The sequence below is a fragment of the Monodelphis domestica genome, chromosome 1 (genome assembly GCF_027887165.1).
Source record: "Monodelphis domestica isolate mMonDom1 chromosome 1, mMonDom1.pri, whole genome shotgun sequence".
NCBI classification, from domain to species: Eukaryota; Metazoa; Chordata; class Mammalia; order Didelphimorphia; family Didelphidae; genus Monodelphis; species Monodelphis domestica.
The window spans coordinates 44,881,556-44,953,644 of record NC_077227.1 but is presented as its reverse complement, the minus strand read 5'-3'; the positions used below and the strand labels follow the sequence as shown (position 1 = coordinate 44,953,644).

General features: G+C 39.3%; 1 protein-coding gene across 2 annotated transcripts; it reads right to left on the bottom strand.

Moving 5' to 3' along the window:
* Positions 1 to 36,694: 36,694 nt before the first annotated feature.
* CXCL12 (C-X-C motif chemokine ligand 12) lies at positions 36,695 to 58,590 on the bottom strand. Of its 2 annotated transcripts, none has more exons than XM_007478111.3 (4): positions 58,410 to 58,590; positions 49,843 to 49,960; positions 47,293 to 47,379; positions 36,695 to 44,047 (listed from the first exon to the last, which is right to left on the bottom strand). In XM_007478111.3, the coding sequence occupies exons 1-4, from the start codon at positions 58,468 to 58,470 to the stop codon at positions 43,954 to 43,956; spliced, it is 360 nt and encodes a 119-aa protein (XP_007478173.1). In that variant the 5' UTR covers positions 58,471 to 58,590; the 3' UTR covers positions 36,695 to 43,953. The 2 variants fall into 2 exon arrangements, with proteins under 2 accessions (XP_007478173.1, XP_001364971.1); XM_001364934.5 differs by having other exon boundaries at positions 36,695 to 40,416; positions 58,410 to 58,586.
* Positions 58,591 to 72,089: the final 13,499 nt, after the last annotated feature.

The window sequence follows — 72,089 nt, the reverse complement described above, 5'->3', positions numbered from 1 at the left end:
ATAGTTAGTTACTAATTCAAGCTCACAGGCTAATGTATGAGACAGCATACAAACAATTATGTTCAAACAATCTATAGACAGGATAAATAGGAAATAATCAGTAAAGGGAAGGCACCAGAATTAAGAGGGATTGCAAAAGGCTGAGATTTTAGTTGGGATTGGAAGGAAACGAGGAGGTTGAGGTGAGGAGAGAACACTTTTCAGACATTAAGGACAGTCAGTAAAAATGCCTGGAATCAGGAGATGAAATATCTTGTGCTAGGAATTGTAAGGAAGACCATGTCATTTGTATGGCAAAGTATAGAGGAAGAGGTAAGGTAAAAGAAGCCTGGAAAGGTGGGGATAGAGGTGAAAGTTATGAAGGTCTTTCAATGCCAAACAGATTTTATATATGACCTTAGAGGTGATAGGGAGCCAATGCAGTTTATTGAGGTGGGGTGAGGTTGGAGCTGACATGGTCAGATCAGCACCCTAGAAAAATCAGTTTAAACATTTAGTAGAAGGCCATCCAGTTGGTTATTCCAACAGTCCAGGAATGAAGTGATGAGTGCAAAGACTTCAGATTTCCCCAAAGACAGTACTAAGCATATAGTAGGCACTTAAGTATTTATCTAGTTTAATTTAAAGAAGACAAACCAAACATTCTGGAAAGCAGCTTATCAATATGTGGGGAAAGTAGTTAGCTCCTTTTACCCTTCATCAAGGGGCATGGAGAGCCATCCTCAAAGTCAGGAAGATTTGCACTCATTGTCATGTTCTGGCTGTATATCCCTCAGAAAGACACTTAGGGAAGTTTCTTCAACTCTGAGAAACTCTCTCCGATTGTAAACCACAGTGAAAGAATCAGCCTGATTCTGTAGTTTTTCCTTAACTGCAAGTTCTTTATATGAATTCAATCATAAGCCTAGTCCTTTTCCTCACTGTAATCCCTAACCTTGGCTAATCACTATTAAGGATAAATATTTGGAGAAGGTCAAAGATGGAAACAAAGGTCCATTGATATTAAGATCATCATAGCAGCATTTTTATGGTAGCAAAGAAATTAAAACAAAGTGGTTTTCACTGACTGGGGAACAACTGACCGTGGGTAACCTATAGACACTAGTATACAGTCTAGTAAGAAATGATGACACTGGGACAACTAGGTAGCACAGGGGATAGAGTGTCAAGCCTAGAGCTAAGAAGTCCTGGGTTCAAGTCTAGCCTTAGACACTTCCTAGCTGTGTGACCCTGGGCAAAATCAATTGACCCTAATTATCTACTCCTTGCTACTGCTCTACCTTAGAATTGCTACTAAGAAATAAAGTAAATCTTAAAGAAAAAAAAGAAATGATGACTATGAGGAATTTAGAAAAACATGGGAAATCTTGTGTGAATTAGTACATAGTGGAGTCATCAGAACCAGGAGAATGGTACACACCATGATTATAACTCTATAATGAAAAGAATGCTGAAAGGAAACTAGACTCTGGGGAATCTTCATGAAATGTCTTTATCATTCCATCAGTTCCATCAGTAGAACTTTCAGTGATCTCAACTGAGGTCATTATATCTGTAGTTTGTTTGTTTTTTTAAACCCTTACCTTCCATCTTGGAGTCAATACTGTATATTGGCTCCAAGGCAGAAGAGTGGTAAGGGCTAGGCAATGGGGGTCAAGTGACTTGCCCAGGGTCACACAGCTAGGAATTATCTGAGGCCAGATTTGAACCTAGGACCTCCCGTCTCTAGGCCTAGCTCTCAATCCACTGAGCCACCCAGCTGCCCCCTTGCCTGTAGTTTTTGTTGAACAGGTTTTCTATATTACAAAGGAGACTTCAGGGCTATCTGAAGAGGATAAAGGGGATGAAGGCACATAAATATCTAGAAATAATAGTGATATAAAATTTAAAATCATCTATACAATTTATAAAAATAAAATAAAGGTGGATTCTTTTTTTTAAACCCTTACCTTCCATCTTTGAATCAATACTGTATATTGGTTCCAAGGCATAAGAGCAGGAAGGGCTAGTCAATGGGGGTTTAGTGACTTGCTCAGGGTCACACAGCTAGGAAGTGTCTGAGGACAGTTTTGAACCTAGGACCTCCCAACTCTAGACCTGGCTCTCAATCCACTGAGCAACCCCTAGATTCTTTTTATAGGTTTTTTTTTTTAATTTCTTTCATTGATTCACTATTACCTTTAAGAAGTTATTTCCATTATTTGTACCTCAACCACAATTCAATCAATTCAATCCATTGCTGAGTAATGGATTAATAAATGTTTATTGACTGACTGATTGAATCTGGTATTCCTGAGACTACTTCTAGACTAGGTGCTTGGAGATAAGCCAAAGACCGATAAGAAATGGCACCTACCCTCAAAGAGATTACAGCCTCTGTGAATAAGTCTTGCATGGACAGGAATCTATGGCTTAACTGTAAAGACCTAGTGAGTTGCCTAGGTTCAAATCTGGCTTCAGCCACTTCCCAGCTGTGTGACCCTGGGCAAGTCACTTGACCCCCATTGCCTAGCCCTTACCACTCTTCTGCCTGGGAGCCAATACACAGTATTGACTCCAAGACGGAAGGTAAGGGTTTAAAAAAAATGCAGAGCATATTAATAAGCAGATCAATACTTAGAAAATTTTAATCACTAAGAACACACACCAAGATGAATATCATTTATTTAAATGAATATCTTTAGGCTGAATACTAGGCTGAAAAGGATAGACATTTGCTAAGTAAACTCCTCTGTTTGGTAGCTTCACTCCCCAGTGCTTAGGATAGCCTCTCTCAGAATGTCTTCCCATAAGTCTTTCTGTTATCTGTCCCATGGAAATGGATTGGATTGGAATATAGTCACCATGGCAATTAAATGATTTGGTCAGAGGCTAGAGTTAAAATTCACAGGGTGAGATAATGCTCTTTTTACCCTTACTTTTTTTTTTTAAAGATGGGCACTTTTCCCAAGAAAGGACAGATACTCGGTCAAAAATATCATGAGTTGAGCTAAAGTGGAAATGTCCAAATATTCATTTCATTTTGACTCCCATTAATGTTTCCAGTGGTGTTGATGGTGGGATTACAAGTGGGAGGGGAGTGGAAATTTGTCACCAGTTCAAAATTTCCTTAAAAAGCATGGATTTTCTCTTTGATGGCATCTCAAATCTTTTGAGGTTCCAATTTGTTTACTTTTGATGAAATATGGATTGCCCTTTTCAAATAAAAAAAAACCCTTCTTAGTTAGGAGACATCTAACCTCTTTTAGAAAATAGCTCAGCCTCTACCATAAGTCATTTATGGAATTCATTTCCCTGGGAATAGATTGGGAGTTTTAAATTAAGATGGGAAAAATGTTTGGATAAAAAGCAGCTTCGTATTTATCAAATGCAAAAACCGATGGTTGGTAGGCTTATAGAATTCTCCTCCTTTTCATGTTCCATTGATCCTCACCAGCTACTGCCTGAGTCCATGGCATTATTTCCCCATCTTTGGTCCTTTAGTGACACCCTTGGCCCTGAATCAGGCTTATTAACTTTGTTGAGGAAGGACTTACTCTCAAGTAATTTTTCAGGGTTCACACGTGTTCTGGAGATGGCACAATAAAAAAATGCTAGATTCAGAGTAGGAGGATCTAGGTTCAAATTCAAGTTCTGCTACTATCTGTGTGACCTTGGACCAGTCACTTAACCCCTAAATGCCTTCAGTTCCCTCATCTGGAAAATGAAGGGGTTGGACTTGACGGCTCTCTAAAATCTCTTCCTTTAATTAATAAACATGATATGGGTGCATCAACTGTGATCAGCAATGCAAGGATCCAGGACAGCTCCAAGGGACTCATGATAAAAAAAAAACTGTGGCCACAGAAGAAAATGATGGAATATGAATGCAGATTGAAGCATATCAGTCTTCACTTTATTTCCTCCATAAAATTTTCTCTAGTGTAAGCACTATTTCTTCTTTCACAATACAATGAACATGGAAATATGTATTATATGTGTACAATCTATGTCATATTTTTACCTTGGGGAGGGAGAAGAGGTGAGAGGGAGGGTGATAATAGATTGTAAAATATCAGAAAATTTTTATTAAAAATTACATCAATGGAAAAATTAAAAAACAAACAAAAAAATGACACAGACCCGGTAGAATAATATACTAGCAGTTTAAGGGTGCCCCAGGAGTCAGAGATTTCTCTTTCATTCAATGCCTGGGCCAAAAATTCCCCAGAAACAAAATTCCCTGTTCTTTGGGCAAAGAATGGATAGTCATTACCTCTCAATATATTCCATTCCACTTTGTGTCCTTAAATTGGTTTTTATACAATTTCAAGATATCCCTCATCAATCTGCTCACCTACTTTCTAGATATGGTTAACTTGCTCTCCTTCCTAAAATATAGAAACTATAATAGAATACAAGGCTCCATTTGTACTTTGACCAAAGTAGAATAAGACAGGATCATGACCTCTGACTTCCTGCACACTTTGTTTTTATTAATGCACACCCTAATGGCTTATTTTTGGTAGTCCTATTACATTGCTAATTCATATTTTATTTGCTGTCCATTAAAATTGACAAGTAATTTTTATAGGAACTACTGTCAACACTCCTGTCATCCTATATCGGTTTAGTTAAATTTTAAAAATCAGAAGAAAAATTGTATATTTACCTTACAAAATTAAATATAAGAGGCTACTTACTTAGCAAAGTTGAACAGAGTGACAGCTTTGATGTAAAGAAGACCTACCAAGGTTCAAATCTTGCTTCTGTTACATAACGACTGTGTGATTCTGGACAAATCAACAAATTTCTCAGTGCTCCAGGTAACCCTAAGCTCTTCAGTTGCATAGAAGGTGCTCATATGCACTGGAAGAAGGAATTTTCTCAGTTAGGCATTCTCTCTACCAGTGAAATCACAGCACTATTCTATATCCCTATTCTAACCTATTCCAAATTTAATCGAAGAATGGCTCCACCATTCTATCTGTCTGCCGTCTTCTTGAATCCCAGTTCTATAACTTTATGTATTGTATATCCCCCTCTTTGAGCCATATGCAGATGTGAGAAGCATGCCTTCTATACGCTTCCAAAAGACATTGATTAATAAATGTTGTATAACTACAGAAATAGGGAGACAGTCTAGACGCGTGTTGGCAAACCTATATGGCATGTGTGCAAGAGGATATGGAGAAGGCTGATCCCCTCTCCCTCTCCACATGCACCTAAGGACATTTCTCACATGACCTGCCCCTCCATCAAGCAGCCCAATAGGAGAGCTTCCTTCCTCTCCTATGCATATAGGAGGCATGCGTATAGAAGGCATGCGTATAGAAGGCATGCTTCTCACATCTGCATATGGCTCAAAGAGGGGGATATGCAATACATATAAGGGGAGGTGGAGTCATATGTGGCATGTGTGTTACAGTTTGGGCATTCAGTCTCTAAGGTTTCTAAAAGGTTCACCATCACTGAGCTAGACCTACTAGAAGCACAGCATTATGATACAATTTTATTTAAGATATTTCTTCCCTTTTCTTTTTACATTAAGTACCATGGTGGTGGAGGATGGAAGAGTGGGCATTAGAAAGTACTTATTTTGTATGAATAAAACATTTTTAACTACTAAAAAAGAAAGTTGGCCATGGAATCATAGTCATAATAGGCAAGACTCAAATAATCTAGTTCACTGGTGTCAAATTCAAATAGAAATGGATCCCTATAGCCACATATTGACTTAGAAAACCACAATTAACATTACCTTTGTTGTACTGTATTTTTACTCATTTTGTTAAACATTTCCCAATTACATTTAATCTGGTTTGGTTCATACTCAGCATTTTAAGGCCCATTTGACTTCTCTGCTATAGTTTATTTTATAGATGAAGAAAACAGACTAGAAAAGGTAAATATTCCCCCCACCTCAATGTCTTATGACTTAAGGAAGAAAACAGGACTAAAATCCAGATTTCTATGGCAAGGACTAGTGCTTTTTAAAAAAAATAACTTCACCTTAATATGCCCCCTCTCCCTAATATACTTTCTATAATATAAGTGATTTCATCCATTTTCATGGTTTTTAGAACATCTGTCAATTGGATGAGGATAGATAAGGTATATCCCACTATCTAGAGTCTACCAGTGAAAAAACAATGGAACCCAGAGATAAGGGATTTTGCTCCTGGCTCACCCTTTTGGCTCTATTGATTCACTGTCAAGTGCTCTATCCATTAGTCTACCGCATGCCTATTTCCCACAATAGGGTCTCAAATATCTATGAACTTTCCCAGAAACCTGAAATCACAGAATTATAAATGTAGAGCTAGAAAAAAAAATCTCATTCATTTCCTTTCAACCTCTAGACCAAGTTGTAAGATCTGAGAGATGAAGCAAAGGCAAGGAAATGGAAAGATGCCTTTAGCATCTAGGGGAAGCTAAGAGTCTTTGTAGGAAAAAAGGATACAATTACAGAATTCCTTTGATCTATTCTATCTGACTGCTTCACTAGAGTATCAAGGAATGATGAAGGGTCTACATGCAGTGGATCCAATACGGAATGAATTACATTATAAAACCAAGACTATCTTGCTCACTTCAACTTTTCATTACTGTATTAGATTGGATTCAGTTAGCCAATGACTGTAGTTCATTTTTTTATTTGATATTTAGAGCCATATATAGGTATATACATGTATATGTATATGAGCCATATATATGGCACTATTAAGTACTAGTTGTGAAAAAGGAAAAAAAAGACAATTTTTGCTTTCAAAGAATTTATATTCTACTAGCGGTTAGGGTAAGATAAGGTAGGGTTTGATAAGAAGAAAGGGATGTTTGAGATAAGGTATTCTAGGAAAATATGAGGAGGAAGAATATACTTTCATCTGGAAAATGGGTAAGGATTCACAGAAAAGGTGGTACCTGAACTGAGATTTGTAAGAGGAGAAAGTAATTGAGAGTCAAATGTGAGAAATTTCAATCATGAGGCATGACCTGCCCTAGGCAAATATCCAAAGGTGAGAGATGACAGAATGTCAAGTTTCAGTAATAGCTACTCGTCTATTTTGATTAGAATGTAGAGAACATAAAGAAGACTAGTATTAAGTAAGACCAAAAAAGTGGTCTGGAGCCAGATCAACAAAAGCCTTAAATGCTAGCCAGTCAGTCAACAAGACATTTATTAAATGCATACCATATGCCAGGTATTGTGATAAAAAGTGGGAATGCAGATACAAGTAGAAAGAAAATCTCCAGGGGCAGCTAGGTGGCTAAGTGCATAGAGAATATGACATAGAGAAGAGAGGTCCTGGATTCAAATTTGACCTCAGATACTTCCTGGCTGCATGATACTGGGCAAGTAAGACACTTAAACCCAATTGCCTAGCACTTGCTGTTCTTCTGCCTTGGGACTGATACTTAGTACTGATTCTACGACAGAGGGTAAGGGTTTTAAAACAAAAAAGAAAAGAAAAGAAAAAATAAGCAAAAAGAAAAGAAAACTTCTGCCTTCAAGGGGGTTACATTCTAATAAAGGAAGATAATACTTAAGAGGAATCCAAAAGAGGCAGAGAGGGGAAGGTGTCCTACAAGGTCAGAGTGTAGTATAGAAAAGAATAAAGTGGAATTGATCTATGTCTCATCATTCAGTGAATATTCAAGGAGCATCCAGCCATTCCTGCAAAGAGACTGAATGAGTAGAGAAATACACAGTGAGGCTGCATGATAAAGAAATTGAGCTTATGGCATGGAGATATGCTTTACATGTTTTAATGTGTACTATTAATATATTGCATGCTTTTTCAATGGGTGGGAGATGGGTTGGAAGGAGGGAAAGAATTTCGTACTCAAAATCTTAAAAAAAATGAATGTTGTGGTCAGAGTACAGGCAGGAACCCAGTTGATCTCTTCTAACATTTCCCTCCAAACAACTTTAGAATAATACCTCAAATCAAATTTTGGAGTGGCAGAGTCAAGAGTCAGTGAGACATTTGTTCTGCCCAGGAATATTTAGGATGTTGCTCGGCAAGATCTATAACAAGAGGTGAGAGCCATGTAGATGTTCACATGGAAACAGCGTCAGAAGTTGGTGTCAGGAGTGATTGGAATACCAAGAGAAGAAGATTAAATTTCTCAGGCCAGAGACAACAAGGGGGTTAAATAACCAGTATGTAAGACATTACAGGGGACCTTTGTTGCCACTGGGTGCAGCTGATGCTAACTGGCAACTCTATTGCTCATATATATTGCTCATATTGGGTGGAGAACAGTGTTTGAGGTTGCTTAAAAGACATCAAGTGTCCTCATCCCAGTTCCAAGGCAAAGAGGAGTGGTGGTGTTTATATGTATAGGAGATCAGAGTACCTGGTCACAATACTAGGACCAAGAAAAGTGCTAGCATATGAAACTGCAAGGGAATAGGCGTCCTTCCAGAGTGCATATCAGGAGAGCAGTGACCATACCTCATCCCAGATCATATCACCTTGGAAGCACTGAAAGCTTCCCAACCTCCAGAACTTAGCTCTGAGAACAGCAGCATGAAAAGGGCTGAAATTTGGGATAGTGCCTTCCTACCACAAGAGGAGTTGAGCCCAAATACAACATAAAGATTAAAATCAAGAAATAGGCTAGCAAAATGAGAATGATATAGCAAAAAGGTGGGAAAGAAATGAGTATTGCAAGAAAATTATGGGAAAAAATAAACAACTTGATAAAATAGGCACAAAAATGCTGAATAAGAAATAAACCAGGGGGGAACTGGGTGGCTCAATGGATTGAGAGCCAGACCTAGAGATGGGAGGTTCCAAGTTCAATCTGATCTCAGATAGTTCCTAGCTGTGTGACCCTGGCAAGTCACTTAACCTCCATTTCTTAGCCCTTACCACTCTTTTGCCTTGTAACCGATATATAGTATTGATTCTAAGACAGAAGGTAATGGGTTAAAAAAAAGGAAATTGAACAAAAGGGGGGGGGGAGCATGAAAGCTCACTGAGAAAAATAATTTCTTTTTTTTTTTAAACCCTTACCTTCCATCTTGGAGTCAACACTGTGTATTGGCTCCAAGGAAGAAGCGTGGTAAGGGCTAGGCAATGGGGGTCAAGTGACTTGCCCAGGATCACACAGCTGGGAAGTGGCTGAGGTCAGATTTGAACCTAGGACCTCCCATATCTAGGACTGGTTCTCAATCCACTGAGCTACCCAGCTTCCCCCTAGAAAAATAATTTCTTAAAAAAAACAGAATTGGGCAAGTAGATGCTAATGATTCCATGATACATCAAGAAACAATAAAACAAAGTCAAAAGGGAAAAAATAGAAGAAAATGTGAAATATCTCATTGAAAAAACAAGTAGCTTGCAAAAGAGATTAAGGAGAGATAATTTGAGAATTATTGGATTACCAGAAAGCCATCATCAAAAAAGTAAATAATTTTTTTTATTTAAACCCTTACCTTCCATTCTTGGAGTCAATACTGTGTTTGGCTCCAAGGCAGAAGAGTGGTAAGGGCTAGGCGATGGGGGTTAAGTGACTTGCCCAGGGTCACACAGCTAGGAAGTGTCTGAGGTCAGATTTGAACCTAGGACTTCCCGTCTCTAGGCCTGACTTTCAATCCACTGAGCTACCCAGCTGCCTCCATAAATAATTTTTTTAAAGACCTTTAACATCAAATTTCAAGAAATTATCAAGGAAAATTCTTCTAATATCTTAGATCTAGAAGGTAAAATAAAAATTGGTGGAATCCACCAATCACTTCCTAAAAGAGATCCCAAAATGAAAGCTCTCAGGAATAGTATAGGCAAATTCCAGAGTTCCCAGATCAAGGAGAAAATATGCAAGAAGCCAGAAATAAATTATTCAAATACCATTATAAAAGCACTGTCAGGATCACAGGATATTTAGTAGCTTTAATTTTAAAGGGGTGGAGAGCTTGGAATGTGATATTCCAGGAGGCAAAGAATTAGGATTATGATCAAGAATCATCTACCCCACAAAACTGATAATAATCTTTCAAGGGAAGAAGTAGATATTTAATAAAATAGAAGGCTTTAAAGTATTTATGATGGAAAAATCAGAACTGAATAGAAAATTAGACATTCAAGTACAAAACTCAAGGGAAACAAAAATGTAAACATGAAAGAGTAATAATATAGAACTGAATATGGTTAAACTGTTTATATTGCTATATGGGAAGATGATATGTGTAACTCCTAAGAACTTTTTCATTATTTGTATAGTTAGAAAGAATTTAAATAGAAATAGGGCATAAGTTTGAGTTGATTATGTTAAGATGAACTAAAAAAAATGGAATGGAAAAGGAGGAAACATTGGGAAAGGGGAAGGGAGAGGTAGAATGGGGGAAATTTTCTCACATAAAAAAGATACACAAGGAAAAGCATGTATAGATGAAGGCAGAATGAAGTGATGGTGGCAGGCAATGCTTGAACCAACTCCAATCAGAATTGGTTCAAAGAGGAAAGAATACAAACCAAAATATACGCATACTATGTTGGAAATAGAAATTGACTTTACACAATAAGGAAATAGGAGAGGAAGGGGATAGTAGATATGGGGTGGTGTTAAAAGGGAGGGCAGATTAAGGAAGGCAATGATCAGAAGCAAGATGGTTTTTTGAGGAGGGACAGGATTAAATGAGAGAAGAAACAGAAGAAAATAGGAGGGGCGGGAATTCGCCTTTAAACTTAACTGTGAATGTGAATGGGATGTGCTCACCTATAAAATGAAAGTGGATAAGAGAATATATTGGAAATAGAATACAACAATATATTGGGTTTATAGGAGACTATTAGAAAAGAAAGACACACACAGTTTAAATGAAGGGCTGGAGCAGAATCTATCATTCTTTGGCTGAAGTTTAAAAAGTCAGTGGTAGCAATCATGATCTCAGACAAAACAAAAGCATAAAGACCTAATTAAAAGTTATAATAAAGGAAACTACATTTTCATAAAAAGTACCATAGATGATAAAGTAATATTTTAAAAAAAGTTTACAGCAAGTTTCTTTGGTAAAAACTTCTTATATTTATATGACTGCTGGAACAGAGTCAAATTTATAAAATTAAGAGCCATTCCCCAAATGATAAATGTCTAAAGGATATGAATAGGCAGATTTCAGAAGAAGAAATCAAAGCTATCTATAGTCCTATGGCAAAATGCTCTAAATAATTCTTGATTGGAAAAATGCAAATTAAAACAACTGTGAGGTTCCATCTCACACACATCAGTGATGATCAGTGCTGGAAAGGATGAGGGAAAATAAAGACAATAATAAACTGCTGAAGTTATGATCTGGTTCAACTATTTTGGAGAACAATTTGGAATTATGCCCAAAGGGCTATCAAATTGTATATGCCCTTTGACCCTGCAATACCTCAATTAGATAGGCATCCCAAAGAGATCATTGAAAAAGGAAAAGGATCTATATGTACTTTATAGAAGTTCCTTTTTTCTTTTCTTTTCTTTTCTTTTTTTTTTTTTTTTTTTGGTAATAAAGAATTAGAAATTGAGGGTATGCTTATCAGTTGGGAAATTCCTGAACAAATTCTAGTTTATTATTGTAATGGTTCTATTATGCTATAAGAAATTTCCAGGGGTTTTATGGGGGGGTGGAAAGGAAACAAAAAATATGGCAAGACATATGTTGTTGATCAGTTATTTAAGTTGTGTCTGACTTTTGCTGACCTCGGAGGCAATTTGCCATTTCCTTTTCCAGATAATTTTTCAAATGAGGAAACTGAGGCCAACAGAGTGAAATGACTTTCCCAGGGTTACATAGCTAATAAGTGTCTGAGACTGTATTTGAACTCAGATCTTCCTGATTCAAGGCCCTGTACTCTGTCTAATGTGTCACCTATACTAAGACCTATATGAACTAATGCAAAGTGAAGTGAGAAAAACTGGGAGATCATTGTGGACAGAAATAGCAATGTTGTAATGATAATCAACCATGAAATACTTGGCTATTCTGATCTATACAATGATCTAAGACAATTCCAAAGGACAAAAGATGAAGCAGAATATCTACCTCCAGAGAGAACTGATGAACTCTGAGGGAAAATTAAAGTATACTTTCTCATTTTGTTTTTGTCTTTTTTTTTCCAATATAGCTAATATGGAAACATTGTTTTGCATGATTTCCTATATATAGTTGATATCATTTCCCTTGCCTTCTTAGTGGTTAAGAAAGTGGTGGGAGAGAGGGAAAGAATTTAGAAATTAATTTAAAAGGAAAAGAATGTTAAAAATAAGTAATTTTTTTTAAATTTAAAAGAAAGAACATAAAAAGTGAATGTTATCAACAAATCATACTTATTTATTAAAAGCTTAATAAATTCTTGTTGATTGATTAATATTCTATGAATAACAGGTGATGAAGACTATGTATTTATTCAACAAATATTTATTTAGCCCTGACAGGCAACGTAGCAATGAAAAGATCACTTGATTAGGAGTCAAAGGTCCTGGGTTCAAATTCTAGCTCTACTACTATAGAAAGATATTGTGCTACTGGGAAAAAGTACAGCTGAACTTGGAAACAGTAGGAAGCTCAATTCAAATCCAGCTTTAGAGGATTATTATGGGAAAAATTCTTTGTAACCCTTAAAGTGCCATGGTAATAACAGTAATAATAACAACTGGACCAACTAGGCAGTACATTGAGTATAGTACCAGGTCTGGAGTCAGAAGTACCTGGACTCAAATCTGGTTTCAGACACTTCCTAGCTGAGTGACGTTGGGCAAGTCACTTAACCCAAACTGTCTAGTCCTCGCCTTTCTGTTTTAGAATTGATACTAAGAAGGAAAGGGTATAATAATCATAACAATAAATAACAATATTAGGATCTAATATCTTTATAGTGCTTCAAAGTTAGCAAAGTTCTTTACAAATATTAACTCATTTGTTCCTCACAACCAACTTTTGAAAATAGGTTCTATCATTATTTCCATTTTACAGATGAGGAAATTGAACCTCAGATAGGATAAGTGACTTCCCTAGGGTCACACAATTAGGTAAAGTGTCTGAGGCAGGATTCGAATCATGACCTACTAATTCCAATACCATTGAGCCAACTATCTGAAAATGTGAGCAGCTGCTCCTTTCTGAAGGCCCAAGATTCATGTCCACAGCGTTCTAGGTTGACTCAGGTCTATTCACTTTCTATTAAAGAGCTTCTATCTCCTTTTTCCAGGTGAGGATTAGCTTCTGAGGAGTTGTGGAATTGCCACCCCAAATTATCCCATCTCAGCATCACCTCCCATGTATACTCTATGTATCTTGTAGGGAAATCTTCCTGAAGAATTTGGACAAAACAGTTAAATTAGGTAATGTCTAAAGTTCTCTTCATTTTAAAAGCTAATGGTCTTATTTTGCTATGTTTCTAATAATCCCAGGCTTGCTCATTTTTTTCTTTTAAGAAAAAAAAAACTTTTATATGATATGCTTATGTGGGTTTTTTTTTTAATCCAGGCCAACTTAAACTTATCCCTGCTAAATTGCATCTAATCAATTTCCATCTATCATTCTAGGTTGTTGAGATCTTTTTGTCATCCATGTTATTTCTTCCCTCCAACTTGAAATTATCTGTAAATCTGATAAGCACCATCTGCCACCATCCAAGTTACTGATAAAATAGTTAAGTGAACAGTGTCAAGGACATATCCCTGAACAACTCAGTGAGAGACTTCTATCCAGGTTTATATCAATCCATTAATCATTACCTTTGGGTCTGGTCATTCAACCAAGAAAATAGTTACAAAGAAATTCGAGGTCAGTAGAAGGGAGGAGAAATTGAGAGCATCTGACTACCTACCCTCAGTAAAGGAATGAATAGCCATATATTAAGGAATACAAGGTTCCAGACACTATGATAAACACTGGAAATACAGATAGTAAAGGCAGAGAAGCTTATATTAGAATAGGGGGGAAATACAGAGGGAAGTGGGGTTAGGGAAGAGTGTTTTGGTTTAGGGAATCACAGGAATGGTGGATGGACCCTTTCCAAGAAGTAATAGAAATATTGATTTGCATCTAGTTCCCAGAATAAGAGAAAGAACAGATATGGAAGGGGAAAGGTGTGGAGGTATAATATACTCAAGTAAAATAAAGTATGGCTGGGAGTTGGTACCTAGTGCCAACCCTTCCAATGAAGTCTCACCAATCAAGAAAGGAGTCCCAAAGTTTCTCCAGGGATATATGATTGGAGCAATAGGATATATCTCTCAATGATTTCAAGTCACCATTCTCAGATGAACTGTATCCACACAATTATAGTTTAGGTCTTTTATCAATGAATATAATTATATATAAACTTCTGAAAGGCTGAATATTCATCATTGTTTCTCCCTCAGTGCCAAACACAAGTGTCTGAACATGGTTGTCACTTAGTATAGCCTTTATAAAGGAAAAAATGAAAAACCTGCTATAGTCAGCTTATATCAACCAAGGTCTAAAAGAGGCTCTCTGTGGACTCCATTTTCCAGAGGCTTTTTGAGGTAGTGTCTGGTTCTTGTTTCCTACCCACTTTCTATTCTGAACTATCCTCCATACATGTGATATATCTTTCAAAGATTGCTCATATTGGTATGTGTGGAAAACAAAATCTTGACCCCATCTGCTCTATACAACTTCCAAAGCTATTGGATCAAATGCCAAACCACTACTCTGGAAGCAAATTACCCTAGAGATTTAGTTCCTAATCATGCACACTAAAAATGTCATTTTAATGCTTTATCATGACTTTTTCTTACCAAGTTGAAAAGATTTTGATTAGGAGCCCAGGTCTGTGGATCTGGCATCCAAGGGTTCAACTAGTCACATATGCTGAAGCTCATCATCAGAAAGCTGGCCACCATGTAATGATGCTTTTGGCCACTTCAAACTAGGAAGACCACCAACTAAAGTGAAAGAGGCTGCAATCTGTCATTGGGAGGAGAGATGATGAAATCTTCAATCTTTTCAATTTAGAAGGTTTAAAGGAATACCAGACATATTCGATTATTCCTCCATGATTTTGCCTTTAGTGGAATATCCCAAATGATATTGACCAGACCCAATGTTTTGAGATGCTGTTGTTATCCCTGACATCCTTCTCATCATCATCATCTTTAAGAAGCATTTATGAAGCACTTACTTTGTTCTGACATGGTGCTAAGTGGAAAGAATTAAAATAAAAATAAAATCATGGGCCCTGACCTTAAGAAGCTAATGGTCTAATGGAGAAGAGAATGTGCAAACAATTATACACATAAACACACATGTGCACACATACACGCATAAAATACACACAGTATACATAAAATAGATTTATTTATTTATAATATAATACAATAATAATATAATAATAATAAATAAAAAGGCAATCTCAGATGAAAAAATAAACTAGAGGAAAAGGAAGATGATATTATAGTATTATACTTACTTTTATTATAGAGGTGTTATACTATACTTAGAGTAGTATTATAGTGTTATAGTATATATTATAGTATAGTATTATACATTATACTAATGCTCCCCAAATAACATCTTCTCATTCCTCCCTTCCTCCTAGACTTTTTTACTCTGGCTCTTCCTATATCTTCGGTCCTAGAGAATTAACTATAAGGCTTGAAATCATCTACTTTCATAGTTCACAAACACAGCCTGTATAAATTTAAACTCATAGTTATACAAGACAGGGACCAGCTATAGGTAAACCAAATCCACATAAAAAGTCAGAAGGGAAAGCCAAAGACAAAAGAAATCATGAGAATCTGTCAGAAAGTCATAAAAACAGAGACATGAAGTAAAGTGATCAGGTCAGAGTTAGCAGACAAGTATAGAGTAACATGTGAGAAGCAACTGAATTTAGGGTAGGATTTGATTATTTTCTTCCCCAGTCATGGTATGTCTGACTTACTCAGTGGCTTTCACTTTTTATGCAGATTTTTATCCCATGTTTGAATTCTATTCCTATACCAGCCTTGTACATGATCAGTGATCCCCTTTAATGTTGCTTCATTTAGCATGTCTTTTTATGGAACTATTAGCAGCACTGAGGTGGGTGAGTAGGGACCAACTCATATCTATTTGTAGTCCTAAGGCAATGGTTTGCAAACTATATTACAATGCTCCATGCACAATTTTTTTTTTTACAAAATATTATTGCAGTCCTCTGTTAAACATTTCATGGAAAAAATCTACACAGATAAGATTGTTAGCTCAAATTTGTTCAAATAGTATTAAATGATTACAATTTATGTAACAAACAAATCTAGGTGGAGCAATGGAGAGAGCACTGACTGAAGTCAGAAAAATCTGAGTTCAAATCTACCCTCAGTCGCTTACTAGTTGTATGACCCTGGGCAAATTACTTTACTTCTGCCTCAATTTGTTCTATATAAAATGGGGATTATAAAAGCACTTACCATGCAGGATTGTGGTGAGAACAAATGAGATAATGTTTGAAAAGTGTTTAGCAGAGTGTCTATCTCATAGTAGGTAACATATTATTTATTACTATTATTATTGTGATGTAGACTATATGAATGTATATTGAGAGAATAATTTATAACTTTTGTAATTTGTGAAAATAATCATTATAGTTATTATAATGTAAGTAGGTAAGTATGCTAGTTTTTTTTTTTTAATAATTTCTGTGATAGAGGCTGGTACTAAAGAAAAAGTGCCACACTGAAGAGTATGTGAAATTGATCACCTCGATGGGGGAGGGGCCCCAAGAGATGGAATTTTGAGGAGGAGAAGATTCTGACTGGTAGAGGAATTGGTGGCTCTTGGTCTTGAGAAGCCAAAGACAGAAGGTGGGAAAAAGACTTTTTCCTCAGGATTACCCACTTTTTCCTGCTGGTGACTGGAAATCCTTCCCCCCCCCCAACACTTCCCAATTGAAGGGACTTTCAGAAGAGAAACTTGAGCAGACTTTACCTCAACTCCTACTGCCCAGGGGTGAGTCAACCTGACTTTTTCTCATGGGGCTCAGGCTGCCAAGGCCTGAATTCCCCCCCAAACTGGAGGAGGGAGAGGAAAGAGTTTAGATAGAGATGGGGACCCCCTTCCCCCACTTTCTTTTTCCCATTCTTCCCTGCCCGTTATTCCTTTTGTATTACCTGATTGAGTTGACATTAAAAATTATCTGTTCCCCAAGCTGAGTGTGAGTGAACAGATCAAGGGGAGATCCTTTGGTCTCAAGTAGTGGAGGGGGGACAAGAGGGACAAGAGCGAATTGGGGAGAGCATCTTTAGCTAAGGAGGGAAGGCAGAAGGGGGAAAATCTTCAAGCCCCCCCTCTCTCTGAGCCAATCCTAAACATCAGCTGTCTCTCCTGTACCCCACTTTAAGAAGGGGGGATCTCCACTCTTCTCCTCTCTCTCTATACTGAAAGGCCAAACCCCTAGGGGTACAAATTAATCACCTTTTTAAAATACATTTCTCAAAATGTAACTACTCAAATTCTTTTTTTAACCATTTATCATGACTAGTATTTTGTCTTTATAACAACTACTCCAGAAAAAAAAATTCTCACAAAGAAGATATTATGAAGGGTAGTAGCAAAATTTGTTTCACTTTCTTTGATAATACAGATAACTTGACATACCCACTGCTAAAATAAAATATTTTCAAGTTCAAATGCTTCTTCTAGTTTCCTATCAGAGCACAAGTTCATTAAACATTATTATTCAAATGGAATATAACAGAAAAAAACATCCATTTGTTTTTAGAAATAGTGTAACTTAAAAATGGAAATTATTCTGATAGATTTGTCAAATAACTAATAGGTTTTTACTTTTGTTCTCTTATTAAGCAAAGATTTTTTTTAGTTGAAAAAAACAATTTTTATTTTGTAAATTTATTATCAGTTGCTGTACCTTGGACACAAATGCAGTCATTTATTTTATCTTTCTGACCCAGAATATGAACTTTAAGGCCTTATATCAACTTTTTAAGAATAATTAGTATTTACCATATACATAGAGAGAGAGGGCGGGGGAGACAGAGACAGAGACAGAGAGGAGAGAAGGGGAGAGATGGGGCAGGAAGGGAGACAGAGAGGAGAGAAGGGGAGAGAGGGGGCAGGAAGGGAGAGAGATAGAGACAGAGACAGAGAAAGAGAGGAGAGAAGGGGAGATAGGGGGGCAGGACGGGAGACAGAGAGGAGAGAAGGGGAGAGAGGGGGGCAGGAAGGGAGAGAGACAGAGACAGAGACAGAGAAAGAGAGGAGAGAAGGGGAGAGGGGGGGCAGGAAGGGAGACAGAGACAGAGACAGAGAGAGACAGAAAGGAGAGAAGGGGAGAGAGGGGGCAGGAAGGGAGAGAGACAGAGAAAGAAACAGAGACAGAGGAGAGAAGGGGAGAGAGGAGGCAGGAAGGGAGAGAGACAGAGACAGAGACAGAGAAAGAGAGGAGAGAAGGGGAGAGAGGGGGGCAGGACGGGAGACAGAGAGGAGAGAAGGGGAGAGAGGGGGGCAGGAAGGGAGAGAGACAGAGACAGAGACAGAGAAAGAGAGGAGAGAAGGGGAGAGGGGGCAGGAAGGGAGACAGAGACAGAAAGAGACAGAAAGGAGAGAAGGGGAGAGAGGGGGCAGGAAGGGAGAGAGACAGAGACAGAGACAGAGACAGAAAGGAAAGAAGAGGAGAGAGGGGGGCAGGAAGGGAGACAGAGACAGAGACAGAGAGGAGAGAAGGGGAGAGAGGGGGGCAGGAGGAGAGAGAGACAGAGACAGAGAGAGAGAGAGAGAGAGAGAGAGAGAGAGAGAGAGAGAGAGAGAGAGAGAGAGAGAGAGAGAGAGAGAGAGAGAGAGAGAGAGAGAGGCATGGCTCCTGAGTCAGAAGCTGCCTCAGAAAGGAGAAATAGAAATGTTGTATGGCAGTTGACCTTATCAAAGGCTCAGTGGAATGGACCACTTCAACTCATGCACTTATTCCAAGTTCAAGAACTCACTCGCTATCTCCTTCCTTAGCTACTAGTACAAAGTCAGGGTTTTTTCCTGCTATAGCTTGTAAAGAACTGTGTCATTCAAGAGTGTCATGATCCTGAAGCTGACTGTCCCCTGTCTGATTCAAATGGGATGTGAGTGCATATTTGGTATATTACAGGCTGGCCAGTATGGTATTGCTCAGAAAAGAAGGGTCATTACCCTTGCTAGAACCTCAGGAGAGAAACTCCTCCTGTTTCCGGACCCTCTGCATGTATTTGCACCCAGAGCCTGCCAGTAGTGGTGGAAAATGAGATGTGTTCTGATCCATTTTAAACCATTTCTGCCTATGACACAATGTCAGACTTTCCAGATGTCAAGAATGGTGCCTCAGCAGTGGAGATTGTTTACAAGAGGGAACCCAAATGTTGGTTCCAGGGAAAGATAAGGGGCTCAAAAGATCAGCTTAGCAATAACTCAGGGACCACATCTACAAGGACATGAATGCTCTGGTAATCATTCCTATAAGAATGGTTCCCCGGGGCCATGGGCCACAGTGGCAAGACCTTCCTAACATCCAAGTGTTTATCTCCAATGGCACTGTGACCAAGACTCCACCCCTCATGATAAGAGGAATGGCCCTAGCAGTACTGGAGCCCTCCGAGGGGTCTGCTCCCATATGAAAGGTAAACCAGGTGGCCCTGAAGCTACATAGTAAAACACCTTGATTCCATGATGCCTGACCCATTCTGAGAATAGGCACAACCACTGGACAGGGCTCTATGGAAGGTTGGAATGTGATGGCTTCTTCAGCACTGCAGTTACAAATTCAGGACCTATGGGCAAGCAGGGTAGAGCACTTTGCCAAGAAGAGCACCAAGTAGTGAGTGAAGGGATTTGTGTCCCACTCCAAGAATTCCCAAGTACCTTCAGATTGTGTAGCACTACTTTAGATGAACACAAACAGATGTGTAAAGCAGTGCCTCCGCTCCTCACCAAAGCCACAGACTTGGAGATCAAGCTCTCTGTGTTGGCCTAACTGAAAGAGAATGCCACAGCTAAAATCAAAGAAGAGGACTGAGGGGTATAGCCACCAGTTGGAATTTGGAAGGTGTGGGCTACTTTTCTTCTGTGCCAGTCTTTTTATTATTCCATTGTATTCCTGAAATGTCTGTCTCTCCTTGGTTGACATTGAGTTGTTTTTAATGATCAGATTTTTTTAAAAACTGTAAAGTGGGGGCAGCTGGGTAGCTCAGTGGACTGAGAGCCAGGCCTAGAGATGGGAGGTCCTAGGTTCAAATCTGACCTCAGACACTTCCCAGCTGTGTGACCCTGGGCAAGTCACTTGACCCCCATTACCTAGCCCTTACCACTCTTCACAGTGTTGACTCCAAGACAGAAGGTAAGGGTTTAAAAAAACAAAAACAAACCGTAAAGTAACCTTTATATAGTCTATATTTTAAAACTATTTTAATTTTATAGTAAATCTACTAACTTCTGACTGAAATGTTTTACATACATCATAATAAATCTTTATAAATAAAAAAATACCATATATATAGTTTGTCTATACATAGTTGATTGCATTCAGCTTGAAAGCTGTTTGAGGGAAGGGGCAGTCTTTTGCCCCTTTTTGTATCACCAGCCGTAAGCCTGGAGCCTGGCACACAGTAGGCATCTAATAAGTGTTTATTGATAGATTGTTGTTGTCTTCCACATTAGAACAGGAGCTCCTTGAAAGCAGAGACTAATTTTTGTCATTTTTTTTTGAATCTTCAGTACTCAGCACCATCACTGGCACATAATAGGAGTTTGATAAATGCTTGTCAATTTGTGTATCTGTGTTACCTTCCCATATACTCTCTCTGTTGTCTTTGTGTTCAGTGGATTTTTCTTTTCAAATAGGTTATGCATTTATCTATCTTAAATATATTATTTCATTTAAAATTAAATAAAATTTCAAGATTAAATTAGAAAATTTAAAATAGTTTGATATAATCATGAATTATATCAATTTTTAAAAGTTATGTTTGTGGAGATTAGTTTATGAAATCATAATATTCAAATAAAAAGTGTTGAAGAATATAACAATATAATGTATGAATTTCACATTCATGGTCTGTGAACAGTGTAATAATCCAACTCTTCTATAGTATATGCCAACTGATAGAGATAATGGCAGAACATGCCTTTCATGGAGATCTTACATATGGATTTTTTATATAAATTTTACATACCAATTTTACATATCAGTTCAAATTTGACTTTTATTTGTGGGTAGCCTTTGAAATAATTGCTTCCCTGCATTCACTGTCAGTTGGAATGATTTCACCATGTTCATACCATTTTTATTGACTGATTTAAATTTTATTTTCATTGAAAAAGGGGGCTATTTCTTTCAGGGTATATACCCAAAATATCTATTAATTTTGATCATTGACTTGTGTCTCTTTCTGACTTCGCTTCTCACTTCCTAGTTTGGAAAATTCTCTCCTTAGGAGTTACAGTACCTGATATGAAACTCATCATCCAATCACTTATAGACTGTATTAAAATAAACCTCTCTGGGCCTCAGTATCCTCATCTGTAAAATGCCAAGGCTGAACTAGAGGACCTCCGAGATCTTTGTAAGCTCTCAATTTATGATCATATGAATGCAGTAATTTAATGAAATGTTAAAGTCGCAGATGTAACTAAGTAAAAACCCTTAGAGTAACATCAACTTGGCCCCACTGCATATGTATATATGTTGCTATTTATTTAAATTATAAAAATATGCCCCATGCCCCAAACCTCTGGGCATATGTACAAGAGCATTGCATTGATTAAAATAAATAAATAAATGACGTGACTGCTGTGCTACAAATTATTTCAGGATAAAAGGAACCTTAACAAAAGAGAGGATAAACACACTTGGGCTCCATTGTAGCATCATGGGGAAAAAATTTTCAGACATGGGATTTGAAAATACCAAGCCACTAAAGAATCTCTTAATGAGAAAGAAATGAGCTCTAAAGGATCTCAGACAATCCATGAACAACCATGATTTTTAATAAATAGCATAAAACTACAAGGGCTGTATTTGACAAGGTCATTTTGGTCAAGTCCTCTGCCTCCAGGCAGTACCATAAAGATATAAATTAGCATACAACCCATTTTAAAACCTGTATTCTAAAATTAATATGCGTATGACTACAAGGTTTTATTACTCCCTCTCCCTCTCTGCTTCCCTCTCTGCCTCCCTCTCTGCCTGTCTCTGTCTCTGTCTCTGTCTCTGTCTCTGTCTCTGTCTCTCTGTCTCTCTGTCTCTCTCTCTGTCTCTCTCTCTCTCCCCCCCCCTTCTCCCTAACTTTCACTCTATTCAATTCAGTTCAGTTTAATCCAGCCAGCACTGACCATATCCCTACTAAGTGCTCAGTGCTACCCCAAATCTTGTGAAAGAGACAATGTTATACTGGTTACATCACTGACCTTATTTAGTGCTACCTCAGACACTCTGTAACCCTGAGCAGGTCTCTGAACTTCAGTTTCCTTGTCTATAAAATGGGAATAATAATAGCAATCTCTCTCACAGTATTGTGAAGATCAAATGAAACAATATAACTACAAACATCATAAAAACAACCGATTTCTGTGAAGATGGGGGTGTGGAAATGAGCATTTATTAGACACCTGCTGTGTGTCAGGCAATGTGCAAATCCTTTATAAGTATCGTATTTTCTAATTTGATCCTCATAGCACCCCTAGGAGGTAGGTGCTATTGTTATCCTCTTTTTATAGCTAAAGAAACTGAGCAGGGCAATAAATTATTTGCTCAGTCACACAGCAAATAAATGTCTAAGGAAAAATATATACTTGGGTCTTTTGGATTCTAAACCTGGCACTCTATCCACTGTGCCATCTATAACAGATGGAACTCAGGATTAGTGATACCTGGGTTCAAAACACTTAGCAACCTTGTCACAACTTCTCTGAGTTCATCTGCAAAACAGAAGTAACAATAACATCTACTTCATTGAATTATTGGGGCAATAAAATGAGATGATATTTGTAAAGCACTTTGTGAACCTTAAAAAAGATACAGATGTGCATTACTACTTTTTTCATCATAAAAGAAGTATGAGACATAATCATTGTCCTGAAGGAGCTCAGAAATGACTCCTTCTTTTCATCTGGATGCTCTGGGATCCTAAGGCAACTGACTGGTCCATACTCTCTTTAATACTTTGGAAAGAACATCACTTATATTTCTACTCACTAAATCTAAACACCTCCAATACCTTTAACTTTCCAGTACATGTCCAATTTTTCATTTCTTAAGGCATGTTTATAGCTCTGCCTCCCCAAATCTTTCCAAGCCCCTCTCAAATTGCACTGACCCCACAGGGGCACTGATTTCATTGGGGTTCAGTGAACTTTCCTGTTTGTATTTAAAGAGGTTGGGGAATTTGTCAGTGTGGGGAAATTGCTTTCCATCCTAACATGTAATGGAGAAACTTCCAGTGATTAAGGATCCAGGTCCAGAATTTTCCCCATAGGCCCAGGAGCTACTCTGTGGCTCATCTAACTTTTATTTTTGTTCAGCACTCAAGATAGCAATTCTTCCACGGGTCTTCAGTTTCTGCTTCTGTTCCAAACTCAAACCTGGAAAGAATAATCTTTCTCACTTTCGAGCTGACTGAAATCCAAAGGTGCAAACATATCAATAAAAATGATGGGGAAATAGCATCTCGATACTGCAGAACCTCCCCCAAAAGGCTCAATTCCAGTTTGACTCAAGAGTTGAGAAATGACTCATGGTATGAGTAGGAGGTATTCTTTTCCAAGCTATTTTGTATGGTTCTGCTTGATACTTTTTAAAAAGTAGAGTGGCCTCCCTCTTGGGACTTTGCTGATGGAGGGTTCTGCCTGTCTTCTTTTTTATTTGTGCATTTATTTTTTTTTCCAATGAGGACATAGGTTGGTGGTGGGCAGCCAGAAGATGAGAGAACATATGGCTGGAAAAAAGAAATCCCTTCCCAGTTCTGTTGGAGTAAGGAGGTGCTGGGACCCCCTGGCTAGAAAGCTGTCAGAATGGATTTGCCAAAGTTTGAACAATCGGGAAGACTAAAAGCTGGACAATTGAACTCCCATGAATACATATGTTCAAAACTGGAGATTTGCAGTTTCTGGGCAATCAAGAAAATTCTGCAAACTCCAAAGGAAGGAATAGTTTAAGTTCACAAATGGAGAAATATAAATATTTTCCAATCAAGGACTTAGGAAAAGAATTTTAACCATACAACCAAAGAAGGCATTTCATGAGTCCATTTGTTCCAGGCCATTCTTTGCATATGTTCAAAAAAGGTAGTTGAATGATTTTAAAGATCTCTGTAGCTATAGATTACACAATCCCTCTTACTGAAACTATTCCATCATTCAATTACTCTTTTCAACAAGTAGATCTTTGAGATGTCTAACCTAAAATGTGATTGCTCTAACGTTCATTTTTCCTAGTTCTCTCCTCTATAGACATTCAGTGTAACTGTCTTATTGACAATAAAACATGATTTAGTTAAGACTATTCCTGCTAATGTAGCATATAAGTCCATACCAATGTTCTTGCCATCACCACTCCTGACAGTTAGCTTTAAACAAAGGCATTTATTAAATGTTACAGAAATAATAGTAACAAATATTTCTCCCAAAGGACTGAGTTGCACTCTTCCATATAAATATAGGAGACTGAAATATAACTTAGAGTATAATGGCAATGAAGCACAGATAAAATAAATAAGTGCAGGAAAGGGTGACACAGAGTGCCTCAGACAACAACTTTGCATTATCTTTTGTTCTTTTCTTTTTTTCTTTTAGAATTGTCTTGGAATCGACACTGTGTATTGGTTTTAAGGCAGAAGAACAATAAAGACTAGGCAATGAGGTTAAGTGACTTCCAAGGGTCACATAGCCAGGAACTGTCTGAGGCTATATTAGAATGCAGGGTCTCTCATTTTCAGATCTTGCTCTCTATCCATTGAGCCACCTATCTGCCCCTGTTATTTTCTTCTATAAATAGGGCCACCAAGAGAACAACCCAAAGCATTCCCTTGCTGTAATCCATCAGACCTTTTCTTATTCTCCTTCTTTAGATTTTTCACTAGTTCAGTAGATGTGAACACTGAGTAACTCATTACCCACTGAAATACGGAATTGCATTATGACTTTAACTTCCGATCAGTTGTTTGTGACCACTCACCTGAAAAACAAAACAAAACAGAAAACCATCCCCCAGCTCCAACTTAGCTCCTTTGGCAGTTCACCCAAGTTTCAGAGGGCCAGGCAGAACCTCTTTGGCTTTTCAGGAGAGGAAGCAGAAGATGATGGGCCCCTTTCCAAGGCCTCATTGAACTCATACAAATTCTCCATTGCTTCTAATTAGTCACAGAAGGGTGTCAAAAGATTGCTTGCAGGCATTTTACTCACGTGAAGTTAGCCTTGTAAATGATATGAATAGTTATTTCCTAAATGGGGTCCCCAAGGCCCTGTGGACTGGAACTCATAGTCTCAAAGAGGTCACTGAGGGGAAATGACAGAGAGACAAAGCTCACAGTCAGACCTTGGCTCTGCCAGACAATTCTGAATTTCTCCAGATATTTCTCTCCTGGGATTATGTGTTCTGTGGACATAACAAAAAGTCAGGTCCACATTCTGGTGCAATAGAAGGACCAAATGGTTCCCATGACTTCTGACTGAGGTATATTCCACCTGCCACTGGCCTCAGGCTTAATCACCTACATTTGCAACCACCATTGAGTTTCAGGTTCATGTCTGACTCAAACTTCTGGAGATTTATGGTGACTTTCACCTTTCTTGGAATGAGTCGTGGTTTGGGGAATTACTCTGTGCCCTTACTTTCAGAACAGGGAAGGAATCTAAGGAGAAAGTCTCAGTGACTCAGTTTAGGTATTTACTAAATTCAGTCATGATGTATTCTTTCCTTTCAACAACATAATATTGGATGAATAATTCAGGGTTGTGGAGAAAGATAATTTATATTTACATAATGTTTGTGTTATGCAAGGAGGTAAGACTTGAAACTAGGTCTTTGACTATAGATTCAGACTTCTTTTTAATGTATTATAAAGTCTTTTCATAAATCCTTGGACATGAGGGTCTTAAAGTTGAGAACCCTCTGGTTTCTCCACTGTTCCTCATATTAGAAGATTTTGAGAATCCCTATGACCCTGGTATTATCTTGTATCAGGTTGAGAAGCTTATTTGGCTATACTTAGTACTTATCATATACATTCTGGTTTGTATGTAACATATAAATGGAATCTACATAGGAAGAGAATCCTTCCTGAATGTTCACTCCCTCCTCTGGATTAAAAGGGGTCTCTAAATGGGAGAAATATGTTTTGCTTTTGCTTTGCATATTTGTTACAAGGTTTTTTTTGTGTGTGTGTATTTTAATTTTGTTTTGTTTCACTTTCCTTTCTCCTATGAGAATGGGAAAGAAAAATATATTTTTGTTAAGTGAAAAAGGATAAAATTTAAAAGAAAAAATAGTTGGGACATAGTATAAAGAGCTCAGTTGTTTAACAGATGTTACTCCCAAAAGAATTTTCTACCACTGTCATATGAATTTGTTGATGAATGGATGAATTGCTATACTTGAGAGGATCAACAGGGTGTTTTTGCAGCATGTAAGAAGTCCTTGGCAACATGGCTACATAACTGCTGCGAGAAGTCAGAGACACTCATTTTACAAAGCTACCTGAGTGCTAACATGCTTCACTGCTCTTTTCAGTGCCATGGAAAGAGTCAACCTATCTGTGACTTCTTCTCAGTTCCATGTTACATGTCTATGGCTTCTCAACAACACGCAAAAGGACTTCAAAACTAGTCAAGACATCGTATGGATTTTCAACTCTAGGCAATAGGTCGATGACTTTTCAAAATCACACAGGGAGTATTTTTATTGCATTTCCATAACTTAAAAACTCTTAGGTATTGCTTTTGTGATTAGAAAATTTGACAACTCATTCCTTTTGATATCAGAAACCTAAGTAAATTTAAAAAATGGAGGTATTTCCTCCCTCTGGGCATATTCCAGCTTGTCAATGTCCTGCCTATAATGCTGGCCTCAGATCTGAACACAAGGCAATACTTTAGATGTGGTCTAACCATGGCAGAGCACAATGAGGTTATCACCTTCCTTCTAGTAATTTATTCTAAGATCACAGTCAACCATTAATGGTCTACCACATTATTTCATATCATGGCAAGTACCTTGCATCCTTGAAACCTATGCTAGGTTTCACAGATTCTGGGTTCAATTATCACCTCTTTGCAGATGACTCCCAGAACTCTAAATGGAGCTCTTTTGAATTCTAGTCCTACAATACCAAATTCTTTTTGGACATCTTTATCTGTTTGTCTTGTAAGCATCTCAAAATTAAAACGTCTTAAATAGAACTCATCATATTTCTTTTTCTCTCTAAATATTCTAATTCTGTTGAGGGTACCATCTGTCTCTGGACTATCTTCCCCATATGATGTTCCCATTGACTTTTGCAGTTAAATCATTCTCTTAATTATTCCCTCCTTTTGACATCTAATTTTTATCCCCTATAGTTTTGTATGAGGAATCTCCAAATGTTGGAATGATATTATTCATCTCCATCGTCTTTCAAGGTGCCACTTCCTACCATACTAGGTTAATTCTTGATTCCCTCCATTGCTCTCTCTCTATCTCCAGCATTACCTTGTGCAAATTTTCTTCTTGTAGGGGTTTAGGCTTCTTGATTGTTCTCCTGTCTATACTTTAGCATAGCACCTTGCAAATAAAAAGGGATGAATAAATGTTTGCTAAATTAAATTTAATCACCAGGTTTTACATAGTTGGAAAGATCTCTAGGATAGTCCTGGCAATAGAATAAATGCCTGAGTACCAGTTTAGAAAAATTCAGGGAGATTTACCTCTAGAGGCACTTGGTAATGGTTTATGTATTTGTTCATTCATTCCTTTTTTTTTCTACAATACTCATGAAGACTATTTATTACAATGCATAGTCAAATTGTCAATCAACTAACATTTATTATACATACAGAGTATTGTGCTAAGCCCTGGTGGGAAGAGTGCCCTCCAATGAACTAGCAGATTCTTAAGGTATTAAAATAAGGTCATATATTTTTAGTACTAGTTCACTTTGAGCTTTTGGTCAACTACCATCTCATTGCAAACCCAACACAACAAAAACAACAAAATTATATTGAGTTTCTTAAATGCAAAGAATATCTTTTGCCTTTTTTATCTTTCTCTAGTACTGAGTGATCCAGTGATTAGCCCAAGGTTCTAGTTTGTTACACTGGGGAAATCACTTCTCATTGTTTGCCTCAGTTTCCTCATTTTTTTAAATGAACTGGAGAAGGAAATAGCAAACCACTCCAGTATCCTTGCCAAGAAAATCCGAAATAGGATCACAGAGAGTTGGAAACTACTAAACCAATGGAATATTATTAATAACAATGCTGCTATTACCTAAAGAATTGCATTCCCTGTTGGTAGAGTGGCTCATAGAAAATCCGCCTGAGCTTTTTTGTGACTTGATCTTCCTTACATTAATCTGAGGTCCCAGTGGCCATCTGTCTTGAAAATATTTTGATCATGAAGGAAGGGAGGGACTAGGTGACTTTTAAGCAACAGTGTCCTGCAGCCAGCTTGTACTAACTTATGGAAAGCCATTTCTAAATTTTCAGTGAGAGAATTTACATATCAGAAATTGGAAAATGCTACAGATCAGAAATTGAACGAGCATTTGATGGATTTTCTAAACTTCAAAAAGTGATGGAGAAATATTGGTGATGCAGATTAAACTTAAAAGTGTAGCTGGAGGGGGCAGCTGGGTGGCTCAGTGAATTGAGAGTCAGGCCTAGAGATGGGATGTCCTGGGTTCAAATTTGACCTCAGACACTTCCCAGCTGTGTGACCCTGGGCAAGTCACTTAACCCCCATTGCCTAACCCTTACCACTCTTCTGCCTTGGAGCCAATACACAGTACTGACTCCAAGATGGAAGGTAAGGGTTTAAAAAAAAGTGTAGCTGGTATACTTTTTGTCTGTCTGCAGAGCTTTTTGTCAAAAACATTTATAAGTATACCTTTGCCTCTGATATTCCTTCCAACTAAAAGTGATCCTATGGTGTTAATCCATTCATTCTGTACTTGGGTTGAGAGAGGATATTGGGGGTGGGGTGAGGAGGAGGGCTGGGGAAGGTTGTGGTGAAAAATCATGTGTGCCTAAGTTGGGACATTTTTTATTTGCTGGAATTTTTTCCCTTCATTTCAGTTTTGTTATTTTCTTTCCAGTGAAAAGACAAAATTGATTGCCATATGTGTAAAGGGTCCTGAAAAGTGAAAGAAGAATCTTCCAGGAATTCGGCACACAGACATCAACCCTGGCACTGAATCACATCATAGAGTCCATGAGCTTACAGGCCACCTGATGGTTGGAATCTCCCTTCACATACAGTTCATCTGAGTGTGAGACCATCCTATTTCTTTTCCTGCTCCTCCTTTAATTAGAAGGAGAGAGTCATTTCTTTACTTTCTGTTTTACAGCAGGAATCTAATGAGGATTTAAGTGAGTTCAAAGAACACCTTAAACACCTCATCGTACTGGATGTTGCGTAAGTCAGTGGTGGTGTGGCATGAGTGTTATCTAAGAGGGAAAAAAAGTGGGTGTCCAAGAAAATCATGTGTAGCTTTTAGCCCCTGAAATGGAAATAAAATAGATGAATGAACCTGGAAAAATGCTTTTGGTGTTCATTTATCTAAATATCCAGGCAAGTGTAGGATGTGTATACATTTATAGATATACACATACATGTAGCATATGCCCTCCGTGCCTAATGGGTCTTAATGGTTGTCCATTACTCTTTGGCAGGCAGGGAGAATATGGTTCAGTGGAAATGATTTACAAGTCCTTTTCAAACATAGCCCATATGCAAGTGTTTTAAATAAAGGAAATTCGTGATAAACATAGCGATTTCTTTATTTCCTCCAAAGTGCTGCCCAGTTTTGCAGGGTCCAACAGATTTCTGACTTTTAGAGAACTTTGCCCTGAGGGCAGATAGGGATGTTGCTTGGTTGGTTAGATTATGAGCTCCTTGAGGACAAGGACAGTCTTTTGTCTTTCGCACAGTGCCTAGCATAGTAGGTACTTAATAAACACTTTACTAACTGATGTTCCACATTACTCGGTCCATATGAGGCAATAGCAACAACATGGTACAATGGACTCAACGATGAACTTAGAGGTTCTGGACTCAAGCTCACATCCCAGCTCAAACAATCAATCACTTCATGGGCAAGCGATTTCAGTTAAAAGGCCCTCAGTTTTCAGATGGGTAAAATGAGGAATGTCTTTTGCTTTGGCTCCCATATTTTTGTACACAATGACTTGGATGAAGATATGGATAATAGGTCTATGAAGTTATGGATCAGATAAAAAGAAGCTGGGAGAGAGATAATATTTTTCATGAGAGAATTTCTACTCTCCTGTTGTTTATAATCAGACATTACATGGCACCGGCTCACTCACTCAATGCTCTAACCAAGTAGATCTACTTGCTGTTCCCTGGTTAGGACATCCAAACTCCTTCCTTGGTGCCTTTGAACAAGCTATCCCCAATGCTTAGAAGGCATTCCCAGCTAGAACTTCGAGCTTCTCTGAAGGCTCCATTGCTACTTTCTTTATCCCAGTTTTTGGTTCCTCCTGTAAGGACCTCAGGAGCCTCCCTGCCCTGCTATATGAAGAAGCCCTGGGAAAGCGCAAATCCTCTGAGTCACCCGAACAAGTAGGGCCTGCAATAAGGGCCAAAGCCCCTCTTCCCATCTTTAGGAGTTGGAATATCAGTTATGAATTCTCCAAATATTCTCCAATAAATCCCTCTCCTCCCAGCAGCAGGAACCAATTCCCCAACCTTGATCTGCACATCAAGTATGGGCTTCTGCTTCCCTCCTCTCCCCCATGAGTCCTCTTACTTGACACCCAATAGAGCTATCTCTCTCTCTCTCTCTCTCTCTCAAAATATATATAATATATATATACATGTATGTATACATTCATTCACATGTATTTATATGTATTTGTTCTTATTTATTTTGGGGTGTGCTCAACACTTTTGACTATTTTGGGGATTAAGTGACTTGCCCAGGGTCAAACAGCTAGTGTCTGAGGCCAGATTTGAACTCAGGATAATGAGTCTTTCTGACTCCAGACCTGGCATCTCTCCACCATACCACCTAGCTGATCTTTTTATGTGCAAAATATATGTGCGCAAATGCAAATATGTATATATTTAATTGTCTATAATTTCAAGTATGTGTGCATATAAACCATATCTATGCATATAGACTACTTATACACGTGTATATGTCAATGTGTATACCCAGTGTGTATGCAACAGATATAAACACATACACATAATACACACACATATACGCACACTTGTAAACACAAAAACATACACACACAACCACTGGAATGTATTAATCTGGATATCAAATTCCTCCACATCAGTAGACCTGACTTGTGCCTCCCATTGTCCGCTGGCTTAACTTCCTGTCTGCTGACTCCTGCCTTGGGCTGTCTTGTGTGTCTCAGTTCTGTACCTTGGAATTATGAACCTCACTCAAACTGTTATTAAGATATCTTGCAGTTGTATCCCATTCCCCAAATAACAATGGCCTTTCTTTTTTATTTTCATCTCCCCACTTGCCCTTCCCTCCAATTACCTCCCTCTTCCTTTGTCTTATTCCCCTTCTATTTCTCTGTGGGGTAAGAAAGAATTCTATACCCGACTGAGTAAACTTGGTTTACCCTCTCTGAGCCAGTTACCATGAGAGTAAAGTTCAAGCATTGCCTGTCACTGTACTTTTCCTCCCCTCTCTAATGATTTTTCACATCTCTTTATGTTTTATAATTTATCCCATTCTATCTACTTCTCCTTGTTGGTTCTTTCACTCCTGTATTTGTTTTGTGGTGATATTTTAATCTTAGTTAGAGAGGATTCTCCTGGTGATACAGAGCTACTCTGGATTACTCCGCCATCTTGGCTCAACCCTGGGAAGTAACTACCTTTCTTTTAAAACTCTCACCTAGATTATTTGACCCTTTCCCTTATTGATGTCCCATCCCCAGTGTCTGCCTCTTACAATCTCTTCTTCACACAGCCAACATTCCTGTTCATATCCAACATTCAAAAATCTCCCAGAGTTCTTCATTGCCCTGGGGCAGGCATCTTCAAGCTCTCCCTCTCTTCAGACTCCTCCCCCTTAGACTGCAAATATCCTAGTCTTCCTCTATTCTGAAAAAAAATCCTGTCTTTTCCTTGCTTGCCCTTCAAATTAAACTACTAGACAGAGTTGTCTACACTATTGCCTCTATGGTTAATCACCACCCACTCACCCCTTTGTAAAACACTATTTTCTGTTTCTAAGTGTTGAAATGAATCTGATCTCTTCAAGGTCATGAATGACCTATTCATAACTATTTCCAGTGAGCAGTTTTTCGTCTTCATCTTCTGTGACTTCTCTGGAGCATTTGACCTCTGGTCACCCCCTCTTTTTGATGCCCTCTTCTGCCTTGGCTTCTGTGCCTTTCTTCTCATAATTTCTCTTTCCTTTTTCTGATTGCTGCTCTTCTTCTTCCTTTTTTTTAATCACTTTTCCACCACTTAAATTTATATGTACTCCAAAATTCTGTGCTAAGTACTCATTCTTCCTTTCTAGCTATACTCTCTTTCTAGATGCTTTCAATGGCGTCCATGGCTTCAATAATTACTTCTTTATTTCTATGCAGACAACTGACTTATAGGTCTACATTTTAGCTGGATATCCAGTCTTATCTAATAAACATTTATTAGAATATGCTAGGCACTGTGATAAGTCCTTTGAAAAGGACAGTTCCCTGTCCTTAAGGAGTTTACGATCTAATGATGAGAAACAATACATGAAACAAAATAGGAGGCAGGAAGACCAAAGAATATCTTCTCTGATAAAGTTGAAATCAGGCAAAGTATGGAGTGATCCAAAAACTCAGTTCCTGTCCTCTATAAAGGAAGGCGTTGGGAGAAGTTTGGTCCTCCATATTCCAGTCTTCTAACCAGAGAGGAGAGGAGAAGAGGCTGAGGGAAATGATGTCAAAGAAGGCTTGAATTAGCATTATGGTATTGAGATTAGAGATGATGAACTTAACCTGGGAAAGATATCTTGTTCTGGATAGAAACCAGGCCGAAGAGATATAGGATATTAGATAATTAATACACAAACTCCTTTAGCCTAATGTTTAGAGTTTCCCAAATTTGAGTGTGATATGGATAAAGTCAAATGAGGAAATTTAAAAAAAAAACAAACCTATGGTTTATTTGAAGAAACAAAAACATAGTGTGACAAAGTGGAAATGTTTAATATTAGGTTCTAATATACCTTCAATGTTTAAATTTATTTATTTATTTGCTACATTAAAATACCTAATTAACCCCCTCCCTGCATTAGAGAAGGCATCATTTGACAAAATTATATATGTATTTTTTAAAATGTGCCATTTCTGTTTATTAGTTCTTTCTCTCAAGGTGGACATACACAAGCCCTTCTTCAAGCAATGTTTCTGTTGCTGTATGTAGAATGTTCTCTTGATTCTCCTTATTTCACTCTTCCTAATTTCATGTAGGTCTTTATATAGTTTTTTCCCCAAAAATTAATCTGTTCCATATTTCTTATAGTGCAGTATTCCATCACAACCACATGCCAAAATGTGTTTAGCCATTCCCCAATTGATGGGCATCCTTTCAATTTGAGTTCTTTGCCATCACAAAGAGAACTGCTATATATATTTTAGAACATATAAACACTTTTCCTTTTTCTTGAACACCTTAGGAAATAAGCATGAGTGGTATTGCTGGACCAAAAGATGTACACAATTTTATAACTCTTCAAAGAGTTATAATTCCATATTCCATAATTCCATAATTCCAGATTGCTCTCCAAAATGGACAGATCCTTTCACAATTCCACCAACAATGTATTAGTATCGCCATTTGCCCACATTCCTTCCAACATCTGTCATTTTCCCTTTTATCACTTTAGTCAGTCTGATAGATACAAGACGATATAGCAGAGTTTTGTTTTGCATCTCTTTAATTAGCAATGATTTAGAGTATTTTTTCCTATAGTTATTTTTTAAAACCTTTACCTTCCATCTTAAAATCAATATCATATATAGATTCCAAAGCAGAAGAATGGTGAGCTAGGCAATAGGGGTTGAGTGACTTGCCCAGGATCACACAACTAGGAAGTGTCTGAGGCCTGATTTGAACTAGGACCTCAGTTCTGTAGGTCTGGCTCTCAATCCACTGAGCCACCTGGCTGCTCCTTGTATACTTATATTTATAAACAAAATTATCTGTTCATATCTTTTGACCACTTATCAGTGGGAGAATGACTCATATTCTTACATATTTGACCAAATTATCTTTATATTTTAAATGAGATCTCTATATACAAAACTGTTTATAAAAATTTTCCCCATTTACTGCTTTCTCTCTAATCTTAACTACATTAGTTTGATTTGTACAGAAGTTTTAAATTTAATGTATTCAAAATTACCATTTTTATATCTCACCATGTTTTCTATCTATTGTTTATTCATAAATTTTTCTATCCATAAATATGATATGTAATATGTTCTCTCTTCTTCCAATTTGCTTGGAATATCTCCCTTAATGCCTAGGTCATGTATCCATTTCAGTCTTCTCTTGGTAAATGGTGTAAGATATTGGTCTATACCTAATTTCTGCCAGACTACTTTTCAGTTTCCCTAATAATTTTTATCAAATAGTGAATTCTTATTCCTCAAGCTTGAATCTTTACTTTTGTCAAATATAAGGTTACCATAATCTTTAAAACTGGTTGTTGTCTGTCTGTTCTGTTCCCCTGATCTACTTTTCTATTTTTTAGCCAGTACCAGATAGTTTTAATAACTATTGCTTTAGAATACAGTTCCAAGTTTGATACTGATAAACCTCCTTCCTTTACATTTTTTATTAATTCCTTTGATATACTTGACCTTTTGTTTTTTCTCAGAAGAATTGTTATTATTTTTTTCTGGTTCAATAAAATAATTTTGGGGGGTAACTTTATTGGGATGGCATTGACTAAATAGATTAGAAAGGGTTGTCATTTTAATTATATTGGCTCTGACCACCTATGAACAATTACTATTACTCTGATTATTTAACTATGATGTTATTTGTATAAGAAGCATTTTATAATTATGTTCATATAGTTTCTATAAAAGTTCTCTTCAGAATAGAGGAATTTAAACTAATTTCCATAAAAAGTTCCAGATATGACCCAAAGTAGATCTATTTTTAAATGACTTTTAAAAAGTTTAAGATGATGTTTTATATTTAGAAAGTCCAAGTAATAAAAGAATAAAGGAAAATAAGTGAATGAATAGTCATTTTGATAGAATGGTTAGCAATTTAATACAAATTAAAAAGCAAAAAATATCATTAACTTCATCCATTGCTCACGGAATCTCTTAGTATAATGCAGAACAGATGTGTTAAACACGGAGCCTGTGGGTTACATATGGCCTGTAACACCACAAAGTATGGCCCAAACCAGACTGAAATTAATTGAGAAATATTTAACGAAATAAATATAATAAAACATAGATAATATTACATTTTGAAACTGTCAATAGTCTGTGGCTCACTGGGATTCTTATGTAGGAAATCATGCCTCCTCATTTTTATTTCAATGTGATACCACTGATAGAGAATACTAGGATTTCAAGTGACAATGTCTGAAAAACTATTAGCTAAGTGATTTTGAAATTATTGCATTGGAAGGGACCTCAAAAGATATTTAGTCTATTTTATATCCAAAGCATAATCATTAGCACAATATCCCTAATTAGTCATTCAGCTTCCACTGGTAATGTTTCATCAGATTCTACATCTAATGACCACCGTTCTCAATATGGCCCCCTGAATGGCCATCTAGTCTATGTCTTGGAAGGGTCTATTTATTCCATTTGGGGATAGCAATAATTATTAGAAATGTTCCTTTACATTAACTTGTAATCTATCTCCCTTTAGATTTTACTCGCTGGCTCTAACTGTATCTTCTAATGAATATGTTTTCTCTTCTTCTTGATAATTTTTTTAAGTATGTCAATTATGACATCACTGAAACTTCAAGAAGGAAAGGGCCCTAGAAGTTATATAGGCTATCCTTTCTTTGACTTCTTCAATGAGTATTCATGCTTCCTCTACTTAACCTCCAGTAGGAAGTCAGTGTTCCTTGTAAATCTGGCTCCCTTTATGTTGCCCTAAATGAGCGAGGACAGCTCCACAATACAGCACCTAGAACATAGTAGAATTAACAATCTGATCACAGAAAATTAAGATGATGTTTTAGAATAGACTCAATTTAAGTCAAAAGCTTTTATTCCTTTTGGGAATCTTTGGATATGATATGGATATGGATTTTGAGAATCTTTGGATGTAAATGGAAGGATAGGGCTTCCCTAATGCATAAATGTATCTATGAATGTCTATAAATAAATACTTTCTATGTTGATACTTAAACAGACTTTTCCCACCCTCATTTACCAACTCCAGTTGTATATTCCCTTGTGTCATCATTTAATATGTGTTGGGTTTAGGTGGGAGAAATAAAAGGAAATCTGTGGCAGAAAAAAAATCGAGTTTCAGGAATGTCGACTTTAGACCAATGAATATTATGTTTGAATACAGATCTTTATTAGGAAAATGATAAGTGCATATACATCCATCAAAGACAGGAATTTGATGAAAAACATGTTGTTCTTTCTCAAAAGGAGTTAGTTTAGTTTAGTTTTTTTTTTTTTTAAAGAAGCATGATGTATACACTACAGCTGCCTTCTAGAGGAAAGTTTTCACATTATATGGGAGATTTGCTTTTTTAAAAATAATACAAAATACAGTATTTATCACATTTCAACAACAACAAGAAGAATAACAACAATACTGATATCATTGATCAGGGACTGAGCTTTTACAAAAATTATATCCAGGGCAAATGGTTCCTTCTGGACTCTTGATAGTGCCAATAGGTTGGTCATGTCCAGAACCTTGAAATTTTGAACTAGAGAAATAAATAAAACTATCATTTTGGGAAAGAGCATTTTTCAGGTGGTTTTTCCCTTTCCAACTTGTATCCGTGAAGGATTTCAAAGGGATCAAGGTCTAAAGCTCCCAAAGAATGATGATAATGACTCCTGGTTGATTTTAGGAATCGACTTACATTAAAGGGACTTGGGTAGTGGTGATGCAGGGGTGATAGGCAGCCACAAACCATCTAGAAAACCAGTTAGTCTCACCTCCAGATATACCCTTTGATTCAAAGGTCACCATCCCCCTAAAACAAGATTATCCCAATTTTTAAAAAATCAACATCTGGAATTTGGAATTTAAGTTGTGGGCCAAGGTCACAACTGCAGCTAGGATTCATTCTGCTGACTCATGTCCCCTCCCTGCTGAAGAGTAAATGTAGTTTTCTACAATAGATAAGGATGACATTTGCTGAAAATATGTTTTTTGTTGTCTGCCTTCTTTTGATCTTCCCCTGCTTACAGCTGCCATTAGCAGTTATGCAAGCCCCTACCCCAAAAGCATTCCTTTTCCTGAATCCATCTTTGATGAAGTTCAGTGTCAGCATCCTGGAATGTCTATCTCTCAATTTATTCACCTGATGCTTGGATATTCGATCCACAATGGGATGGAATTCAAGCTGCTGTACAGGATATTGGAGCCCAGTCGTCCTATTTTTTTTTAACAAAAATAAACTGGGTTTAATTAGTTACTTCATTCAACATTTCTGATGTGAGGAATGTGAGTGGGGAGCCAGAACTTCAGTAGAAAAGATACCATATCAAGACAAATGCCCTTTTATGATTCCATGGGATTGAATGGTCTCTTGGTCTACAAAACACATATCTCTAAAATCTAGGAGCACTTGGTGAATATTCATTTGCAAATGCTGCTTCAATGAATGGCAACTGGGGGGAGGGGGGAGATTTGTTTGTTACATAATAGCATTTTTCTTCCAGTCTCTTCTTCCATCCCTAGTGACAAAGGTGAGAAAGAGATTTCCTAGAAAACTGTAGCTAGCTGAAATTCAAAAACAATTTTTTGATGTAGCTTTCTTTTCATTTATAGGACCTAGGGATTTCAGAGTCCACAATAAAGGATCACTGATCCAGGATTCAAAATCTCTAGGAAATCCTGATGGAAGATCTAGATCTTTTAGCTCCTTTGCAAAAACAAAACATTCTCACCAAAATTTTGCTTCATAAGTAATTAAGACGCTAAATCAGGGATATGTCAACTTAATTTCAAGGCCAAGATCCATCCAATAAAGACTAAGTCTTGGAATTTATTGTGGTCTACAGCTTTTTAACATAGCAAAGGAGATTGGGGGAGTGATTCTGGATGTCTAAACTAGAAAAAAGAAATTATTTCAGCTGATTGAATCCATTTCTTCCACTAATCAGATCTGATTTAAAGAAATAGAAGTTGTTAAATATTTAACACATGCTACTAGTAGTTCTTTAGATTATTAAATCTAAGAAATTTTAAAATCCAATTTTTCTTTCACTATGTACACACATAATTTATGTGCCGCCCATTGCTTATCTTGGCCTGTCAACTGGTCCATACTCCACCTTTTCTTGTTAATTTCACAGATTTATAGAGGATTTAAACTGAGATAAGAGAAATAGCTAGGAGTGGACCTAGCATATAGTAGGCACTTAGTGTTTGTTGATTTAATAAAGGTGATGTTTTGGTCACTCAGCTCAAGGGAAAAAAAGATCTATAATTCTCAAGAACTACAAAGACCCCTAAGTTTAGGGTGGGAACAGGCTGAGGCAACATGGCATCAAATAAAGAAAAGAGGCAGATGCATTTTAGAAGATTGGGCCAAAGAACTCCTTTCTAAAAAGAACTAGACAAGGGACAATGCTGAAAAATGAATGTGTCAGTTCCCCTTAATAAAGGGGGGGGGGGAGGCTTGAGTTCTAGATTAATTGAAGGTGTGCAACCAAGCCAGAATCTTATTTGGAATATAATTTCATGTTCCAGTGCCTAGTTCCTTTTTTTAAAAAAATGTCTCCTATTCACAACACAGAAGGAAGGGTCTTTCCTGGATTTCCCTGGAGTCTTTCCAGGACATTCTAATTTTGAAGATTTCCACAGTTTGCAAAATGCTCTCTACTTATGATAACCTGCAGCACAGTGAGTATTCTGAAAGGTAAACCCATCCACTAACCTGATCACCCTGTGCTCTGCTGAGGAAGTTTATCCCAAATCGCTGTGGCAATTAAAACAGTCCCAAAACAAAGGGATATATATAAACACACACAAATTGGCAACGGGGTCACAAGACATCATGGTACACATGCTCAGTCCCACCCAGCTTTTGCATTCCAAAAGAGCACACAGAATGTTACATTGGGCATACAGTTTGACATCGATGCTAAACAAAACACAGATTTTTTTGACATTTTGACAATATTCCACACAAGACACACCAGGAACACACACCATTGGCAGCACACCTTTGGGCTATAACATTTTTCCACTTATTTTTTTCAACGTTCTGTTCCAATGAAAAGTATAATCTTGAGAGATTTCTTTTTCTGTGCCATGGACAAAGACAGTCTCAGATACACATGGTGATGGATGGAGAAATAAAATGGAAATGAGGAGAAAATGATGGGATGCAGGTGACAACATGAATGGCGTAGCCCTGCTCTGCCCTCACATTTTTGACAGTGGCTAGTCATAGGCCAACCTTGTGAGCATCTATGATCCCCTTGATCTGAGAAGATGCTCTTCTGTTCTCACATGAAGAGAGGGGATTAATTCAAGAGCAGCATACTGATTAAAAAAAATCAGGCCATCCGTCCGCCTAATACTGGGTCGACACGGGTGGCTGTTCTTCTGGGCCGATATTCCTAAAATGGCCATATCCTTCATGTCAGTAAGTCACACTCTTTAGGTAAAGATCTTGGCACATATTGCAGCTCATGTCCTGCCTTATATTTATCTATAAAACCCAGTAACTCTTGGTGTGCCCCAAACACTGAGTGCAATTTAAACTAGGGCTCACCCAGAAAATGATAACATAAGTAAAAATAAAGAACTTAGCCTAATGAGTTCATATCTGTCACCAGTGACATTCAATAGAACAAACTTAATAAAAAATAAACACCATATATCTTGCTACATAATAATACAGTGAAAGCAAGCCGGGATTTGTGCAAAACAGAGCCTTTGAAATGCATTAGCCGTGCCTAGACTGCCTGGTGACAGCCATGAGCATTCCTTCCCTAATACTTGTTATCTGCTTTCTGGTCCTACAGTAAGAAATCCTTCAGGCTTCAGTCTTACAATGCGTGCCTTTTACATCTTGAACCTCCTGTTGATGAAGAACAGAGTGAAATACCATTAAGGCAAATTCCGACTAAAGGCTTAGTCATCATTGGACCCTAGTCAAAGACAGGTAGTCATTTGGTAAGGTTCCATCAAGGTTCAAACATCAATGCCTGCTTGGAATGCCCTTGATGTTGGCGTTTCAAGAATTACTTCAAAATCTCATGTGATGTTCTTCCTTTTGGAAAAGACCCTAGAAACAAAGGGTCTCACATCACTCTGGCTGGGGAGTGGAGGCAGTTCAGAGTTAGTACAATGGTCATTATTAAGGAGGTGAAGAGGAAGGTGGAAGACACAAGCAAGGACTAAAGACATGGACGAATTGACAAGGAAACAGGACAAGTTTTGGTCCAACAGAATAAAACAGAAATTGGTCTTTGGTGATAACCTCATTTTAAAGAATCAGTGCAGTATGAATAAAGGAAAAATGCATTCATTGACCTGAGATCTTGAGCAGGATTCACAGGTAGTAATACTTACACAAACAGCTTCCCAGAAGGGGTTGAATTGGCCAGGTGATGAGAAAGTTGTTTATGGACTTCGGAGCACATGTGCTGATGGATTCACGTCTCACTCTCTGGGTCTCCCAAGCACATGGATTTGGTCAACACCCTTGTACCCAAGATCACCATGACATACCACATGAACAGTTTGTGCTGCTACACAAAGACGATGACCTTTAATTGCTACCCAACCAGGCTACCTTAGAAGCCAGCAATCCTGCATTTAAATGAAGCTCTATCCTGCTAAGCATCTGGTTCCCTCTAGCTGCCATATCTATGTTATTTTCATCTAACGAGGCAATGAAGATACAGGAGAGGCAAGGAATGAGTGAAGAGCCCCAGGAAAGGAATCTGAGAAGACCCCCTTGATTTATAATATGATGATCCTTAACACATATAATGCCATTATTCTGTATCTTATTGTCTTAGGTTAGATTTAAAGGGAACACAGCTCTTGAGGATGAGTTCAGTAGATTATGCTAGAGATTGAAAACTCAAAAAGGCAGTGAAAATACTTGCTCTTTCCTATTTGAGCTTGGACCAGTTACTTCCCCATTGTCTCAAGTAAATTAGGATCAATACTGCTGAAGAATACATTTGCAAAAGCCACTTAGCCAGATAAAGTGCTATAAAGATGGGTAGCATTTAGGAAGGTGGCATAAGACCATGTAAATCAAGATCCAAGCTATTTCACCTCCCCCTTTGACTCAGGCATGTTTCCCAAGCATATCCAAGGAATTCAACTGGCATCTTCTTAGAAAGGCACAGGAAGAAGAATGCTGGAGTCAGAAATCCACAGAAGAATCCACAGTGGCAGAACCAAGGAGCTCTTTTCTCAGTTGCAATATGGAAAGCATAATTTTCCATCATCACACAGCAAGCTTCGTTAACATGTTTCACCCCCACCTGTTGGTTCCAAGAAGCTAAATTGTTTTCCATCATGCTCCGGGGCCTGAGCCAACCTTATCCTTTATACTCCAGCAGCTAAGCATCGTTTCTGCACTTTGATGAATTAATGAAAACCATTTTGTCACGAGCAATGATTTGGTTATGAAGCACGGGCTTCCAACATATCATGTGGCCATCTTAACCACCTCTTTTCCTGAGCAGGGTTCCCATTGGGTCTCCAAGGAATGTAGCCATTCCTCCTGATATTTCATCACTAGTTGTGTCAGCCAGGTGTCTTTAGAATTTGGGAGGGGAATGAGGACCATAAACCCAATTCCTTGTAGTCCAGTCTCCAACAATAGAGCTCTTTCCAAGGAAGATATTACTCCACGCCCAAAGGTTATTAGATTGCTATCATCAGAGCTCCCCTCCCATCAATTGTGGAGCAGCAATCTGGCTATTATCTCAGATCAAATGGTGAATGACTGAGAAACAAATGTTCTTTTGTGGAATTTTAGCTGGGCTCTCTAGACGCTTTTTTTTCCCAATGAGGAAAATGAATAATTTGAATTTGCCGAAAAATACAACAGAGGCATTCAAAGTGTTGAGAGGAGCTTGACACCACTTTGATCACAATGAATTTGGCATTCCTTTATGTCAGGGTGTTATTTTATCTCATCTTTCCTTCCTCTTTCCATCCTATATTCCCCCAACTCTATCCATCTGCCTTTCTGGAATTTATTAAAATGGTGAGTTGAGGGGGAAGGGGTAAAGATGAAGGAAAAAAGTAGAAGAAAAGACTTCAGGAATCACTCCTTCATTCTCAAATCTTCAAGGATATAGATAGAGGGAGGACTATTATAAGGCAATGGGCACCCCCATCCTCTCCCCTGGCCATTTATTTCACCTAAATAGAAAATTTGACCACTTGGACCATGAATCCATTGGATTCTATTCTACATCCAGAAGCATTTTCACTCAGTTCTCAAAAAGAGCGGAGACCAGGGGAAAGGGCCTATCTGCCTCACAAAAGGAATGTGAGAATATCACAGTGGTGTTTTCTTGACCCAGATTGTGGGTCCTTTCCATAGCAAGGAAGTGGCTCCCAGTGTTCCTCTTTTAATTACAGAGATGATATTTGAAAGGGAGCATCCACAACAGATTACCCAGCAGTCAGCTCATCAGGACACTTTGATCAGAAGTTTTCCTCTGGGTCCTTCTGCTTATCAACAAATGGCAAGAAGCACTAACATAAACCATTACCACCTCCAACCCAAGCCCTGAGGTAACAGGAAAGACTGAACCCATAGGCTGGGAGGCTGGGGCATTAATGAAGATCATCAGGCACAATGGTGGAAAGGATATCTATCAATCAAGAGTGTCTCATCAGTGCAATTGGAAACCAGGAGCCAGAGGATAGAGCACCATTATTAGCTGCAATCAAGATGGAGTGAATATTGACCCAAGCACTGAAGTTGAGCTTCTTTTGCCCTGCACTTGGTGCCCTTCCTTAAGAGCTTAACAGAAGAAAACAAGATTTTAATGCCTAGTCTCATTTTTGTTTTTGTTTTTCCTCCTGGCTGTTTGTCTGCTGTTCCACGTGTGTCACGCTTTTGATTCAGAGAGCTGGGACTCTGAAGTTCCCCCCTCCCCCAAGTCAGCAGGCATGCAAAGTGAACTTGTATTGGTGCTTGGATAGGCATCCTTAACTGGGTCATTTTAGGACTGGGAGACTGCAGAGCATATTAGAGGGCTCTGAATTGAGAACTTCAGAGATGCAAGTCTAACATGGAACCCTCAGTCAATTTTAGGGGGGAAAAAGTCCTGGGGAAAGCTGACTGGGTCTTAAAGATCATGACCCCCATTTCTGAAAGACAACTACTGTCTTCATAAGTTAAGTGGGCCAAGAAAGGCCCCAGAGAAAGCACGCATACCATCAAAGCTCGAAAAGTTGCTCAGTCACTGGAAGGCAGATACAAGGTCAGCCGCAAGTGCCAGTCGGGGCTGTTTCTTTCTTTACCAGAGGCAGCCTTGAGTGGGAGGTTAGAGCAAGCTTACAAAACGCCGAGGATAAATATCAGAGCATATTGGAGGGGTTGGGGGATCCATCTTTCCAGGGCAGCAATGGGCAACTAGTGTTTCCTTTTTTGAGCAGCCTTTCTTTTCTTCTCTCTCTTCTTTTTTCCTATCTTTTCTTTTTTCCCCACTCTTGCTTGTCTGCGCCCCCTTAGATAAAACCAGTAGAACCATTAATAATGTTGAAGTGAACAGTTGTTTGTCTTAATCTGTGCAAATTCAGCATTGCCTTACAAATCAACCCATCCCCCTTTTCACATTCTCAGGCCAGGAGGCCCCTCGAAAGGATCCCCCCCTTCAAAAATGCACTAATGCATTTATGACCTTACGATTTCATATGATAAAGCATATCATTGAGCAAATGCCAAATGAGCTTCCATAAGCCCCCTGAAATGTAATCAATAAGATGCACCCCTACATGGCAATTTGCACAGGTTTAATTAACTCTCAGTTCCTGGGGGCCTTAGCAAGGTCCCTATAGACCACTATTAAAAGTCCATGCCAAGGTGGCACCTTCCGAAAGAGGAGGAAGCCATAGATTTTTGGATCATGGCACCCTTATGCTTTTGTTGATTCCCCAAATCTCCAATTATCTTATTCAAAGGTCATGGAAATCTTACTTTGTGCTTAGATTAAGAAAATCTAAACATGGGAAATAGTGATGAATGAGCTAAAACCCAAAGCTAAGATTTCCCATAACCCAATGGTTCTTCAATGTTATCTAAGTGGATATTTCATCCAATAATTATTGACTGAAGTTTACTCATTCCTGTCCATTCTGTGAGACTCTTCCCCATATCCTTCCATTCTTTTATTTTTACCAAGGAAGGGCCCACTCATTTTCTTGGTGGGGAGCAGATGACCTTTCCTTATATTCATCTGAATTCCCAAGGAAACCAAGGAGGTACCTGGGCTGCTCAGCCTTTGTTCTAGACATCTGACCACCCATCTTTTTGGGGAGAGGGGTCATACATTGTCCTTTTCTAGTTGCTGATCTAAATTTTGTTTACAACTCATAAAGCAAAATTTAGATCAATGCCCAAAAGAGGACAAAAAGGCTACCATCTTTTCCCTGGCATCCTTACTTTATGCCTGAATTCTTTTTGGTTATGACTGGGACTATTCTGGAGAACAAGTTAGGTGGTTAGGAGGATTTAGAAGAGTGACTGGCCAAGTGACTGTAAAATTAAAATGATATGAGCTTAATGGTATTGAATGATTTATGTTGCGAATGGTTTCCCTGGATAGTTTAATATATGTCAATAAGAGATCTTTGGATATTACATGGGGGATGTTATGAATACTAAGGAAGAGAAGGTAAGATAAGCAAAATTAGTGAGTCAGATGCCATCTTATTGGTTTTACTATAGGAAAGAAAGGGAGAGGGGGAATTCCCATTTTAAAAAAAAAGTCCTGCCCTTTTTCCTGTGATCAGATTAGAAATTGAACTAGTCTGGGCAGGTTTATACAATTTAAAGGAAGGCCTTTTAAGGCACTTGAGCACCAGTTCAGTTTCCTTTGCAAATTTAAGCAATTTACAAGAATCCCATCTATTAAAAAAAAACTTATGACTTTTATTCCATATAAACAAATTCCCACATACAGGAGGGTTTTTTTCGTACCATGAAACAATTAGCCATTTTATTGCTAGTGCATATAATGTCACATTTGATACAATTTCAATACAAGTGAAAAAATATAGTATGGCTGATTGAGTTTGATAAGCTACATTAAACATCATATATAATTTTTTTTTACAAATTTTGTCAGTAGTTGGGTATAATATAGAAATTTAAACTACTGACATTTGTATGGCTCCAATTCAAATATATGAATTGTTTGATGAACTATAAATAGATTCCAAAATACATTTATTTTCTGAAGAAAAGTTGAAAAAGAAAAGCATGTGCACAAAAATATATCAAAAGCATGCCTTGCCAAAAACTATAGCCACCGCCTGAAACATCTGCAAATAGCATTTATCCATGGAAATTTCATTCCTGCCAACATTTCTGATCGGAATATAGACCCCAAGTTGTGACTGCTTAATTATCTTGCGCATTAGTGGGTAAATGCTCTGGTTTCAGAAACCTCAGAGGTTGAATACCCCTGCGTGGGGGAGCTGGCCTTTATTTTGAGCCAATCTTAGGACCAAGTACATTTTTTATAAAAACGTTGGACTTAAAACTATAAATTTGGCCAACATTCTTTTTTTATTTCCAGGAAACTTGGGATACAGATCTGGTAGCCCTGAGGCATGGGCCATCTCCAGTGGCCTGAAATGGAGTACACAGGGTGTTTTGGAACATTTTAAAGCACTGCAAACCCTGGGTGAGCTGAGGACCAGGAAGGGGAGGTTTCCTGGAGAGAGTTGGCAGTAGTCAAATGGAGATGAGCCTATACATCACCATCAACACAGCGATTTGGGTCAGTTCTCCAGTAAAGAAAAGACAAGTAGAAGCAAAATTAAAGCATGGCTTTTGGACAAAGGATGGGGGAGGGGTAAGAGAAGATGCTGGGTACACAGTTGCTTAAGAAATGATGGTTAGCACTAAGATCACTCCAGTTTGTATCACTGAACCACGGAATAATTTGAACATTCCTATTTTTTTTTCTACCCAGGGAAGCTGGAGATTAGTCTTGGTCTTAAAGAGACTCAGTATCTGAATTTGACCTTCTTTAACAATGGTCTCATTTCCAGCATTTCAGAATAGTATAAAGTCACGTGGAAATCCAATGCAGGGAAAATATACATCTCTTAAGTCACTGGGACATCACTGACCTCCTTGTATGACATTCACCAGCGTGTCCCCATGGCCCAAACAAAGGAATATAAACTACACTAGTCCATACCAATGGGATTCCAGATTGGTCAGAAAATTAGAGAATCCTTGACCTCCTCTTGAGGGCAGGGAATAAAGTTTGGTTCAAGTACCAGTTTCTATTTTACCATCAAGAAGCTGACTGTGTACCCAGACTCACAATAGAAGAAAAGAAAGCTTCAGAGTGAGTTGGATAATAGATTTTGAAGTAATCATGAATTAAAAAAATAAAAATAAAGAAAGCATTTGGCTTGTAAGAAATGCAATTTTGTGAGGATGATGAATCTAGAAAAACCCCAGTTATCAAGAGCTGACTCACAAAAGCAGAGTCAGATCGATTATTCTCTGTGACAATAATGTACCGGTGAACTATGGACTGCTTAATTGTGTACATATTTGATAAACTCAAAAGCTTGCCATTAGATTCATGCCATATCCCATAGGAACATCTCAGTCCTTCAGAAAAAGGACCCCTTCCCTCCCACCCCAACCTTTACCCTTTACATTTGTAGGCTGCTTTTGCAGTTCTCAGCTTGTATTAGCTGAAAGTCCTTTTTTGATTGTCTCGCTTACTTGTTTAAAGCTTTCTCCAGGTATTCTTGAATCCATTTTAATTTTGGATCAATGCATACTTGTCTGCTGCTGTTTTTCAGTCTTGCCCTGCCCAACGATAAAAACCACCAGAGAGAAAAGTGATTTTTTGTTAGTCAAAACATTTACTGAAAAAAGAGACAAAAAGATAAAAATGACCAATGAAGAAATCAAAGACACATTATGTCTTCAGAAATGCTTCAGAGCATTTCAGTCATTTTTAAGAACAGCTATTAGTTTCAGCCATTTTTCTATTAACCTTATTCATCTTACTCTCCTCTTTGATCTGTGATGGAATCCCCCTTGGATGATACAGTCACACTACTGGGGCAGCAAACACAGTACAACAGAAAAAATAATAGTCTGGGAGTCAAAAGGACCTGGATTTGGTTCTCAATTCTGCCTTTTGCTATGTGTGTGACTTTTCACAAAACATCTAATTTCTCTGGGTCTTGGAAAAAAGACTGTAAAAATCGGTAAAACAAGAGAGTTGGCATAAACTAAACTTTCTTCTAGCTCCAAATTCATGATTCTATTGTCTCAGCTCCCATCTAGGCTTTACCAGTTCAAGAATTTCACGATAGTATTCCAAGTTGAAATCCTAAAGGCCAGGAACCTCACTGCCTAGCTGGGGAAAGAGTAAGAGGACCCGATGATACTATATGAGATAAAACTAAAAGCACAGGGCATTTAGCTCATCATCAATCTGTGTCATCTAATTAGGGGTATATAGTTGGCTTAAGCAAAGCCAACCCTGTAAGGATTTTATTTTGCAAATGACTCATCAAAGTATGTGTTCATTATAACACAGGGGCAGTTCAATGCTGCCTTCATAGGCCAGGCCATCCTAAGAGAAAAACCCTCTGGGAGTTAGAGGAAATAAACTGAGTTTCCCCCAAAGCATTGGGATCTTACTCCAAACTTTGGGTAAATCCATTTTTCTTCCTCCAAACTGTGCAATAGATAGTTTTTAACCAAAAACTCAAAGCATAAATAGCAAACTAGATGAACTGAATGTGGAGGGGAAAATAAAAGTAATTTTCTCATGAAATCCTTGTAAAATAAAGCAGATTAAGGTTTGTTTGTTTTTTTTAAAACCACACTGGTTTTTAAACAGAAAGTAAATTGGAGAATGGAAAACTGTCATGTGCAGTGTTCTCTGAAACTGGGGTTTGGGGGAGAAGCACATGGTATTTAAAAGCAACAAAATCTTTTATATGGCTCTTTGTCAACAGGGAAATTGATTAGATCATGATTTCAGGAATTATCTCTTGGGGAACTATTTTTTTCCCTTAGAAACAAAACCCAGAATTCTTTTAAGATGCCTACTGCAAACTAAACCTCACAAAGAAGGAATTTCACCTTCAACAAACATAAACATACACTTCTCACTCCCTGCAAGGAAACAGACCAACACTATTTGGATTGTCTCTGGGTTAAGGGAAAATTGTCTTAAATGACATGCTTTGGAATTTGGAAAGGAAAATTAGGTTTTGATAATCATCTCTTCTTGGTTTTTAAAAGAACTGTTCATTTCTTTTTTTTTTTGAGAGATTTTGGTTAAGATGGAACAAGGGTAGATACAGATGAACTAAACCACAAACGCCAGCAAAAGAACAAAGGGGGGGTATAGAAAATAATTGGAAATACTAGAAAATTGATCTCTGGATTTTTTTTCATAAATAATAAGTACCCAAATGGTGAGGGCGGATGATGTCTTTCTGGCCACAAAGATTTTGTGCAATAGCCTGCTGCCACATTTGCTATAGCTCCAGATTGCTAGTGTCTTATTTTCTTCAATATGTAAGTTTTAAAAGTGAACCAAAGGAGAGGAGGAAAGAGAAGAGATTGTTGAAATAGCAGATACCAAGTGTTTTAGCTGTCAAATATATCTTCACATCTCTTTGATGTAATTAAATAAACTGCTTCCATGATTTAAAAAAATGCTCATTATTGGCATTGTATCTTAGGAGGACGTAACCAATCAGTAAATGGTTTTGTTTATGTGTTAATTTTGTTTCATTTGTTTTCATTGGCCAAGATTTCCAGTAATGATCTGCTGGGGGAGGAACTGAATTTAGGAAATATCCCTTCCACTGAGCTACCATCTCCCAATTGTATTTTATGGTTAACAAAGAGCATTGCTTTGGTTTTAACCAGCTCTTAGACAAGTCAGTATTTATTTGGAACCCAAACTATACAAAATATTCTTAAGCAAAGTCCACAGATCATTGTGAATTGGGAGTTTATATAGAAATAGGAAGAGGAGACAGAAGCATCTATTAAGCACCTACTATGTACCAAGGATTGTGCTAAATGATCTTTTCTTTTGTTCTTTTCTTAACTGGGGGGAGTCCATAAGGGTCACTCTAGTAACAACTCACTGCATTTCAGGGGATCTTTCCAAAGAGACAGAGGCTCAGAGACCAGAGCAGCTTCTTTCTTATCTTGCAAGTAAAACTAAAAAGGCCAGCAATCCCTGCTTGGCCATCCTTCCCAGGCTGCACAGCGAAAGATCCTCAGGGAACTTACACGATCTGGAGAGCGCAGTTGGGTGTGTTGAGGATTTTGAGATGCTTGATGTTGGCTTTGGCTACATTGCTCTCAGTGAATCTGCAGGGACATCTGTAGCTCAGACTGAGTGGTTTTCCTAGAAAGAACAGTGAGAAAGTGGTGACACATTATCCTTTCAGTCCCTATTCCAAGCAAGCAGGGTCTAAATATGATAGGAGAAGTTAAGGACCAGAGACAAAAAAGATGCAGCTTATTTCCAGCACAAAGGCAGTGGTAGTGCAGAAGCTTCTCTTTCCCCCCATGAATGTCTGAGGGTCTTAAATTCAGCCTTTGCAATTTAAGGAGACAAAAGAACAGGTGGGAATTTGGAACCTAAGAAGGGAGAAGAGATTTCAATGAGTAGGCACCCAATTGTCTGCTTCCTAGTGCTATTAGCAATTAGATAAGATAAAGGCTACCATCAGGGGTACTTTTGGGGGGTTCTTTTCTCCTATGTTTTCCTTTGTAAAATAATTTTGCCTTTAGGTCAAATAGGAAGAAGAAGGGAGAAAACAAGAGAGATTATTTCCAGTTTCCAAAAGAAAATGTCTTTCTTTCAGGTTCCAGGCTGATACTTTCTCATTTCAGCCAAAGCACCCTGGTGTATCTCCCAGTTTTAGGCTCCTACATCTAGAGATGAAAGGGACCTCAGTACCACCACTTCATTTTACAAATGAGGAAACTGAGGTTCAGAGAGGGTGATTTCCCTAAGGTAAAAAAAAAATAGTCTCAAAAGTAGGATTTGAACTCAGGTCTTTAAAAGTTTTAATTCCAAAGAGGAATGAAGTTATCTGAGAAAATTCACAGTAAAAACAAACAAACAAAAAGCTTTGGTGCTTCCTACTCAAAGGAAGGAATCTTAAGTATACCACCTTCTAGGCTTTAGGCTGACAAACCAAGGACCTTTGGCCCAATGCCAGATGTGATAAGCTTTCTTGGGCCAAATCTCAGGGAATTCAGCAGCCTCCTGGGAAATCTTATTATGCCCATTTGCCAATTTACCAATCTTCAAAATGCCATAATTGACATCCATTAGTGCAAATAATTGAGGGGCTTCTGTAATATCCCCCCACTCAGCCCCAGAGTCTTTAACTGGAAGGGCTTAGAGGGGCTGAAATTTGTGAGTTCCCCTCCTCCCTGCACATTTTCATCCAAATGCTCGTAAATTCTTCAGGCGATTTGTATTCTTAGATTCTTTCATTAAGGATTAGACTAGCATCTGAAATTATTTATTTCATGACTCAAAAAATGTTTATATGTTTAGAGAATTGCAAGAGGCTTGCGGAGAATCCTTCAAATACAGTATCTTTAGAATGAGTGAGCCAGCTGGGGGTCAAAGCTGCAGTTATCATCTGCAGCCTTTTGGGCGGTAGATGGAGGTGGAGTGCAGAGTTTTTCCAAGTCTTTTCTTTCCAAAGTCTGGTGTTCATTTTGATTGATTGTCTGATTTCGGGAGAATAGTTTATTTCAACTCCAAACTTTGGAATAAACAGAACATGCTATTCTCCAAGGTCAGACAGGCCTTGACTGATAACCAAGGAGTGGAAAGCTTGTTTTTCGTCCTGGTCAGTTGGGATGAGAGCAGTACCCCAGGGACAGGCCCTCTGATTGCATCTGACCTGAAACTTCTTGCTAGCCTTTCAGTCTTTGGGGCTCCTGCCTGGGTCAGTTGAAAAAGGAAATGGTTAGGAAAGAAAGCAAATTTTCTTAAATCACAAAATGATAGAATTAGACATAGAGAGTTCATTGAATCCAATTCTTATTTTATGGAGACAGTTAAGGGGGATAGTAGAGAGAACACTAGGCCTGGAGTTCAGAAGACCTGAGTTCAAAACTGGCCCCTGACACTTACTAGCTGTGTGACCCTAAGCAAGTCACTTAACCTTGGTTTACCTCAGTTTACTCATCTGTAAAATGAGCTGGAGAAGGAAATGGCAAACTACTCCAAAATCTTTACCAAGAAAAACAAACAAAAAACTACAAAAAGGGTCACGAAAAGTCAGATGTGACTGAACAACAAAGATACATTTTATAAATGAAGAAATTTGGTTAAATGACTTCCTGAGGGTCACCCCAGTAAGTGTATGAGGCAGGATTCAGACTTGGCTCCAGACTTCATGCTCAATTCCCTTCACCATCCTGCTTCTCAGAAAACAGTTTTCCTCTCAAAAGGATGTAAGACCAGCAAGGGGGCATGGTCTACTTGCCTTCTAGACTTGTCTGTGCTGCTCCTTAGTGGAGAAGGCTATCAATTATTTCACCAATTGAATAAATAAATATAAATATAAATATTTAATTTAATAATAATACAATAATTGAATGAATAGGTAAATAGATAAACAGTAATATGTACATAGAGAGAAAGAGAGATGATAGATAGATGGATGGATGGATAATTAGAATGATAGATAGATGGATGGATGAATATAAAGATACATAGATATAGATAGATAGATAGATAGATAGATAGATAGATAGATAGATAGATAGAAAGAAAGATAGAGGGATGGATAGATAGATAGATAGATGGATGGATGAATATATAGATACATAGATACATAGATATAGATAGATAGATAGATAGAAAGATAGAGGGATGGATGGATAGATAGATAGATAGATAGATAGATAGATAGATGGATGGATGGATGGATGGATGGATGGATAGACAACAAATCAGAGCTTAACTAGGGGTAGGTAAGAGTGAGTTACCAGTGAGCAAATGAAATCTAATTTCAGGGAAAGCAGTGCAGTTGTTTACCATCCTGGCCTAGGAATCCTTGCAATAAGCATAGGCAAGAAAGATTTAGATAGTCCTATACAATAACAAGGTCACAAATATGAATTCTTTTCCTTTCTCAAGAAGTTGTTTTCACTACCCCAGCAGGAGTTCAAATGGATAGGTTTTCTCCATTCTAAGAATAGCGTTGTATTTGGAGTTTTGAGGGTCTGGATTCAAATCCTCCTTTTCTTACACTTACTACTTGTGTCACAATGGTCAAGTTCATGAGTCTCTCTGGATATCATTTTCCTCAACTGTAAAAATGAAGGAACTGGACAAGTTAACCTCAAAGGGCTCTTCTTGATCTAAATGTATGCTCTGTTTTGTCCTCAATCCACAGCAATTGGCAGTCTTGTGACTGAGGCTACAAAAACTTTAAAGCTGTTATTCCATTTCATTCTATCCAGGAGTCTTGAAACTCTTGCCAAAAGGGAGACTGTAGAGAAGGAAATTTTGAATCCAGTTTGTGGCAGTGTTTATTTAGTGTATAAACCCTCATACTTGGATCCAGAAGACCTGTGTTCAAAACTCCCCTCAGATGTTTAATGACATGGCCCAGGGCAATTCATTTAACTTCCCTCAATCTGTTTCTCCCCTGTATATAATAAAAATAATAAGAGCACCTACTTCCCAGGGTCATGGAGGCTGAAATGTGATAACGTAAGTACCTTGCAAGCAGGAAAGTGCTCTATAAAATCCAATTGTTATTCTAGTAAAAATACACACAGGCAGTTACTACCTATGGATTTACTGAACTGAGCTCTATTAGCAGTTTTGCACTGGGTACTTTAGCCCAGGTTAGCTAGCTATTCCTTCCAGGGAGTTTCCATCTCAACTGACTCATCTCTAACTATAGGATGTCCCAAGTATCCAAGACCCGTCTGACATTAATCCTCAATATAAAGGAGACCAGAGAAGGAGCCAGTCAGTTTCTGAAAGGGAAATGCAGGTTGTCAGACTTCTAATGGCAAAGCTCCAAATGCTCCACCTCACAAGCAGGAGCCAATGGGTCAGACACCTTGGCCCCAGCTGCAGCTGCGAGCTCTAGGTAACCCTGAGGCCGGGGGAACAACGAAGTTTAACCTCTGTGAGTCAAAGGTGCCCAGGGTCACAGATGTAGGGGCTGTACAATGAATACTTCCAATCAACCCAGGAAGCCCAGGTGATCTCTGCCCTGCAGCTGTCTGGATCCTTGCTGCCCCGTGACACCGAGATCAGTGTAGGTCTCACCCAGCAACACTTAGGGTGAGCCTAGAGTTGCCTCCTTCACTCCCCTGGGGAAACAGGATCATGGACTATTGGAGCACAAATGGACTTCCCATCCACCTCGAGAGATAAGGAAAGAGGAAGTTAAGTGACTTCTTCAAAGATATACAGACAGTTAGGTGTGGAGAAAAGATAAAATCCTTCTTTGTTATAAGCTAAAATAGTAAGAGAGGGAGAAAAAACGATCGCTATTTGAATTCGGAAACCAAGATTGAATTCTATGAATATATATGATGTGTGTGTGTGTGTGTGTGTGTGTGTGTGTGTGTGTGTGCTGCTCTTTACCACAGTTGGTGATGGGTGTGCTGATCCTTTTGGTCTAATTATTTTCATTTAAATTCTTAAAGCAGTAAGTAGAGAATCGATACTATAAACACACAATCTCCATTTGCTTCTCTTATGTAAGAAAACAAATCAATAAATTAATCAGAGGACTTGTGGCCAATTTCAGGACCTTTCATTAACCAGCCTGGCTTTAGAGCCGTTTCTAAACTTCTCTGAACCTAATCTTCATCCATTCCTGACATTTACCCATCTTAAACCAAAGCTTCCAAAGTACTTCATCGGCTTCTCAGCACAGCTGCTGGGTGAGTACCTCAGCGATTATTCTCCTTATTTTACGAGAAGGGAAAGTGAGGTTCAGGGAAATTCAAGCGAGAGAGAGTGGATTCAAACTCGTCTCTCCGGACTCTTAAAACGCGATAACTTCGAGGAGAGGGGGCTGAGAGTTAGGAAAGAGAGAGCTAGTGACTCAGATAGCCTGATCTCCACCACTTAGTTTCGCACTTAACAATTAGATCTTTATTAAACATCTGTCTTACACAAGGCATGGGGGTGGGAAGGCAAAGTAAAAGGGGGGACATTAAGAATTTGCATATTGAATTTTATTTTCCGGTCTGCTAGGCTCTTTGCCTGAGCACTGACTACTTTATAAATCCAGGTCTCCAGCATCCACGACTGAGGATTATAGAACTACTTCTAGGCATATGACACAGTAAAACTCCTCAGTCCCATATGGAGTTGGGTAACGCCCTAACGCCCTCAGGAGAGATTTTTTTTTTTTTTTGGGTGCAGCAGGACTACAGAGTCAAGTATGCGGAGCAGATAACGAGCCAAGATAACCAAATGATAAGCGAAATGAAGTCCCGGGACGCTAGGCTTTTATCAGACGAGTGTGGCTACCCCTAACTCAGCACCTGAGGTGTAGAAGGAAAAAGACAGGTGACGGCTGCGAAGAAAGTTGTTACAGCGTTACAATTCTTACAGATGGCCGGGATCCGCCTCTTGTCTCTCTTGGCTTTTGTTTCTAAATTCTTAATAACCCGAAACTATGCATAAACAATTATTGCAGGCTCAAATGCTAAGCTGAAATACAGAAGTCTATGTGCCTCACTTTACTTTTGTATCTTTGTCCTCTAATACTATGCCAGGTACAGAGTATTACGTTGGTTGGCTGATCAATCTTGGGAGGCGTAGGAGAGCGAAGAGGAGTAAATGTAGGACTTTTCAAACTAGGTTTTCTTTTTTCTTTTCTTTTTTTTCAATTAAGACTTGTACCCAACAGCTAGAGGTCCTACACTTCTGGAATGGACAGATGGACTAAAAAGTATTTCTAGAACTCGAGTTACGTGCCGAAAACCAACAATTCCGCTCCCTCCAATTCTCTAGGGAGCTGAAGAGACAGGATAAGGGAATCAAGCTTTGGCCTCCACGGTTGTTTCCCGGTGACTGCACTAGATCTGTAACTAGCTAGAATAGTCCAGGGTAGGTAATTCGAACTTGTCGGTTACTTTCCTAGTTGTTTTTACCAACTCTGGCGGGGGGGGGGGGGCATGCATTGTTTGCAGCGACCAGAAGGATCCCCGGAAATCAGAAAGATTCCGTCGTAGTGGGATGGAATGGGGGGAGGGGGAGCAAACTAGGAACAAACCCCTCAGAGCCCCCCCCCCCCGCCCCACCTTATGCTTTCAAATCTGGAGGCCCGCCGCGGATGTAAGACTAAAGAGAAATAAGCATTTTCCGAAATCTTGGGCTTGTTATTTTAGATTTCTTTTCAGAAAAGCGACAAGCTCTGCGGCGAGCGCCCAGGGTCTTTGGGTTCGTCCGACTGAGTTTTCCCTGAATTGAAGTCTTGAGAAAAGCAACCCAATCTCTCCCTCCCGACGCCAGGTCTCCACTGTCTTCTCTTCTCTGGGCTCTCTCTTTCTCCCTTACACACTGAAATCGGATACCAAGGTTTTCAATTGCTGAATGTCTCGGAGATTAAACTTTCAAGTGACACTCATTAAAAATAGTCAGGGAGTCTTAGCCTTCATTACAAAAGAGGCTGTCTCCGCAGGTGTGTTTCTGCTGGGGCGGGGGCAGTGAAGGGGGGCGGGCTGGGAGCACTCTCGGCCTTTTTGGAGCCCAAGCTCTGCCAAGGACTTTTCTGGCCGCTCCTGGGGATTTCTGGAATAGTAGGTGCATACACTAGCAGCCTCTTACACAGGGCGCACGCGCTCGCTCAAGCGTTTTCCTTGGCAGTTCATCACAGCGCTCCTTGGAGCATACCGACGCGAAGCCCGGAACGCCAAAGGAAGGAAATCATCCTTAAGTGAAAGCTGGCGCTTCCACCGCGTGGTGCAGTTTGGAGAGTATAGCTGGATCGTACATTTAGAATTGTAAGGGCTGTCCAAGGGCATTTAACTAAATCCCCCGTGCTTTACAGATGGGGAAACTGAGGCCCAGGGTTAGGAAGTAACTTAACAAAGGTCACAAAGACAGTAAGGAGTAGATCCAGGGGTTCTCTGAGTCCAAATTTACCCTCCTTTGACACTGTCCTAAGTCAGAGGGCTTGGGTTCGAAGCCTGACTCTTTTGGACAAGGCACTCTCCAGGTCTCAGTTTCCCTCTCTGTACAAGTAAGGTGTTAACCACTTTCTGTCTCCCAAACCTATATCTTTGGAAGAGGATGATCCAAAGTCGAGATGGAAAATTTAGCGAGGAAAGCCTAGCGGGGTTTGTTTTGCTCTCCCCCTCAAAGGTTGTGCAATCCCAACAGCTGTGCAGGCCAGGCTCTCGCCTCCATTGTTTCCCAAGGGTCACGGAAGGGGAGAAAGGCGGGGTGAGGGAGAGAAAGGAAAGCGAGACTCCGATAGTTTCACCCCAGCACCAAGCAGGTTGTTACTCAGACAGCTATACCTCGTTTCTGGCTGGTTTCCCTGGCTGGGGAAAGGGTGCTGGAGAGGCTAAAGCAACAAGCACCTTTGGGGCAGCTTCTCCCAGGTGCTTCAGGACCCCAGCCCTAGTCTGACTTCTGTTTAACTCCACTCCCCTCGCCTGCGGTCCCGAGGCTTTTACAGAGAAGCAGGAAAACCGGGACTCGAAGTGAGGGTGAAGCAAAGTCATTGATAGAGGGAACCCCCAGGACACAGCCGAGGCCCGGGTACATAGAACCCTGCTTTCAGCGGAACCTCGAGAGGAGGGAACTCCTGAGCGATGGAGAACCGAATAGAGAATTGCTGGGCACAACCCGTAGCGCGGGGACGCTGGGGCTGCGAGCAGAGTCCGCAGCTGGAGCCGCAGGCAGCAGCTGGGCAAAGCCCTCACATGTGCAGCCTGATGTTATTCTAAACTAGAAAGTGAAAAAGAAAAAAAATCCTTGTGGTCGGAGGAGGGGGGTGAGAGAGAAAAGGAGGGCAGGTCACTGTTTTTAATTACAAATCTGCTTCGTTTGGTTCTCTTTTGCTTTGCAGAAAATAAACCCAGCAGCTAGGAGCCGCGCGCGGTTTAGCTTTCCTTACTTACTCTGTTCAACGCGGTTTTCCCCTTCTCCTCTCCGGGTACTGATGGGTTTACAGAGCAAAGTGAACCACCCGCACCCCATGGATAGGAAAGGAAATGGAGGGGGCTCGATCCCTCCGTTAGATGGGAGAGATTTCCCCCTCGTCACCTGGCTCGCCTCTTCAAGTCCGAAAAGGAGAGCTGCTCTAGCTCTAAGCTGGCAGGACCCAGCCCTCCGCACCCGGGTTTAAGACGTCCCCACACAACTGCCCGCTGAAAACCGGGGAAAGGCAAGGCTGTCTTTTCTCAGCCTGCGGATCTGGGTATTTAACCTTGCCCGGCTGCAAATGAAACCAGGCTGATGCAGACCCAGCGGCAGGAGGGGAGGGGGAGGCGGGGAGCTCCTCAGCTTGCCCGGAAAAGTGCACAACGATCGATCCCTAGTTTTCTCCCCGGCCAACTCAGGCTTAGATTCCACAGCACCCCAAAGGAGCGAGACGCGCCGAGAAATCAGAACACGGAGGGGACTGACTCTTCCGAAAGGTGTAGTTGGGAAGTGCGAGGGTTCACCTAGGGCTGGAGGCAAGAATTCTACCTTCAGTGGGCCTTTTCAACTTGTCAGTAACCGGGGAGGAGAGTGTACCCGCTTACTGCAGGGGCTCAGGGCATCTGGACCACCAAGCGGGGAGATGCCTCCGAATGCCCCCGTGCGGTCCGGGCACGGGACTCACACTTACCCTCGGAGAGCGCAAGTGTTGCCACCAGCAAGGTCACCAAGGCCACCACTTTCACGTCCATGGTCCTGGGTGGGGGAGCTGAGGGCGAAGAGGCTAGGTGTTCTCTGGGTAGCAGTCGAGAGAAGAGTGAAAGTCCAGCAGCAGTGTGCGCCTCTACAAAGCTCCCTCCTCTCCTCTATAGAGGGGGCGAGCTGGGGGCTGGGAGAGGGGAGGGGAGAGAAGAGAGGCGGGGGAAGGGGGGTGGGGAGGGCCCGGAGGAGGGGGAGGGGAGTAGCTAACGATGATTTATTGCCCGTGGCATGTTATTACATCCTTCCTCTATTAACATTGTTGGACCATGCCCAGAAGACCAAAACTCTCTACGCCGCAGCCGGCCCAAGGATTGGCGAGTTTAGCCAACTTTAGACGGAGGAAAACGAGAGTAAATAAATACTCAAAACCAAGCAGAAAAGGACGCCAAGTAGCCCGACCTGCTCCCGGGGAGTCAACCCAGACCTAAGGAAAATGGGGAGCCCGTTTTGGAGCCTGGCTCACTTCGGTCGGTGTGTGTGTGTGTGTGTGTGTTTGTGAGATGGGAATCCGCGAGGAGCGGGACGGAGAGTTAGTTTACTGGGTCCACACGTTGCACTTCTAAATGGTGTTTGCTTGTGATGGGGAGAGAGAATGATCAACGAGCTGCCCCTGCCACTTCACAGCCTAGACCTAAACTGTCCCACTGGCGAACGATTTCTCTGGGCCCTTGACCTTCTCCTGACAAGCGGTCCCCTTAGAAAAGAGTTCTTCGTCTTTTTTACACATTTTGGAAGTCCAAGGACCCTTTTGCAGAATGATGTTTTGATTGATATGAAATAAACACATGGGATTGCAAAAGAAACCAATAGGATCAAAATGCAGTTTCTACCTATTTCTATGCCATCTTCATCAATTTATAGCTATTGTTATATGAGTATAATATGCACACACTTGTGATGTACAGATATATAAACATTTACAGACTGCAAGTGAAAATCTCTGCTACAGGATTCCATTGTAACCAGAGACAGAATGGCACCGGTTCTTCCACAGGTCTAGATGCTCTATGTTGGAGTCCAAGACTGTTCCTGGTGCTCTGTAGGGAATACTGGTTCTTCCCTGTACTACCTGTATGACCTGGGGTGGTCCTTTCCCTTTACCCTCAGCCATCCAGCTCTTATTCCTCTGCAGAATGAGGGGCTCTGATTATATGCTCTCATTAGATATTCTGACAGTTCAGGGTCTTGTTGGCAGCCATCAGGTAGCATGGGATGCAGATGACATTGCGCAGTGTCACAGGTTGTTTGGGGGAGAGGATGAAAAACACCCCTCATCCATCTTGGACCTTGGGAGTGGGGTGGGAATGATAAAATGAGTTTTCAGTACTTGGGTGGGCCTAGGTCTGGCCAATCTTCAGGCCAGTATACAGTAAAAGTTGATTTCAAACAGTGGAGCAAGGAGAGGGAGCCCGGTCTTCTGAAAGGTTCTTTTTGGATGTGGACTTCATGCTGCCTCCAGCCTCACTTAGCCCCACCTCTTCTTACTCTAATGATGATCGAGTTGTTTCTCTCCACTTCTATTCTTGGGGGTCTGTGAAAGGAGTCCACTGAGGAGATTCAAAAGTTATCAAATGGAGCTGAGGAGATAGGGCAGGAAGCTAAAGAGGGTCCAAGAAGAAAAGGCAGTGTGGTGGAATAGGAAGGGATGCACTTTAGAGGAAAAAAAACATAACTGGGCACTAGTAGGAATTTGGTCAATCATGGGCATTGTGGAAGACTTAAAAGTACTGGATTTGGAGACAGAGGATTCCCCAGATTTTCTGTGTCCTCTCAAGACAAATTGTTTTTGTCTGCAAATTTGTTTGCAAAACCTTCCTACGTTTGCATCTACATACTGATGAAGAGAGAAGATGGAATAAGTGATCTTCGAGATCTCTGCATGCCTCAACATTAGTTTCCCCCTTGTAAAATAAAGTACTGGCACTAGGCATTCTGTAAGATTCCTCGCCCCCCAAAATGTAAGAGCAACAAAGGAACTATCATTCTAGTCCAACCCCTTTATAGAGTAAGAGGCAAATCTCAGACATGAGAAATGATTGGCCTAAGGGTTATATGACCAAGAAACTGTAAAGGATAGAACCTTAGGAGGTTAGACTCCTTGTACTACAGCAGCTTTCCTTCATTCTAAAGTTCCTTAACTCATTCCAGGGAGCTGTCCCTATTCTAGTGGTATCTGTGGGCTTCAGTCAAAAGAGCAAATTGAGGCCAGCAGCTAAATTGAGTACTGATCTCCATAACGCCTGTCCAGTTTCACTCCTTGGTCTCTTAAAAACTAGTTGCAAAGGGCAGCTAGGTAACTCAGTGAATTGAGAGACAGGTCATAGACATTTCATAGCTGGGTAACCCCAGCTAAGTCACTAAAACCCTATTGCCTAGCTGTTATGGCTTTTCTGTCTGAAATTAATATGCAATATTGATTCTAAGATGGAATGGAAAGAAAGAAAGGAAGGAAGGAACAAAGAAACAAAGAAAGAAAGAAAAAGAAAGAAAGAAGAAAGCAAGAATGAAAGAAAGAAAGGAAGAAAGAAAGAAAGAAAGAAAGAAAAGAAAAGAAAGAAGAAAGGAAGGAAGGAAGAAAGGAAGAAAGAAAAGAAGAAAGCAAGCAAGCAAGCAATAAAGGAAGAAAGAAAGGAAGGAAGGAAGGAGGGAGGGAAGGAAGGAAGAAAGCAAGATAGGAAGGAAGGAAGGAAGGAAAGAAAAAAGAGAAAGATAGGAAGGAAAGAAAGAGAGAGAGAAAGAGAAAAGAAAGAAATAAAGATAGGAAGGAAGGAAGGAAAGAAGGAAAGAGGAAGAAAGACAGAAAGATAGGAAGGAAGGAAAGAAAGGAAGGAAGGAAGATAGGAAGAAAGGAAGGAAGGAAGGAAGGAGAGAGAGAAAGAGAGAGAGAGAAAGAAAAGAGAGAAAGAAAGAAAGAGAAAGCAAGCAAGAAAGAAGAAAGCAAGGAAGCAAGAAAGAAAGAAAGGAAGGAAAGAAGAAAAGAAGGAAGAAAGCAAGAAAGGAAAGAAGGAAAGAGAGAGAGAAAGAAGGAAAGAAAGGAAGGAATAAGAAAGAAAGAAAGAAAGAAAGAAAGAAAGAAAGAACAAAAGAAAGAAAGAATGAAAGAACAAAAGAAAGAAAGAAAGGAGTTGAAACAGGCCCAGGGAAAAATGTGCTGTCTTCTTATGGGTATTCTCAGAAATAGTTCCTTCCCAGACTGACAACCATGATCCCCTGTGATTTTTGTTTTTGTCCTATTGCTTTAGTAGTTGGGCTAGGATCGGGCAGCCCCTGTTTGGAGAATGAACTTCTTACCTTTTTGTGTGGTTGCTCTGTCCTGGGTCAGTAGTCCAGAGAGCTGGGCCTTGTGAAGAGAATCTCTCAACCTTTTCCAGTCAGAAACACAGGTACCACCAATGAGCCAGGTAAACTCATCGATCTCTTCACATTTCCCAGAAATCTGATGATACAGTTTAATCTCTCTTCCTCCTCCTTCCCAAACTAGAAGAGATACAGCAGAAAAAGCAAAGGATCTATAACCAGATAACTTCAGTTCAAATTGTACCACTGGAGCTTTTTACCTTGCACAAATCAATTGACCTTCCAGTGTCTCAGTCTTCTCGGCAGTAAAATGAGTAGAGTGAGGTGGATTATTTGGTGTCTTCCTAATTATCTTTGATCTAAGAATCCAGTTTGATTCCCAGGTCCTTGGACTCCAAGTTATAATCTCTAGCCAAAAAATGGACTCCTTCCTCCAAATACACTTTTGAATCAGTAGTCAGTTTCCAATGGAAAGGTTCCTTCTAATCCTCCAGAAGTGAGTCAAAGCATGCACTAGGGCACCCTCTAGTGATCTCTAAGCAGAGAAGCAATTCTGAAAACATCCTGAGATTACTCTCCAGCCCCTGCTCCCTACCCCCATATTTTTCCATTTTTCCCCTCTTTCTCGTCAAGAAGCATGTGCCCACATGTGTTGCATAATGATTTACTCTTGCAGAAGGGTAATTCGACCCAGTTTCCCAATTAACAAGGAAGCATCATAAAACTGTAGTGAGCAGAGTTATAAATCAGGTCCAGGGAGGGCTGCACTCCTACCCATACAATCTCATACCTCCCCACCATTTTCCTGGATCTAACCTCTCTATGGCTGTTGGACTGGAGTGGGGGGAAGCAGGAGAGATTTTCTGTGGGCAGCAGCAGCCCTAAAGACAGTTTTGGAGAGGTTTAAAACAGAGATGATTTCAGCCAAACTCCAAAAGAGATTACCCTCCCCACTTCTTTTGCAATATAATAATAGGTTGAGCAGAAGATAAATCAAGGCATGGCCAAGGGAGAAAAAGTCATCAAAGGGTTCTATTCTCATGAGGAGAGGAAACTCAGAGGAGATTTCTAAAGGAAAGGAAAAAGATTTCCTGGTGTTATTGTCTCTCTCCATTTTGGGTCTATCTGTAATATCTTTTCTTGAAGGACTCAATTTCCTTATCTACAAAATGAGCAGAAGAATAGCTATAACACTTACCTCACGGGTGCAAATAAAAATGTATATAAGATCCTTTACCACCCTTAAAGTACTGCATTAAAGTCATACATATACATTATATATATATATATATATATATATATATATATATATATATATATATATATACACTTTTTAAAGGGTTATTGAGTTAAACTGGAAGGGGACTCATCTAGGCATCTTCATTTTTCCAGATTAGGATACCGAGGTCCAGGGAACCTAAGGCACTTGTCAAATGTCAAACAGGGTACACACATTAAAAAGGAACCTACCTTCAAAGATGTTTACAGCTTAATATTGTAGACAAGGCACAGCTAGGTGGTAGAGTGAATAGAGAACCAGGCTTGTAGCCAGGAAGACTTTTTCATGAGTTAAAATGAATGTGTGACCCTGGATAAGTCACATAGCCCTGCTTGCCTCAGTTTCCTCTTCTGTAAAATGAGCTGGAGAAGGAAATAGCAAACTATTTCTAGTGTCTTTCTATAGTATCTTTGTCAAGAAAATCCTGAATGCAGTCATGAAGAGTTGGACACAGCTGGACAACAACTGTAGGTAAGAGAAGTTCAAAAGCAGCTATGCTGTATGGAAAAATGAAATCCACTATATTGGCTAGGTGCAAAGAGCGATGAGAACTCAGAGGAAGGAGTCCCTTTTGGGCTATAGGAGATTAGGGATGTAGAGGGAGGATCTTGTGGAAGAAAGGTAAGTGATAGCAATATTTCATCCTGGCTGCCGACATGGAAGGCCTGACCTTGAGTGCCTGCAGGTTTGGATAGGAAGGCCAGAAAGATTGAAAACAAAAAATCCACAGCCTCAGTAAAGGACTATATATCTCTATCTACATCTACATCTACATCTATATCTACATCTACATCTATATCTATATCTACATCTACATCTACATCTATATCTATATCTATATCCATATCTACATCCATATCTATATCTATATCTATATCATCCACATCTATATCTATATAATCCATATCTATATCTATATCTCTATATATCTATATCCATATCTATATCCATATCTATATCTATATCATCCATATCTATATCTATATCTATATCTATATATCTACATCTATATCATCCATATATATCTATATCATCCATATCTATATCTACATCTATATCTATATCCATATCTATATCTATATCTACATCCATATCTATATCATCCATATCTACATCCATATCTATATCATCCACATCTACATCTATATCTACATCTACATCTATATCTATATCTACATCTACATCTACATCTATATCTATATCCATATCTACATCCATATCTATATCGATATCTATATCTATATCTATCTGTGTGTGTGTGTGGTTATTTCTGAATAGGGTTTGGGGATTGGAAAAGGAGCAGAAATTGAAAATGGCCTGCTAGGGAGGTTTGGTGATGGGGAGGTTAACAGATCTATATGAAAGAGAAAAGCAGGCTTTCTCAAACCTTTGATTTATGCCACCTAAATAGACCCTGGAGGTGTCCATGGAGGAATATCCATTTTGGGGTCTGTCCAGTGTATTTAACTTTCTTGAGGAAAATGGGGAGATAGAAAGAGAGCCTTAAAAGATTGTGTCTAGGACCAGACCAAGGCTTCCTTTACTAAATCTTGCTGATCTCATCTTGGGACATTTTAAAAATAAACGAGATCCCAAATGCTATAACATATGGAGGGAAGAACAAACCTGCCTTGTTGTCTAGGTGAGGAGCAAAAGAATGATTACTCTTTTTTTGCAAGCAGAACAATAACCTCCAGAAAAACAATAATAGAAGGATGTTGGACATCACAGATGTAGACTGAGAGGCACCTCCTTGCTTAGAAGTTCTTTCCCTCCCATCCTACCAGCCATACTGTCTCTCCCTTTTCCAATACCCCACTTCCCCATTTTCAACTTGGGGCTTATTTTAGGGGACAGGATGAAGTTTCTACTAGACTTTTAAGAAGAGTGATATTTCATATTTCTGTAGTGCTTTAGGAAGTACTTTACAAAGCTTTACAAAGTACTTTCCAACCAACAAACTTATGAAATAAAAAGTGGGGCAATAAGGCAGTGCAGAATATAGAGCACTGAGCCTAGAGTCAGGAAGATCTGAGTACAAATCCAGCCATAGTTTTTTTATTATGTGTAAAATTTAATCTCTGCCTCAGTTTCCTCAACTATAAAATGGAGATAATAACAGCACCTACCTTGCAGGGTTGTTGTGAGAAACATGTGAAATTATATCTATAGTGCTTTGGGCACATAGTAGGTACTATGCAAATGCTTATTCTCTTCCCTTCTCCTAGTGGTAGGATTAAAGATTTGGCTGTAAAGCGGACTTCAGATATCATTAAATTTAACCTCTTTTTTATATGTAGAACCCGAGGCATCCCCCAACTCACACTCATGCTGTGTCCCCCCAAAAAGGTACCACAAGTTTAAGATATCTTGTAGAATTGAATCCACTCAAAAATTTTAGCTCATGAGCCCTCACCAGTGTGATTACTATTACTACTCATCCAGAAGATACAATAAAATCCAAAACAAAGGCATTGGATAAAGAAGCATCGTGACATATGAATTAATAAAAAATTCCTATAAATCTGATGCACATTTTCCTGATAAATATCTGGGCATATGATAGATCCTTAATAAATGCTTGTTGATTGATTGATTGCATGAAATATGTGTCCCATTAAAGAGAAGAGAGACCAAAGGCAACGTATGTGGAGGAGCACACAAATAATGAATGCATATGCCCAGGGCCCACACATGGAAGGGTAAATCATGCTTCTGGTGATTCCAGGCAGCTGAGGTGCTGCCTCTTCCTCACAGGAGGAGAGCAGGTTCTGCCACTGCTTTCAGTACAGAGGATTGTTGTAGTTCAGGGTTATAGTTTTATAGAAAACAGAATGGATTCTCTTTCCTTCCTCAAACCCTGCCCTCTTCCTAACTTCCCCATTTCTGTGGAGGGCTCACCGATCTTTCTGTTCATCTAGATTCACAGTCTTGGAGTCATCCTTTTGCTCAAGATTAAGCAGTTGCCAAACGTTGCTGTTTCTACCCCCACAATATATTTAACATCATCTTACTCTGGTTCAGATCCTCCTCACGTCTTGCCTGAAGTATTGCAATAGTCTCATAATTGATCTTATTGTCTCCATTTTCTCTCCTTTTCAGCCCATTTTCCACATGGCTTTCATTGCTATCCTCTCCTCTAAATTTGAGAGACAGAGACAGAGACAAAGAGAGACAGATAGAAGCAGAGACATGGACAAATAGAGAGAGAGAGAAGAATGGTAGAGAGAGACAGAGACAGTATAAGAGTTAGCTATAATTTGCTAGAACACATTTTAATTAACACGTGAATGAATTAATGAAAAAGCTTCTTTAAAAAATGCTTACACTATGCCAAAAAAACTTACACTATGATAAGTACTAAGGATGCAATAAGAACATATACATATCCTGCTCTTAAGAAGTTCACACTCTAATTGGTACAGGCAGCACCTGAAATAAAATAAATGAAGATAAAAATTCCCAAAGATACTGAGAATTTATGCTGAGATCCAGGGGTCCTTAGGTTATATCAGTAAATCAAATGAGAGTCCTAAAGATCTGAAGAATGTGGAGACAGGATAGATGGTGAATCCCAGGGGTTCTCTGTCTCCTCAGAAGAATTGATGATACTAGCCTAGAGTCAGGAAGATCTGAGTACAAATCCAGCCATAGTTGTATATTATGCATGAAACTGGGTAAATCTCTTAATCTCTGCCTCAGTTTCCTCAAATATAAAATGGAGGTAATTCGAAGATTCCCATCTCATCCAAATCAAACCAGTCAAGCAGACTGGCTGAGTTATAGGCTAATGCCTGGGTTATTGCAATCACCTTCTAGAAGATGTTTCTGCCTTCATCAATTCCTTCTCCTCTATGCCTTTGTCACACTCATATTCCCGAATCCTTACTTTTCATTCTTCTGCTCAAAACTCTTCAATAGCACTCTATTTCTTACTGTGTAAACTTCATTTTCCTTAGACTGGCATTTAAGGCTCTCCATAATCTGCTGCCATTCTGCCTCTCTCTCTTTATCTCCACTCTCTGCCCTATTGTTCTTTCAAGAGAAACTTAATTACACAATGATAATGGAGCATGCCTGCATTTTTCCATCTGTTTGTGTTTGTCCATTTAGTTCCCCAGGTCTGGATAATCCTTCCTCCTTTTCTTTATGTCCTGAATTCTTTTTTTCTCATAAACCCTTATCTTCCATCTTAGAATCAATACTGTATATTGATTCCAAGGCAGAAGAATATTAAGTGCTAGGCAATGAGGGTTAAGTGACTTGTCCATGGACACATGGCTAGAATGTATCTGAGATTTGAACTCAGGACCTCCTGTTGCGAGGCATGACACTCAATCCACATAACCACCTAGCTGCCCCCTGCCCCCCATGTACTGAATTCTTTAAGGTCCAACTTAACCACCTCCTCCAGGAAGACTTTCCTGGTTCATTATCAGTCATTAACTATCATATCCAATTCCTCTCTTTGTTCTGTTCCTCTCTAATTCACTTACCATGTAATTTGCATTTCATGGTTATCTGTGTAGGTCATATCCCCATCCTGGGAGGTCAGGAGTCTACCAAAATGTTCTATTGATATGAGATATTAACAGACTTTATGATGAAAATCTCCCACTATTTACTGCTGCCAGATGCATGATCTTCAGCCTCTTTGCAGTCAGGCTGTCCCCATCCCCATGTCATGCCTGCTTTACCTCTGACTTTCAGTAGCCTTCTCTGGAAGGCTCAATTCAGGAGCCACATCCTCCATGGAATCTCCTCTGATTCTGTTGCAGCTGAAAGTGTTCTCTGCCTCCCTTACAAGTGTTGAGGAGAGTGTTTCCCAACTCTAAGGAAGTATCTTCTTCCTCCACCTCCCTTAATCCTTCAGAGAAGTCAAGTGGCACTATGGGATGCTCTGCTCCTGGCCACCCTTCTAGACACACTCTTCTAGGCATACTGAAGCTGCCACCTCTGAAACATTTTGTCTAGCTCTCTCCTTTGCACCCATAATTCAGATGTCTATATTAATTAGATACTTATTGGAGTACTATGTACATTTTTAGTTCTCATTCCCCCATTCTTACATTTCTTTCCAACTACCTACATCCTGTCCTTCTTTCTCCATTCTCTTCTCTCCAGTAAAAAAATTTTCAAGGACAGAAACTGTATTTTTCATTTTTATACCCCTAGATTCTAGCTTAGTGCCTTGCACATAGTAGGGATTTAGTAAATATTTGTTGAACTAAATTGAAAGTGAATTGAAAGACACAGAGAAGCAAAACTGTTTAATTTAGTTTGCTCTTGTGTATTAATATCTTTAAGGTTTATGTGCAGAATCTAATTAGGCTAAGCAGAATGACATCATTTTGGAATAATTATGGATATGTTTTTAACCAAAGAGGAGTTTTTTGGTTTTCTGGATACAAAGACACTGGGAGGCAGCTCATTAAAAATGGTGAGTGAAGATTCAATTTTTGACTCACTATTTTTTTCCAAATCACAAAACATTTTTAAAACTACATACTGCCCTGCAGACTCTGGAAACTGACCTAAAATATTCTTTTGCTAGGGTCTAGGGCAGTGATGGCGAATATTTTGGAGATGGAGTGCCAAGTCCTGCCCCCACCCCATCCCCCAGACTGAGTGCTTGGCACCTCCCAATCCCCCCTTACCCCACACAGAGGAGGGAAGATGAACTCCAATTGGGCTTCTGGGCAGAGAGGTGGGTGAAGTGAGGAATGTCTTCAGTTGAGAGTAGAGAGGGAGAGGGGAGTAGCCTGTGAGCCCCCCACCTTACCCCTGTGTGCTCCCATTAGCTGCTGGGTAGAGGGGCAGGTGATGTGAAAAAATGTCATCAGATATGGTGGAGAGTGGGAGGGGAACAGCTCCACCTTAATCCCACTGCCTTTCTAGTAACAGACTGGGGCGGGAGGGGGGGGTGTTGCCTGCCCATAGAAAGAGCTCTGTGTGCCATCTTTGGCACCCATGCCATAGGTTTGCCATCACTGGTCTGGGGTGTGGGGGGGGATCACTAGAGGCTGACAGGTTTGGCAAGACCAATAGAGGCAGACTCTCCAAAGTTTCCTTTGGTGCTAGACTCTCCATCTCTCAATTCTGAGCATTTTCACTAGTCTCTCATGCCTTGAATTCTCTCCCACCTCATCTATGTTTCCTGCCTTTTTTCAAGACTCAGTTAAATCCCCACTTTCTTTAATTCTTTCCTGGTCTTCCTAAATCTTAGGACCTTCACTGAGATCATCTCCAGTTTATCCCATTTATATCTTGTTTTCATATTATTTCATCCATTAGACTATGAGCCCCTGGAGAGCAGGAATTATTATTATTTTTTTTGTTTTCCTTTGTAGCCTCAATTCTTAGCATAGTGCCTGGTTCATACTAGGAGCTTAATAAATGGTAGGTGACTGGCCAACTTGAAAATTATATGTACATACATCATGCACAGACATATGCATTTTGCAAATATGAATCTGTATATAAAAAGAAACCGACATACACAGATTATCTTATAGTCCTATGTTGATGCAGATTTCCCATGTGTAAGAAACCATATACATATTTGGATATATGTATATGCATTATATATTCATGTATAAATTATGTGATAATTTATAAATATATATGATATATGCACATTTATGTGTTATATACGTGCCATATAGCCACATATAGTTTCTGTATGGATATATATGCACATGCTTATAGAGCCTGCTCTGTGGTCCAGAATCTTAGCTCTGGGTTTATGTAGCTTAAGTTCAATCTCAGGGCATTGCTTAAAGTCTCAACCTTTGGCTCACATTCCCACCCAGGATGTCTCCTGGGAACACCAAAGTATTGCTTATTTCTAGGGCTCTACAAAAGCTCAAAGATTCCTGCGTATTTCCATTGTAAGCAGTCAGGTTAAGGATATCGGTTAAAAATGAGCAGTCTTTGTTTTATCTGACAGAAAATGCCAAGTCTAAAAAACTAACACTGAGATTCACAAACAGAGAAGACAAGTTTCTTTCCTCTTCTGTGAGCCCCACATTCTCCAGGGACCTATTTAGTCCTCCAGATCTCTGGTGCTACCCTGTGGTTGAAGTTCCCCTAGAAAAAAGGGGAAACACTTGGCACCTAGTGGAGTTGGAAGTTAACCCCACTCCCTTGGGTGAGTTGCACCTCTTTCCTTAAACCTAAGCAATTTCCCAGACTTTTAGCACTCCCCTGGGTATTCTCCGGAGTCAACTCTTTTTCTTTGGATGTGTTCACACCACATAACTCAATGGTAGGACTAGAGGGCAAAAATGAGGTTTAATCCTATTCTTTATTGATATGTCCCTTGTTATTCATCAATTCTAGCTCCAGTTGACCCCAAAATCTTCCATTTGAACCTTTGGAACTAGACTTGATGTCCAGAAATTCTTTTCTCTTACCTCTAGGAAGACCAGTAAAGGAATTATTATTATTCTACTTGCCTCTAGCTACGACCATCTCTCCTAGACTCCTTTTTCACTCTGCCAATGCATCTCCATTGCTTCCATCTCTGAGACTGAGAGGTTCCCTGGAGAGGGCTACTCAGACAAGCAGTATTCCTCCCATTCTCTACACCATTAGTCAGTCCTGGGCACAGGCCCTTCAAATTTATACAAAATAAATCTGGTCTTTGTTCCCATTGGAGCAGAATCAAAGGGTATGGATCACATCTACACCAGTGATGTCACTCCATGAAGGAAACCTAAATACCATGAGTCAATTTGGCATCCCGAATGCCATAATAAGGGGGATGCTTTTATATCCTCTCCTGGAAGATAGTACCAAAGCCAGAAAAAGTTTGGTCATTCAATCTCTTTGTCTCTGACTTCCTCTATGTAGTAGGTATTTTTCTTACCCTCCTTTCACACTTAGCAGAATTTGTCATTCCTGGTAGGAGCATGGAAACTTGGAGTGAGCCTACTTTTACATGCAGCCAGGAATGATGACTGAGCATGCTGTACACACACATGTGAGTGCACATACACACACACTCACAAAGGATCCCATCCATGCTACACTTTCCAGATGTCTCAACAAATGCCTCATTACCTACATTTTCTTTCCTTTTTTAAAAATCCCTTTTCAGCTTTCCTTTTATTGTTCTTTTCTCTCATTAGAATGTAAGTTCCTTGAGGGTAGGGATTATCTTGATTATTATTAATGTTTTGTATCCCTAGCACTTAGCACAGAGGACAGTGCCCAGCAAATACATTTCTTTCTGTCTGTCTCTGTCTCTCCCCCGCCCCCTTTCTCTCTTATTTGTCAATTTATCCAATTAAGGAGGAATCATCTTCTTGGTTTTTTTTTTATTTTAATTTCTGCAATAGCCTATCTCCTTTTCCCTCTGATCTTGATCCTTCTTTCCTCCCCACAAACTGCTGGATTATTTTAGTGCTTTTGCCTTTTGATTTGGGCTGCCTTTGTCAGAGCAACTTTGTGTAGAGTCTGTGTGTCTATCGGGATTCCTTTCATCTTTCTGGTACCCAGCCCTGCATCTTCTTTTTATATGAGCCATCTGTCTATTCCTTCAGAACCCGGGATTCAATCATAATCTGAGATGGAGTCATCATCCATTTCCAGAGAATTATGATTTCCTTGTAGAGATTAGGAAGGAAGCAATCATTCTTTCCAAGTATTTAAGGCAATTAAATTTTGCATTAGATTACTTTCAGTGAAGGTCCAACAAGAACAGGGAGTTACATATGAAACTTGTGTTATAGGCTAGTGAAGAGAATAACACTTATGGAGTTATGGATGGCTTAGGTACCCTAGGGGAAAAAGGCAGGTACCTACTCCTTGATAATATAACCAGCATGGCTGGAACTTCAACCTTTCCCCTTCTTACCTCCCTCCCCCTAGTATCCTAGTTCTCCTCCAGATGGATTTTGATGGACTAGTTTCTATTAAATACTAATTGAAAAGGCAGGTGTAGAAGTTGTAGGCATTAGGGTCCTGTTTACTGACCTTATGTCTCTGTTTCACATTTGGCATTTCTGTTAAGTGGCAGTTTTGGAGTTT

What these genes read in the sequence shown, in the direction of transcription:
- CXCL12 (XM_007478111.3), bottom strand. Translation starts at nt 58,470, where the DNA reads ATGGACGTGAAAGTGGTGGCCTTGGTGACCTTGCTGGTGGCAACACTT. An exon ending in AACACTTGCGCTCTCCGAGG is followed by an intron (nt 49,961 to 58,409) that starts GTAAGTGTGAGT and finishes TGTTCTTTCTAG; the next exon opens with GAAAACCACTCAGTCTGAGC. An exon ending in CTGGAGAAAGCTTTAAACAA is followed by an intron (nt 44,048 to 47,292) that starts GTAAGCGAGACA and finishes GTTTTATCTAAG; the next exon opens with GGGGCGCAGACAAGCAAGAG.